Source organism: Bos taurus, chromosome 27, assembly GCF_002263795.3.
Source record: "Bos taurus isolate L1 Dominette 01449 registration number 42190680 breed Hereford chromosome 27, ARS-UCD2.0, whole genome shotgun sequence".
NCBI classification, from domain to species: Eukaryota; Metazoa; Chordata; class Mammalia; order Artiodactyla; family Bovidae; genus Bos; species Bos taurus.
Genome location: NC_037354.1, coordinates 22,063,830 through 22,135,918, shown reverse-complemented (window position 1 = coordinate 22,135,918; position 72,089 = coordinate 22,063,830).

The window sequence follows — 72,089 nt, the reverse complement described above, 5'->3', positions numbered from 1 at the left end:
CTCCCAACCCTAAGTACCAGCCTAGATTCAAAGGGACTACCTACTGGCCAGTTATTGACTATAGGAAGAGTGAACTTCTCTGAAACATTTTGGAAAACCCTTGTTGGCTTCTAGATTCATATGAAGTCACAGCTGACTTCAAAGGAACAAAATGTTTATTTTACAAATGTAATCATAGGAGCAGCTAGAGCATGGAGAAAAGAATCTCACAAGGAGTAAAAGTAGGTGGGCAGTACAAGACTGCCCAATGCAGAACATGGAAGCGGGCTCTCAGCGTGTACGGAAAGAAGGACCCGAACCTCTCCCTCGTCACAATCATAAGGGAGTAAGTCAATCTATTTTGTAATTCATTTGGGCTTCTTAATACTTTCCTTATCCTTTCTTGTAGGGAATTTATTATATCATTCTTTATCTCATTGCTTGTTTCCCTTTCCAATTAGTCTGTAAACCTTAAGATCAGGTAATAAGCATTCAATAAACGTAGGGCAGAAAGAAGGACAGGGAAAAGGGCAAAGAAGAAACAGGGTTTATTCCTTTGCTTCCTGCAACATCCAGTGTGTTGCTGAATTCCCTAAATGGTGTTTGAATTATGATGTCTATCAGTTCTGATTTATTTTCCCCAGTCTGGCTTCCCCTCAAGGGATTAGAGTTTCTTATATAGATAATAGTTTTTTAATTTTATTCTTTAATATATTGTACTATGAGATTAAGACATACTGCCTAAAATGTTAATAACCATTGCTCTATCTAACAAGGAATACTAAAAAAAAAAAAAATGGATCAAGGTCATCACACATATGTCTCTACAATTTATGAGCTATCATGCACACAGAAAGATGAATTAGTGTTCTATTTTTATTTATAGATATAATAAATATCATACAAGTTTCTCAAATACTAATTTAAAAAATACCTAACTTGATCTTCCAACACACTGAGAATCTCCTAACCTCCACATAAGTTTTCATCCCTGACCTGCTGAAGAATGGGAGGGACTTAGAGAACCCTAACTTTTCATGTGCCACCAATAAAGTAACTGTTGTTGTTCTTTAGTCGCTAAGTTGTGTCCCACTCTTTGTGATCCCATGGACTGTGGACCGCCAGGCTCCGCTGTCCATGGGATTTCCCAGGCAAGAACACTGGAGTGGGTTGCCATTTCCTTCCCCAGAGGACCTGCCTGGCCGAGGGATCTAATCCATGTCTCCTGCATTACAGGTGAATTCTTTACCACTGAGTTAACTCACACTGTATGCCCCACTTAAAAATACACAGCATTATCCAGCTTGAATATTTATCAGTGTCCCTGTTCTTTATTAGTAAAGGGTAAAAATATTTTCTAATTTGAAAATATGGAAAATTCATTTTGGTATGTTTGACTTAGTAATTGAATAAGAATAGCAACACAATCACTACTCATCTAAGTAAATGCTAAACCAATTGGATTTCATGGGAAAGGCTGGCACAAAGATAATTGTTTAAACAGTATATTTAAACATAGTTGGACTATTCCTCAAATGATGTTTGCACTTGGGCAAGTGTCCTGCATAAAGAAATTCGCCAGAGATAAGATAAGCAGAACAAGAGAGTTTGAATAATTTCTGCTATCTATTGTGAGAACAGTTTGTTCTTTTCCATTGCAGACATGAAAAAAAGAAAATCCATATAAAATGTCACTGGCAATAGGGGATTAGGCCTGTTCTAGTAAAAAGTAGGTCTCCTCAGGGCTTGCTCGAGGCAAAATTGTGAAATAGGAAGAAGAACAAGTTAAGAGAGTGAGAAGAATTCATGGACTGAAAGTTTGATTTTTGCATTTCTTAAATTTTTGAACTACATGGCAATGTAAGTTTTTCCAAGTCTCTTAATTTATCTCTTATTTTGATGACATTAAAAAAAAAAATCTCTTCAGTTCAGTTCGGTTCCGTTCAGTCTCTCAGTCGTGTCCGACTCTTTGAGACCCCATGAACTGCAACACACCAGGCCTGCCTGTCCATCACCCAAACCCCGGAGTTCACTCAAACTCATGTCCATTGAGTCGGTGATGCCATCCGGCCATCTCATCCTCTGTCGTCCTCTTCTCCTCCTGCCCCCAATCCCTCCCAGCATGAGTCTTTTCCAATGAGTCAACTCTTCGCATGAGGTAGCCAAAGTATTGGAGTTTCAGCTTTAGCATCAGTCCTTCGAAAGAACACCCAGGACTGATCTCCTTCAGAATGGACTGGGTTGATCACCTTGCAGTCCGAAGGACTCTCAAGAGTCTTCTCCAACACCACAGTTCAAAAGCATCAATTCTTCAGTGCTCAGCTTTCTTCACAGTCCAACTCTCACATCCATACATGACCACTGGAAAAACCATAGCCTTGACTAGATGGACCTTTGTTGGCAAAGTAATGTCTCTGCTTTTCAATATGCTATCTAGGTTGGTCATAACTTTCCTTCCAAGGAGTAAGCATCTTTTAATTTCATGGCTGCAATCACCATCTGCAGTGATTTTGGAGCCCCCAAAAATAAAGTCTGACACTGTTTCCACTGTTTCCCCATCTATTTCCCATGAAGTGATGGGACCAGATGCCATGATCTTGGTTTTCTGAATGTTGAACTTCAAGCCAACTTTTTCACTCTCCTCTTTCACTTTCATCAAGAGGCTTTTTAGTTCCTCTTCACTTTCTGCCATAAGGGTGGTGTCATCTGCATATCTGAGGTTATTGATATTTCTCCCGGCAATCTTGATTCCAGCTTGTGCTTCTTCCAGCCCAGCATTTCTCATGATGTACTCTGCATAGAAGTTAAATAAGCAGGGTGACAATATACAGCCTTGACGTACTCCTTTTCCTATTTGGAACCAGTCTGTTGTTCCTTGTCCAGTTCTAACTTTTGCTTCCTGACCTGCATATAGGTTTCTCAAGAGGCAGGTCAGGTAGTCTGGTATTCCCATTTCTTTCAGAATTTTCCACAGTTTCTTGTGATCCACACAGTCAAAAATTTTGGCATAGTCAATAAAGCAGAAATAGATATTTCTCTGGAACTCTCTTGCTTTTTCAATGATCCAGCAGATGTTGGCAATTTGACCTCTGGTTCCTCTGCCTTTCCCAAAACCAGCTTGAACATCTGGAATTTCACAGTTCACGTATTGCTGAAGCCTGGCTTGGAGAATTTTGAGCATTGCTTTACTAGCCTGTGAGATGAGTGCAATTGTGCAGTAGTTTGAGCATTTTTGGTATTGCCTTTCTTGGGATTGCAATGAAAACTGACCTTTTCCACTTCTGTGGTCACTGCTGAGTTTTCCAAACTTGCTGGCATATTGAGTGCAACACTTTCACAGCGTCATCTTTCAGGATTTGAAATAGCTCAACTGGAATTCCATCACCTCCACTAGCTTTGTTCGTAGTGATGCTTTCTAAGGCCCACTTGACTTCACCCACATGACTTCCAGGATGTCTGGCTCTAAGTGAGTGATCACACCATCATGATTATCTTGGTCCTGAAGATCTTTTTTGTACAGTGCGCCAGCTGCGACCACTGCATGGCAGAAGCGTGCCAGCTGCGACGGACCACGCAGGAGCGTGGCGGAGAGGAGCTACCCTTCACCCAAGTTCAGGGGCGGCAGCCAAGTGGAGCTCCCCTACGCAGAGGTCACGGGCGGCTGCTGGGAGGAGCTACCCCAGCCCAAGGTCAGGGGCAGTGGCCAGGAGGAGCTACCCCACATCCAAAGAGCGTTGGCTGCGTGGGCGGGTGTAGGAGGGCAGAGAGGAGCCACTCTACTTTCAAGGTCAGGAGGGGCGGCTGTGAGGAGATATCCCTCGTCAAAGGTAAGGAGCAGGGGCTGCGCTCTGCTGGAGCAGCCATGAAGAGATACCCCACGTCCAAGGTAAGAGAAACCCAAGTAAGATGGTAGGTGTTGCAAGAGAGCGTCAGAGGGCAGACACATTGAAACCATACTCACAGAAAACTAGTCAATCTAATCACATGGACCACAGCCTTGTCTACCTCAATGAAACTAAGCCATGCCATGTGGGGCCACCCAAGATGGACGGGTCATGGTGGAGAGATCTGACAGAATGTGGTCCACTGGAGAAGGGAATGGCAAACCACTTCAGTATTCTTGCCTTGAGAACCCCATGAACAGTAGGAAAAGGCAAAATGATAGGATACTGAAAGAGGAACTCCCCAGGTCAGTACCTGCCCAATATGCTACTGGAGATCAGTGGAGAAATAACTCCAGAAAGAATGAAGGGATGGAGCCAAAGCAAAAACAGTACCCAGTTGTGGATGTGACTGTTGACAGAAGCAAGGTCCAATGCTGTAAAGAGCAATATTGCATAGGAACCTGGAATGTCAGGTCCATGAATCAAGGCAAATTGGAAGTGGTCAAACAGGATATGTCAAGAGTGAACGTCGACATTCTGGGAATCAGCAAACTAAAATGGACTGGAATGGGTGAATTTAACTCAGATGAGCATTATATCTACTACTGAGGGCAGGAATCCCTTAGAAGAAATGGAGTAGCCATCATGGTCAACAAAAGAGTCCAAAATGCAGTACTTGGATGCAATCTCAGAAATGACAGAATGATCTCTGTTCGTTTCCAAGGCAAACCATTCAATATCACAGTAGTCCAAGCCTATGCCCCAACCAGTAATGCTGAAGAAGCTGAAGTTGAACCATTCTATGAAGACCTTTTAGAACTAACACCCCCCCAAAAAAATCTCTTATTTTCCTTATAATTAGAAAAGCCAGTAATTACAACTCTGTCTTCTTTGAATTCCATCATACCCACATACCTCTTTCTCCTACGTGCTACAAGCAGAACCTCCTTTCTCATCTCCAGTTACCAGCCTCCATGCTGTTTTACTGCCTAATGGCTACTCAGAATTGCTTGCTATAGCATGCAATTCATAATTCTAGGATGCTTCATATTCTGGCATTGCTCTGAAGACATTTTTTCACTTGATATTCCTTCACTCAACCCAAAGCCCACAAATTTGTGTTAATTAAAATCATATTAATACTTATGGGAAAATGAAAAATTAAGCAGATAGGCCTATCACAGTATAAGTACTCAATAAATATCTATTGTACTCAATAAATATCTATTGAATTGGTGAATTAGTTGAGTCACTCAGTCATGTCCAACTCTTTGCAACCCCATGAACCACAGCACACCATGCCTCCCTATCCATCACCAACTCCTGGAGTTTACTCAAACTCATGTCCATTGAGTCGGTGATGCCATCCGGCCATCTCATCCTCTGTCGTCCCCTTCTTCTCCTGCCCTCAATCTTTCCCAGCATCAGGGTCTTTTCAAATGAGTCAACTCTTTGCATCAGTGGCCAAAGCATTGGGGTTTCAGCTTCAACATCAGTCCTTCCAATGAAAACTAAGGACTGATCTCCTTTAGGATGGACTGGTTGGATCTCCTTGCAGTCCAACGGACTCTCAAGAGTCTTCTCCAACACCATAGTTCAAAAGCATCAATTCTTCAGTGCTCAGCCTTCTTTGTAGTCCAACTCTCACATCCATACATGACCACTGGAAAAACCATAGCCTTCACTAGATGGACCTTTGTTGGCAAAGTAATGTCTCTGCTTTTTAATATGCTGTCTAGGTTGGTCATAACTTTCCTTCCAAGGAGTAAGTGTCTTTTAATTTCATGGCACAGTCACCATCTGCAGTGATTTTGGAGCCCCAAAAAATAAAGTCTGACACTGTTTCCACTGTTTCCCCATCTATTTCCCATGAAGTGATGGGACCAGATGCCATGATCTTAGTTTTCTGAATGTTGAGCTTTAAGCCAACTTTTTCACTCTCCTCTTTCACTTTCATCAAGAGACTCTTTAGTTCTTCCTCACTTTCTGCCATAAGGGTGGTATCATCTGCATATCTGGGGTTATTGATATTTCTCCTGGCAATCTTGATTCCAGCTTGTGCTTCTTCCAGCCCAGCATTTCTCATGAGGTACTCTGCATAAAAGTTAAATAAGCAGGGTGACAATATACAGCCTTGACATACTCCTTTTCCTATTTGGAACCAGTCTGTTGTTCCATGTCCAGTTCTAACTGTTGCTTCCTGAACTGCATACAGGTTTCTCAAGAGGCAGGTCAGGTGGTCTGGGATTCCCCTCTTTCAGAATTTTCCACAGTTTATTGTGATCCACACAGTCAAAAACTTTGGCATAGTCAATAAAGCAGAAATAGATGTTTCTCTGGAACTCTCTTGCTTTTTCAATGATCCAGCAGATGTTGGCAATTTGATCTCTGGTTCCTCTGCCTTTTCTAAATCCAGCTTAAACATCTGGAAGTTCATGGTTCACGTATTGCTGAAGCCTGGCTTGGAGAATTTTGAGCATTACTTTACTAGTGTGTGAGATGAGTGTAATTGTGCGGTAGTTTGAGCTTATTTTGGCATTGCCTTTCTTTGGGATTGGAATGAAAACTGACCTTTTCCAGTCCTGTGGCCACTGCTGAGTTTTCCAAACTTGCTGGCATATTGAGTGCTGCACTTTCACACCATCATCTTTTAGGATTTGAAGTAGCTCAGTTGGAATTCCGTCACGTCCACTAGCTTTGTTCATAGTGATGCTTCCTAAGGCCCACTTGACTTCACATTCCAGGATATCTTGCTCTAAGTGAATGATCACACCATCATAATTATCTGGGTACTTGTATGCATATAACAAATAGAAGAATACTGGCAAATTGGTAAAAATTCCCCAAACTGGGAGCTACCCAATAAGGTATACAATCGTTTTCTAATTTTCAAAATAGTATTTGTTTGGAGTTCAAGCTAACTCAAGGAAACTAACTGCTAATTGTTCGAATTTAAGGAAATATAGGGGAAATACTTGCAAGCAATTAATTCATTGCAGCCTTTGTCAAACTTTACTATTTAAGACACTGTTCATTCCTCTACAGCAGGAATAGCTCATTGCAGTCTTTCAGTTTTATACTTTCTTTTGAATTTATTCATTTCTCCCAGTGCTTTCTTAAGTCAAAATTCTCATCCATCCTTTTTTTTTTTAACCCAGAAAATAAAAATTTTTCTAAGTTGTTCAATAGAGTTCCTAAAATGACAGCAAATGAATCCTATAAAGGTTACAAGAGTAAATGAAACCTTTCCCCTTTATATCCTATGTGAAATTTACAGGAATAAATAAATTCACCTTATAAGCCATGTGTTGAAGAAACAGAATAAGCTATATGTGTCTGTAAGTTGAAAGCTTTGATTTAATGGACATTCCACCAGCTTCTTCCATCCTGTGATTCTGGTACCATCATATCTGCTTTGTTACCTGATCAAGTCTTTCTTCCCTGACTTGGCATGATCATGCTGATTGTGCAACATTCCAACACAAAACACTTTCTTCCATTACAGAGGAGACAGATAAATCACATTATGAGACATGTGACCAAGATGACGCCTTGACACACAACTTTATTTCTTATTCCCCATTGAGATGACTCAACATATACAGAGAAAACCTTTCCTGCCATTAAAAATCAGAAAGATGCTCTGTGTGTGTGTGTGTGTGTGTGTGTGTGTGTGTTATTTGCTCAGTTGTGTCCAAATTTTTGCTCTACCTAGACCTTTTTAGCTTCATGTTTCTGTGGAGATGGTGTTTCTATTTAGGTTCCCTGAAAAACAGACCCTGAGATAGAAATTTTCATGTAGGAATTTTAGGATCAAAACTTGTAGGAAGTACAGGGAACAGAATTGGGTAGAAGGAGGATTTTAACTTAGCCGGTCCCACAGGGCACTCTAGAGTTGGGATGGCTCTGAAGCATTGTCCTAAACTAAATATGGAGGATGGTTCTGTATAAGCCTGCTTTGAGTGGTTATTGGATGTGGGCTGCCCCCAGGAATAGTGGCTCCCCTTAGTCCAGAAATTCTCAGGGAAGAAGTCAGCTAGGAACTGTCAGCATCTGACATTCCCACCTAGAGGAATGAGTGGGATCCTGAAGAGGGCATCTGGGGGTGTGCCACAGCACCCACTACTGACGAGCATGTATAAGTGAGGTAGAAAGCTGTGCCAGCTCTACCATCGCCACTGCTCAGCGTCCCTCAAATTGTATGAAGCTCATAAACACCAAGAGCCTCAACTCCCTGCAGTTGCTCAGGGAGTTAGCTCTAATCCACCCAAAAGGAGAATCAGTGAAGTCACCCCTGCTCACTAATTCAAGGTAATTATTTTATATGATGCTAAAAGTCACATAACTGGTTTACGGAAAGTGGCGAGATAACACTGGGTTAGGATGATCTATAAATTCAAGGGAGGATCCACTGAGGACAATTATCCAAGCCACAATTCTCAGAATTCAAGATGAAGCCACAATTCAAGATATCAGCAGTTGACTTGACTATGAATTTAACTCATTTGGAATCTCTTCCTCAATGGCACCCTCATATCTGGCCCATTGACTCTAGCCACTCAGTTTTCTAGAGTAAAATCACCAGAGCCACACACCATTTTGGATTGGGGTTAGAGAAGCACACACTTGAAAAAAATGACAAGTAAGTTGAAAATAAAAGTAGGACAAAATAACTGATTTTGAAAATTTAAAAAAAAAAAAAAACAGAGAGAGAGGAAATACAGATAACGATACATAATTTTTATTTAAAATGTAGAATTTTAGGCCAGAATATTAAAGAAATACAAGCCAGAAATTATGATAACCACAAAATTTTATGCACCTAGCAAATGTATTATAACATAAAAGAAAATAAAAAGTTAGCAATACAGGGAGGAATTTAATGATGCCTCTTTTATAATCAACAGATTATGCAGAGCAGAAATGATATGGAGATTTTGAATAATATAACCAATGATTTTTTTGGTTATCTGTACTAATGTCAAAATCTCTATTTATAATATTTTACTTCTAAAACAGTGAATTAATACAACTGTCTAAGGCTCATAGAATAGTTATATAAAAATTCATCATATACAAGGCCATAATTTCAAACTTGATAAATTATAAAATTAGACAGTTTTCAAGATATGACCTCAAACTACAGAAAATCTAATAATAATCTTAAATTAAATTTTTGGAATTAAAAGAAAAAAGAAAAATGTTGCTTCGTAATTTGTAGATCAAAGAAGAAACAAAAAGTAAAATGGTAGACTTCTTAAATTAGAAAAGGTATAGAATATTGCCTAATGAGCACTCAAAAAATTGTTTTAAGTCTTTGAGCCATCAAGTAAGTTATTAAAATAATGAACTCAAGAAGATTGGAAAAAACGAACAAGAGACACTTGAAAAACTGTAAGAAAGGCTTTAAACCATAAAGTAAATAAATAATTAGAAAACAAAAATACAAGGAAAAACAGATAACCATGAATATAGACAAAGCCAGGGCGAGAATGTCTTCTAGAAAACAGAAGTGTAAGGAGGATTGGGAAATCGATTTCCAGTATCAGAGACAAGAAAAAGAAATAAACAATCAGATCAAGAGGAGATGATAGTTTCTTAAATTATAAAAAGAGATTCATCATAAATAATCTGCATTCAACTATATATTTTTATTTTGCAACAAAGAAAAATATTCTATTTTATTCTACCATATAATCTATAATTAAAACAAAGAGCATTTTTCTTTGTTGCAAAATAAAAATATACAGTTGAATGGAGATTATTTATAATGAATCTCTTGTTTTTGTTTTGTTTTGTTTTGTTTTACTTAGCCTATCATCTCCTCTTGATCTGATTGTTAATTTCCCTCTTCTTATCTCTGGTCTGGAATTCCATTTCCCAATCCTCCTTACTCTTCTCTTTCCTAGAAGACATTCTCACTCTGCTGCTAAGTCGCGTCAGTTGTGTCTGACTCTGTGCGACCCCATAAACAGTAGCCCACCAGGCTCCACCATCCCTAGGATTCTCCAGGCAAGAACACTGGAGTGGGTTGCCATTTCCTTCTCCAATATTCTCACTCTAGCTTTGTCTATATTTATGGTTATCTGCTCTTCCTTACATTTTTGTTTTCTAATTTATTTATTTATTTTGTGCTTTAAAGTCTTTCTTATAGTTTTTCAGGTGTCTCTCCTTTTTCCAATCTTGAGTTCATTATTTTAATAACTTAATGGCAAAAAGACTAGAACTATATACACAAATTGTTAACAATGATTAATGCTAGGGGAGTATAAGATTATAAAGGACTTGTGAACTATTAATTTTTACAAAGTCAAGTATTAATTACAGGATATCAAAAAAGTATTCCAATTTCAAAGGAAAACAAAATACATTAAAACATCCTTTTAATAATACCATAGTTATGTTTCTATTTATGAATGTAATAAATAATATTATCATTGATTTACTTCTGTGAAAGTACCAAATTCAAAACGAATACAATTATGTAAAGTTTAAAAATAAAATAAAATTTAAAAAAAATAATAAAAATAAAAAATATAAGACCCTAAAAAAAAATTTTTTTTAATGTAACATGATATTAATGTGCATGCACCTTCTCTAAATAGGCCTGGGGCTATTTGCTATAAGTAAATATCATAGAAGAGATATACTGCCCAACCTCTAGAAGGGTAGGGAACTCAGCTTTATTTCAATAGAATATTCAAAGCAAAGAGAATGAATGACAAGGAGATATAAGAAAGCTATGAGTTGAGTTTAAACTATAGCTGGGGTCAAAATTGAATGAAGGCATATTTGAATTTTGTGAAAGAAGTATAGAAAAAAAAAAGTAGTGGATTAAAAAAAAAAAGTGCTCATTCACTTCTTTTCTGCCAGTTTTGTCCTTATTCAGTCATTACACAATTATTACAATTTTCACATATCCCAAGCACTGTGCTGACTCCAGGAGTACAAAGCTTAGAGCCAGTCTTTCACTTTACGTCACGCATGGTCTTGTAAGGAGTGGCATGAGCAAACTGCAAAGTCCCTACCCTACAGCACAGTGTGTCACAGAGTGGCACTTTTTAAACCTTCCTGCATTCAAATCACCTGGAAAGCTGATCAGAATGCAGGTCTCCTGTGGCATCCAAGGTTTGGCATTCCTACTCGACATAACCAGCCTTTGACTAGAGCTTGAGGTGCAAATTATTGAGCCTCTCCCCTGTGCTCTGCCTCCAGTCTACCTACACAAGGTGCACACGTGGCTTCTCATTTTCCATCCACTCTTTTCCTATTTTTAGCTTCGTTTTCTTCACTCAGCCTTTATTTCTCCTGAGATCATCCATACCTCTGTCTCTGTAAGCCTCCTTGAGCTGCAGTCCCTCCTACCCCACTGTCTGACATCAATTTCTGTATCTGCATCAGATTTTGTTTCCATGTGCTTGTGCTTAGTCTCTCAGTCATGTCCAATTCTTGCGACACACTGTACTGTAGCCCGCCAGGCTCCTCTGTCCATGGAATCCTCCAGGCAAGAATACTGGAGTGGGTTGCCATTTCCTCCTCCTGGGATCTTCCCGACCCAGGAACCAAACCCAGGTCGTCTGCATTGCAGGCAGACTCTTAACTGACTGAGCTATGAGGGAAGCCCTGTTGTATACATACCCCATCTCAAACTCAACATGTCTAAAGACAAAATCAGTGTACATGTCCAGCTCTAACCAATCAGAAAATACTGGCCATTTTGAGTATCTGATATCTCAGTGAATAAAGCATCATTTATCAAGTCATGCAAACTCCAAATCTTAAGACTCTCCACTTAATCCAGACCACACCAAGCCTATTGAACCTCTTAATTTTATTTCTAATCCATTCATCCTCCCCTTTCCCCCTCTATTAGCAGCAGGCTGGTTCAAAATCCATTCATCTCTCACCTGGATGATAATAATGGCCTAAACTGACTATGAGTTTCCACTTCTTCCCACCCAACCAACTCTCCATATTGCAATGACACTCTAAACAAAGGCTTGCCTTGTTTTTTACAATAAGAAAGCCCTGGTCTTCATTTCTTTTTTAGGGTCTCCTTCTATGACCATCACTCTCCTCTGCTGCACCTCCACAGACAAGTTGGCCTTCTTTTGATTTACTCACAACATTCCTTCTTACACTCCTGCGTACCTTCTCTCTCTTTTACCTAGAACGTTCTCCTCTTCTTTTTCCTTAATTAATTTCTATTGGTTTTTCCTATCTCAGCTTAATCATCAAAGGTTCATATAGGCAGAGCTATGGTCGGACATGACTGAGCAATTGATCTGATCTGATCTGATGATTTTTCCAGTGGTCTTGTATGCATGTGAGAATTGGACCATAAAGAAGGCTGGACTATAAAGAATTGATGCTTTTGAACTGTGGTGTTGGAAAAGACTCTTGAGAGTCCCTTGGACAGCAAGGAGATCAAACCAGCCCATCCTAAAGGAAATCAACCCTGAATATTCACTGGAGGGACTCATCCTGAAGCTGAAGCTCCAGTGCTTTGGCCATCTGATACAAAGAGCCGACTCACTGGAAAAGACCCTAATGTTGGGGAAAATTGAGGGCAAGAAGAGAAGAGGGTGACAGAGGATGAGATAGTTGGAAGGTATCAATGTCTCAATCAATGGACATGAATTTGAGCAAACTCTGGGTGATAGTAAAGGAAAGGGAAGCTTGGCGTGCTGCAGTCCACTGGGTGGCAAAGAGTCAGACATGACTTGGCAACTGAACAATGACAACAGTAGTTTTTTCTCTTGTTTGGGACAGTTATCATAACTGAGTTTCTCCTCCTGCTTTATATGATTATTTGATTGATACATGTAAACTCCATAGGAAAAAAACAGTGCTTGATTTTGTCATTTATTTCCAGGCACTAGCAAAACATTTGAACAAAGTAAATATTTAAGAAATAATTGGAATAAAATGTTAGTTTCAAGTTCAGTTCAGTTCAGGCTCTCAGTAGTGTCCGACTCTTTGCGACCCCATGAATCGCAGCACGCCAGGCCTCCCTGTCCTTCACCAACTCCCGGAGTTCACTCAGACTCACGTCCATCAAGTCAGTGATGCCATCCAGTCATCTCATCCTCTGTCGTCCCCTTCTCCTCCTGCCCCCAATCCCTCCCAGCATCAGAGTCTTTTCCAATGAGTCAACTCTTTGCATGAGATGGCCAAAGTACTCATGGCTGCAGTCACCATCTGCAGTGATTTTGGAGCCCAAAAAAATAAAGTCTGCCACTGTTTCCCCTGTTTCCCCATCTATTTCCCATGAAGTGATGGGACCAGATGCCATGATCTTCATTTTCTGAACGTTGAGCTTTAAGCCAACTTTTTCACTCTCCACTTCACTTTCATCAAGAGGCTCTTTAGTTCCTCTTCACTTTCTGCCATAAGGGTGGTGTCATCTGCGTATCTGAGGTTATTGATATTTCTCCCTGTGCCTAAATCTCCATACCTACAACCAGATAATCGCATGACCTAGAATAGCAACACAGTTCCACACCACAACCAGTCACTCCTATTATAAAGCTTTCCACCTGGAAATTATTTTCAAATATAAAGTGTCCAGTAAGCATTTGTTTGAATTAAGTAAACAGGTGATGCTATGTACCCAGTACAGAATTTAATTCAACATGAATTTATTGAGCCCAATCTGGGTATGGCTATATAAAAAGCATAAGAATAAAATGTAACAATTTTGGTGTCTCATCAGATTGGTTAAAGTGAATGTGTGACTCTAGTTTAGTGATTGAATTACTATCAGAATTCACACTCCATATGGCTCTTTCATTTGATTTATTCAAGCAATTTGTGGTATCGCATCTTGATACCATCAAACATATAGTATACGACACAATTGCAGTTACTATTATGATTTTTGTGGCAGATTGATTAAAATCACTTGACTAGATCAGCTGGGAACATTTAGAACCTCAGCATTTTATGTAGGCTTACTAACTTAGATTTATAGAGCATATAGAGTGGAAAAAGAAGAATGTAGAAAATGTAGGATCTATCAGGATTGTCTCTAAACCAAAGATATCTCCAAACAGATCAGTTTAGTTAACATTTTATTATTTTTTATCATATAGCATATTCTAGATTAAGATGTTATAAAATATTACATTGCATCCTCTTAGGATATTAAAAGTCTAATAGGCAAGGCTCCCCTGGTGGCTCAGATGGTAAAGAATCTGCCTGCAGTGCAGGAGATATGGATAACTAAAATCAAGGGGCTCAGGGCTACAGAAGATGTTTGTACAGATGGTTGCTCAAACACAAAGAAAAGTGGAATATAAACAGTTAAGGAAGGTCTACTGGTATGGGGAAAACGTTCAAATACGGCTGCCTTGAGAAAATGATTCAATAAGAATATTGAAAGGCTAGAAGAATATATCTTCTTGGTTGTGGTGTTTGGGAAGGCAATCTGGGCAGAGGAAACATTTTGTGATTTTATTTGTCTATATACTGTTGGTAATAATTAGAGGCTAAGGCTTCAAATTTTATGACATTCCAAATAAACTCTTTTAATGACCTGGATGACTTTTCACTTGGACTTTGTTTCTCTTGAAATTCATATTTTCCTATGCAGATAACAGATGGAATTGTGAAGTGCAGAATAATATTTCTTTCAACAATACAGCCTACTTTAGAATTATGAAAATATTTAAGTCATCCTGCTTCTAATACTAAGGTATTTTTTGGCAAGTGTGACTGGACTAGGAAAGAAATAAAGCTATTGAGAAACTATGACCCAATTAACACAACACTCTTACATCCGCTAAAATTAGATTCTGTGCCCTCTTTTGAATAGAGACATTGGCTTGTATTTGTGGTTTAAAATCCAATGAAATTCCACTTACATGTGAAATCTTTAAAAAAATATGGTACAAATCAACCTATTTATAAAACAGAAAGAGACTCACAGACTTAGAAAAGAACTTATTACCAGAGGGGAGGGGTAGGGGGGCGGATAGTAAGGGAATTTGGGAAAATGTACACACTGCTATATTTGAAATGGATAACCAAGAAGGACCTACTGTATAGCACAGATAATTCTGCTCAATATTATGTAACAACATAAATGGGAAAAGAATTTGAAAAAAAATAGATACACATATATGCATAACTGAATCACTTTGCTGTATACCTGCAATGAACACACCATTGTTAATCAACTATACTCCAATATAAATATCAATAAAAAGTTAAAAAAACTGTTTCTCCCACAATTTCCAACATATGTTTGTTATTAAGACACACTATCAAATTTGGATCTTTATGAGATTTTACATTTCTAGATCACTGCAGTACTTTGACACCCTGTCCTGTCTCCCAGCACACTGAAACATGAACTTCCAGCATTATTTAAAACTATATTGAGTTGTAATTGACATAAACAGTATCTGGAGTACATAATTTGGTAAGTTTTGACATATGTGAGCAACCACAACAGTATCATCCCAATATAGATATATAGACAATGATCATACTCATCACTCTAAAATATTTCCTTTGTCACTTTGTAATACCTCTCTCTTTTAATAATCCTTGTCTCCAATCAACCTCCAATATACTTTAAGACACTGTAAATATGTGTACTTATTTTTTTAGTTTTACATAAGTGGAATTGTACAGAATGTACCTTTTCTTTAGCTATTTTGAAGACTTCTAGTCATTGGACTATGATTTATCTTGACTCTATTATCTGTCTATTCTGCAATTTATTCAGATTGTTAATATCTTTGTGATTCAATACTCTAGTTCACTAAGTAAGTTTCACTTTGCTTGCTGCAAATTTATAATTTGTTATAAAAATCAAATAAAGTGAATATTAATATACAAATAGCTTAAAAATATGACATCATCTAGAATTAAATCAGGACATTTCTTTCTGATTAAAAGAGCTGTGACCTTTGCCTGGGCTTGACAAAACTTAAGAAGACAAGCTTCTTCTTAACTCTAAGCCCTTGACCTGCCTATTCCTAAAGCATTTACACTAGAAAACTTGTAATTCTCCATTATTTTTATTCTTTTTATTTTAGGAAAATGAAAGGAAAGGAAAGTGAAGTCACTCAGTCGTGTTGGACTCTTTGCGACCCCATGGACTGTAGCTAACCAGGCTACTCTGTCCATGGAATTTTCCAGGCAATAGTATTGGAAAATTGCCATTTCCTTCTCCAGCGGATCTTCCCAACCCAGGGATGGAACCCAGGTCTCCCGCATTGTAGACAGACGCTTTACCGTCTGAGCCAAGTGATGATAGCAAAAGTTTTGTTTCATTCAAGACTCAAGGTAATAGATATTAGAAATGTAAATATATAACCTAATCTTTAAAATTTTAAATAATTTAAATAGATTTTTATTATTATTTTACCGTTTATTCATTCTTTCTTCACCCCTGTGAGCTATAAAGCATTTTAAAAATCTCTTGCCTGTTAGTTATGTATTACCTTTCTCAAGGACCTGGGAGCCACCTCACTGAAATAAAGCTTAAAAGTCCACATCTAGATTCCTTTATATCAGAATCTCTCTTGCAGAGAGTTAGTGCTCCTGTTTCCCAGTCTCTCTGGGAAGATAAGAGCCTAACCATGCAGGTGTAGAACTACTAGAGAATGCTTACTTTTCCTCTGTGTGTGTGTGTGTGTGTGTGTGTGTGTGTGTGTGCGCGCGTGCGCATGCGCCTGCTCAGTCATGTCCACATCTTTGTGACCACATAGACTGTAGCCCGCCATGCACCTCTGTCCATGGGATTCTCCATGCAAGAATACTGGAGTGGGTTGCCATTCCCTACTCCATGCTTTTCTTCTGGGTAAAGCCAATTAGCAAACAAAGATGGTCTGTGTTCTTCTCACCTGAGGGCGCATACATGCAAAAGTGGGTGCACGTGCGCACACACACACACACACACACACACACACACACACACACACCATTCACTAGCATTCCACCACTACCTTCTGTTTCAGCAGCGTTGATCTTAGACTCAGTTCTGATCTCTCTCCATTATTGCAATTACTTTGAATGAAGTCTCTCGCCTGTTTGACTTCAGCTATGCAGTATTTGCTTTGGCATCACCTTAATGAATGTGCTTTCTTCTCTGATGTAAAGGAATCTAGACTTGGACTTTTAAGCTTTGGCAGCCAAGGCAGCTCATTTTCCAGGAAGTCAGCATCAATCACATAATCATAAAAGCCCAGTGGTTTGGAAGATGGAATTAACTCTGGATTCTCCTGCTAGATCTTCTTCTGACCTTGAAAAAGTTGCTGATACTTTGGTAAAGGATTTTCTCTTCTGCAACAGGAGAGGATTGCATGAGGAGTTCTATTAATTTGTCTTTGAATTCAGAGTCTCTTTGATTCTATTCTTGCTGGAGACTTTTTGGTTATTTAGGCTAACTCAGCGCATCCTTGCTGTTAATCAGTTAATTTACATCAGCTTTATGTACATAAGAGACTACACTTTTTTAAGTTTAATGAACATTTTCACATTTATAACAGGAAATGAATTAAACACGTATATTCCCTGAGGGTGAAAATGAGGTACAATTTCCCTCTACCTATAAAGCAGCTGCTATCACTGTTTGCTGACTTGCAAATCATTACTGAATGCTTCAGCACATCTTTTTACTTGTTGACACTGTGCAAAGTCAGCTCTTGAACTGCCTATAATTGTCAGACTCATGATTTGTTTTTTTTTTATTTCAATGTAGAAAAGGATGTGATTAATTGTTTAAGTTGCATAATGCATTTTTATGGGTATTTTTTAAAGTGTTTATAATTTAAGTTCTCACCTTAAACAGAAAAACAGAAATGCTGTTTTACATGGTATCTGATGTAATATCACAACATATTAGGGAAATAAAAATTAGCATGTGATGCCTTTGCTACCACAGCTTTCATCAAAAGCACACCTGAAGTAGGGAGAGTTAGCCTTAGGAGCATTTATTAGGTGCCAGGTCAGTGATTCTTATTCCTGTCTACTTTATTGTTGTTAAAATTTTATTTGAAGGATGACTGCTTTACAATGTTGTGTTGTCTTCTGCCATACAACATTGCAAAACAATTATAACTCTCTCTATATAGTGTCTCCCTCTTGAGCCTCCCAACACCCCCACCTGTCTAGGTCATCACAGAGTATCAGGCTGGGCTCCCTGTGTTATATAGCAGCTTCCCATGAGTTTCTGTTTAACACATGGTAGTGCATATATGATAATACTGTTCTCTTAGTTTGTCCTATCCGCCCCTTCTAGATTACTTACATCTCCTGGCTACTGTAAATACTACTGCAGTGAACATTGGGGTACATGAGTCTTTTTGAACTTTGTTTTTTCTCAGGGTATAGAATTGTGTGTATGTGTGTGCACACTCAGTCAGTCAGTTATTTCTGACTTTTTGTGGCCCCCATGGACTGTAGCCCAGCAGTCTCCTCTGTCCATTGGATTTTCCAGGCAAGAATACTGGAGTGGGTTGCCATTACCTCCTCCAGGGACCTTTCCTAACCCTGGAATTGAATTCACGTCTACTGCATTGGCAGGTGGATTCTTTACCACTGTGCCATCTGGTAATTGCAGATCTTTAAAAAAACTCCAAAGCTCAGGCCACACCCGAGGCCAATTAATTCACAATATCTGAAGGTAAAAGGCAGCCTCAATCTTTTTCAAGGTGCCCCAGGTTTTCCAAAGTGCAGACAATCACTGAACTGGGCTCTGTGCTCAGTACATTACATGCATGATTCCATGGTGATTGTCACAACCACTCCATGGGGTACACATCCTGTAGCCCATAATACTAGAAACTGTAGTCCATAATACTAGAATTTAAAAAGTACTTGGAAACAAAGTTACTTTTGGCAAATTCACTGGGCTGAAAAATGAGGTAATGTGAGGAGGGAATGAATGACATGACTTCAGCAATCTAGGTGGCCCAGTGACTGGACATTTGAAATAACCAGCCTTCTGAAGTAGGAAAAAGATTTCAGGCTATCTCTGTTATGTGTCTAAGATCCAGGTCATGGCAATGTTCAAAAAGAGACAATACCAAAGGATCACAGCCTCATTTAAAGGGGAATTGTATAGCAATGATCAGTCAAACCTAGAGGGAAAATCCAGGTTTAGTTCTTATCAGAAGTGTAGCTGCACCAAATAATACAGATAGACAATGATCTGATGCATATATAAGCTCCCATGCTAAGGAGTCTGGGTTCTTCCCTCAATGAGGAGGGGTGACATTTTTTTGGACTTTGTTTGTTTTTACCCTGTAGGATTGTTTCCACTGGATTCTATTTTAACACGGAATTTTCAGCTTGTATTGAGAGATGCTTGTAGTAACTTCGTGATCTAATACAGAACTCAGTGGATGTTTCAAGGATAATCCACAGGAGCTACTTCTCCCCACTTCTGGGGTAGGGAAATGCTGTGCTTTCCCAAAGGAGATGGTGTTTTCATATAACCCACAATATAATTTTTGTAATTCTACTTCTCTGTGTGGTTTGACCATGAACCCAGAACCAAATGTGTTCCCCTGATTCATAATCAAAAAGTCTTGATGTACGAAATTTTACACACTAATGTTCCCTCTGAAATAATATTGCTGCCTTTCATTACCTTTACCATACCTGATTTCATATTGTTAACTCATTGTGTGTGTTTCATAAGCTCCCTTATATTATCCTTCATATAATATGTTATAGTTACAGATATTTATTCATCTAACCCCTGCAACATGACTGCCTCTAGCGGTGAAATTTCTGATACCACCACCTAAGATCAAAAACACATTTTGACTTATAGCAGTGTTACTCTCAAGTTAGCAGGAAAATTCTTGAAGCATCAATGAAGGAAGTAGAATAGATATATGGTGCAAAAACATGACAAAGACGAAAAGCTTATACCAGCATTACCCATTGTAATCTTGAGATAAATATTAATCTTACTCTAAAACTCATGAATTATAGAACACTTGCAATGCTTCCACTTGCATGATACATCTCTGAGTGCTAAGAATCAAAAAAGTATAGCTAGGCCAAATTCAGCACCTGACTGACCATATGCAGTGTGCTATGATCTTGAAATAATTTGCTCTGAAATTTGGGTGAAGTATAATACGACATTTAAAATTAGAAGTACCTAAAATTATTTGTAGTTGTCACTTCTCTGTGAGCAATGCACATCAAACAGGTATACACCAAAAGTACACATGAGCCTACAAGTATTCGCCCTGGAGGAAACTGAGAGCATTCTGTTGTTGTTGTAACCTCTTTTCACAGCTATCATTCATTCATCTAAGAGTTTCTCATACTCTGATGCAGAACACAGGTGAGCGTGTTCTGCTCGACTGAACTCACGGAGGGCAGCTGTTATGTCTTCTTTACAATTGAGCCCCCACCTCCAGGCCCCCAGATCTCTTTAAGGATGAGGAACTCTGTGCCTTGCTAACTGCCCTGTCACCAAAACACAGAACTGGGCTGGGTAGAAAGGAAGTGCTAAAAAAACATTTGCTGAATGACTAATGAGGGAATCCTCACACTCAGCACTGAACAGCTCTTTAATAGTTACTTTATATGCTAATGAATATTCACTTTATCACCAGATCTAAGCGATACCGTTTTAAGATTTTCCATAACTGCAGCATCATCCTTTTTCATCCATATCATGATGCAGTTTTCTTAAATTTTACCACTGAGAACTTACTGTGTGCCAGGAACATTGTAAAGTACTTTACATGTTAGCTTATGGTAAAGGCTGCCATTAAACTTAAAGATGTTATCATTTACTTTTAAAATATAGGAAAATCAAAACTTGGAGATATGGAAAAAAAATTGCTTGAAGTATATAAACAGGGGGCCAAGTTCAGCCCTAAGGCTTGAAGTTTTCTAGTCTTGGAAAACCAAAAATCTTTCTAATTATTGAGTCACATTTTTCAAGTAATAATAAACATATTATAAACTAATTATCAGCTTTCAAAACCAGGAAAAATTATGTGATGTATGTGTACATATACATATAAGTATATATGTAATAATTATTTTTTCAAAACTATAAATTTTCTTACTTTTCTTTACAAATTGGGGATTATTTTACACTACAAGCTTTCCTCCTAAGTGTTAATATACTATTTCTAGCACTTATGCTTCCCTTTCTCAGCTATCTTTAGATGAATTCTACTATCTTTCCAAATGCTGTCTCAACTCTATTTTTTAAGAAATTTTACTTTAGTTTTTAAACATTATTTTATATACTTTATGTCTGCTTTCCTTTGATGTCTTTTACTCTAAACATATCAGGGTGACATTTGCTTAATTTTATATACCAGATTTTACCATCACTTAACTTTCATTAGGTTTTTCTACCTGCAGCTCAACTTTCTGTAGACCTGCCTTCATATCCATTTCCTCTCCTTTCTATGCCATCAAGCACTTTTCCTTAATAAAGTCTTTATGAGACATCTACTATTTCCTTAACACAAAGAGAGGCCAATAAATTGATTACCCATTTCCTGCTATCAACGGGTTTATTATTTTCTTATAGAGATAAGGCTTAAGTACAGAACAATATTCAAAAGCATGAAAATTCTAAGTCCCTAATTTGAAATATAATCAAAGGTGTTGATCTGGGTGACCTCAAAAATGAATCTCAACAAGGATTTATTCTTGTCATAACAATAGTAAGTGTGTGTGACCACAACACATACAAACACACACATGTGCACACATTTAATTCCAATTGATAAATATTTCATAATTTTTAACTTTCATTTTCAAAGTATTTATATTCAATTATTTATCTATAATTCAGAAGCGAGGATCCAGAAAATCTGTAGCCATTAAAAATTAAATAATCTACAAAGATGGGAAAGAAACATGCCAAATGCTTACATTATCCCTTTGGAGTGTCAAAGGGATGTGCCTTTTTATGTCTCTTCTACAGTTGTTCAGTGCTGCTTTTATAATGCTAACTGCTTACCTCATTATTTCCCCTGAGAAAATTTCACTTAAAAAAGTGAATGAGGCAAACCTTGGGCGTAGACGGCATTTTAGATGTTTGCTAAGTATACTTCAATCAAAGGCACCATTATCAATATCAGCCCCTACAGTTAAAATCCATCAGAGGGATGGTATGGGGAGGGAGGAGGGAGGAAGGTTCAGGATGGGGAACACATGTATACCTGTGGAGGACTCATTTCGATGTTTGGCAAAACCAATACAATATTGTAAAGTTTAAAAATAACAATAAAAAAAAATAAATCAACTAACATCTACACTGAATAAGTTCTTCATTTACTTTTTCCTAAACGTGCTGGGCTGATTATTAGGATATGAATAGAAAGTGATAGCTTTGGGTAGGTGCTAATGGATCATCCTTAAAATGAAAAAAAAAAAGTGGTTCAACCATCAGTTTTGCCTTTTCCACTTCCACTAATCTGTTGTTTTATTTTTTTATCTCACTGTGTTGAATACTAGTATATTTGTACAATGTTTTAAAAGTATAACAATTATGGGGATTCCCTGACTGTCCAGTAGTTAAGACTCCATGCTTCCAACGCAGGGGGTTGTGGGGTTAATTCCTGGTTAGGGAACTAGGAACTCACATGCCATGTGGGAAAATAAAAATAAACATTAAAAAAATGAAATTGTAACAATCATCTTTGAAATAATTATCTTAAATATCCCTCATAACAAACTTAACAAATATGTTCAGTTCAGTTGCTCCGTCGTGTCTGACTCTTTGCAACCCCATGGACTGCAGCATGCCAGGCCTCCCTGTCCATTGCCAATAAACAGCATATTAAAAAGTAGAGACATTACTTTACCAACAAAGGTCCATCTAGTTAAGGCTATGGTTTTTCCAGTAGTCATGTGTGGATGTGAGAATGGACTATAAAGAAAGCTGAGTGCCAAAGAATTGATGCTTTTGAACTGTGGTGTTGGAGAAGACTCTTGAGAGTCCCTTGGACTGCAAGGAGATCCAGCCAGTCCATCCTAAAGGAAATCAGTCCTGATTATTCATTGGAAGGACTGATGTTGAAGCCAAGACTCCAATACTTTGGCCACCTGATGCAAAGAACTGACTCACTGGAAAAGACCCTGATGGTGGGAAAGATTGAAGGCAGGAGGAGAAGGGGATGGCAGAGGATGAGATGGTTGGATGGCATCACCGACTCAATAGACATGAGTTTGAGTAAGTTACCAACAGTGAAATCAACATTCAGAGAAATATAATCATGGAAATCAGTAAGTGCCCAGAGGCCAAGCAAGGCTTGGTCTTTCTGACAGCTCGGCACGGCCCAGTGACAGCATCCTTTTCTGTGGACTCAGGCACATGAGTTATAGGACACTGTCCCACTGGCTGTAAAGGAAATTTCTTGGTGTGGTTGTGCTCTTTCTTCCACATTAAGGAAAGTGAGTGCATCAAATCTGCCCATGTGAATATGAAGAATAGCAGAGGAAAGCAGAGTAAAAAGTAGAAAGGAAACTACTTCTCATTGATTACAGAGCCTGGGAAGCCCAGAATATTGACATGAAACCAGACATGTTCTCCTACCTTTATGCCACTATATTTTGAGGGCTTAATTTTTATTATAAGATCTGTATATGTTCTTTAATTAGCATTGAAATATCAATTTATCCATCTATCATCATCCATGCATGCATTCTCTATACATTCTCTCATCCTTAGTCTGTTTTCCCTCAAAATTCCACACCTCCTCCCCACCATACCTCATTCCTTGACGTTGTGGATGGCTATAATAGCATTCCCGTTGCTCATAAACTCTCCTTGACACAATTCACTAAACATAAGACTGCCATACTAAATCTTACTTACATGGGGCTTGTATAAAATCTTTTCCTTGCTCACAATCACTATCAATTCTTATGTGCTTTGGAATAAAGTATCTTCTCTTAGCCTTTTGCTGAAAGCCCTTCCAACATGATCTCATCATACCTCATTATTACTGAGATTACCTCTTAGCCACTCAATTCAAACCCCAACTCTTCTACCAAATCTTGCCCAATTAAATTAGCCCTCAATTAATTGGCTTTTTAATCTTGCATACTTCTCATTATCATCAGAATACATTTCAATACCATTATTTTTATCTTTCCATCTGTATTAGAATGCTGTCAGAATGAAAGGAGCACAATTTAGATTTCTTTTATACCCTCTCCCTTGACTCACAGAGGGAAAAAACCCAGTTGGTAAAAGTTTGGCACTTACTAAAACAAATGGAGTGAATTCTGTAGGCTTCCTATGTGAAAAAGCAAGAAGGGTGGGCACATGCCTTCTTAAGGATAATCCTCAGCATTAAATTGCCTTAACTTCTCAAGCAATGCATTACAAACTCGATTGGAATAATTTCCTTTTATACATTCTTGTATCTAAACTGACATCCTGGTGAGTTTTTGTTTAGATGATCCAAAACCTTGAAAGTTCCAATTTACTACAAGCAATACAGATGACTCTATGAAAAGCATATGCATAAGTATACATAGAAGAAAACATATGACAACTATTCCTAATAAGCTGTACTTAGAAGCCTTAGTGAATTAAGACCTACCATTCATTCATTTTTTTAAGACTTTTAATGTAGACCATTATTAAAGTCTTTATTGGATTTATTACAATGTTGCTTCTGCTTCTTGTTTTATTTTTGGCTGCAAGACAATGTGGGATCTTAGTTCCCTGACCAGGGATCGAACCTGCACTCCCTTGCATTGGAAGGCAAAGTCTCAACCACTGGACCACCAGGGAAGTACCCCTACCACTTATTTTAATTGTAAGTGGAAACACAAAAGCCATATCAAGTATATTTTCTAGTCAAGAAAAAAAAAAAAAAAGCATTTCAGCATCTCAGAAGGGAGGAGTATCAGATGAAAATACAAAGACTGAAATGAATCGTGTTACTAGACATGAGAGCTGATGATTACTGTCTCGTGACTGAAGGCCAAAACCACCATTAGTTCATACAGTGCCAAGTGCATGTACTTTGAAGGTAGGTCAGGTCAGTTCAGTTCAGTCACTCAGTCGTGTCTGACTCTTTGTGACCCCATGGACTGCAGCACGCCAGGCTTCCCTGTCCATCACCAACTCCCAGAGCTTGCTCAAACTCATGTCCATCGAGTTGGTAATGCCATCCAACTCATCCTCTGTCATCCCCTTCTCCTCCTGCCTTCAATCTTTCCCAGCATCAGGGTCTTTTCCAAAAAGTCAGTTCTTTGCATGAGATGGCCAAAGTATTGGAATTTCAGCTTCAGCATCAGTCCTTCCAATGAATATTCAGGACTGATTTCCTTTAGGAAGGTAGGTCAAGTTGGGCTTAAATATCTCCTTCACATTTTACTGGTTGTGTGATTTTAAGCCAGTTGTTGAAGTTCACTGAGCCTCAGTCTCATCATACAGAAAAATAAAATGGCACCTTTCTCAGAAGATTACAACTGAGAGTATCGTGTAATAATTATTGTTAAAATGTGGGGGGTGCAATAGGTGCAGATTAGTTACTTATTTCTCATGCCTTCTTGAGATACCTGGGTAATAAAACTATCCAAATGTCTTTGGAGTACTTTGGCTACCTCATATGAAGAGTTGACTCATTGGAAAAGACTCTGATGCTGGGAGGGATTGGGGGCAGGAGGAGAAGGGGACGACAGAGGATGAGATGGCTGGATGGCATCACTGACTCAATGGACGTGAGTCTGTGTGAACTCCGGGAATTGGTGATGGACAGGGAGGCCTGGCGTGCTGTGATTCATGGGGTCACAAAGGGTCAGACACGACTGAGCGACTGACCTGATCTGATCTGATTGATACTACCTTTCATGTATAAAGAGTCCATCATTTACAAGCTGGATGTTGTCGGGCAAGTTTCACTGTCTTCTAACTCCTCTTGCCTCCTCTGTTCAATAAGGACAATATTTCCTACCCCATTTGGCTGCTGTGAGCATAAACTAACTTGACACATGCAGTGTTAAGTACTGTGATTCTTAAATTGTAAGTGCTCAAGTTAACACTTTGCAATAGAGAAACTAAATTACAGAAATTTGTATCTTTATTTTTCAAATTCAAGATAAGACTTTGGGAGGGGGTGATGCTAATAAAAACAGTATAAAAATTATCTTCCTTCATGAATGTCCTACCACTGAAAGCAAAAACTACCAGTCAACCTTTCAATATTTATTGAGCATCTATTATGTGTTGTCCCACTTCATGTCATATATCTAGTTATGGAGTTTCTGGAGTCAGATGACAGAGTGTGTTTCCCAATGCAGCCACCTACTAGCTATTTGTATCTGAATGATTCCTTTGATTCTACACCTTTATTTCCTTGTCTGTAAAACTTCATGATGAAAATACTTAGTTTACTGTGTTGTTGTGAGGATTAAATGGGTTAATATACACTAATAATAAATTTACAGCATAGTAAGAGCTATGTAAGAGCGTGTGTACATGCTAAGTCATTTCAGTCATGTCCAGCTCTTTGCGACTCTGTGGACTGACTGTAGCCCACCAGGCTCCTCTGTGCATGGGATTCTTCAGGCACAAATACTGGAGTGGGTTGCCATGCCCTCCTCCAAGGGATCTTTCCAAGCTAGGGATCAAACCGCATCTCTGTGTCTCCTGAATTGGCAGGCGGGTTCTTTAGCCCTAGTGCCACCTGGGAAGCCTGTTATGTAAGTAACAGAGCTTATTCCATTATATTAGGAGCTTTCACAATGTATTAAATTCCATAATACTCCATGGAGGTGGGCACATATTATCATTTTTATAGAAGAGGAAATTCGAGCTTGGAAGGTTCAATGACTTCCCTAATTAGACAAGTAGCATATGAAAGCATCAGACCCTGGTTTTCCCATCATCTAAGCTCACCTGTATTTTAGTAAACCAAAATAAATTGCAAAGTATACTCCATATCCATTATATCTCAAAGTATACTCCATATCCATTATGTCTTACCCTGGAGGAAGGCATGGTGACCCACTCCAGTATTCTTGCCTGAAGAATCCCATGGACAGAGGAGCCTGGGAGGCTACAGTCCATGGCGTTACAAAGAGTCTGACACGACTGAAGTGACTTAGCAAGCACATATTATATCTTAACGGTGTTCTGCTTCTTTACTTTTTGTTGGAGTATAGATTTACAAAATTGTGTTAGTTTCAGATCTGCAGTAAAATTATTCAGTTATATACATACTGTACATGTATTCATTCATTTTTTAGACTCTTTTCCCATGTAGATTATTACGGAATACTGAAATGAGTTTTCTGTGCTATACAGTAGGTTCTTGTTGATGATTTTATATATAGTAGTGTGTGTATATTAATTGCAAACTCCTAATTTATCCCTCCCTTCTCCCCTTTGCCCTTTGGAAACCATACACTTATTTTCTATGAGAGACTGTTTCTGTTTTGCAAATAGGTTCATTTCCACTTTTGATTTTGATATATCATAAAATATCCCCTAGAGAAGGAAATGGCAACCCACTCCAGTATTCTTGCCTGGAGAATCCCATGGACGGAGGAGCCTGGTGGGCTACAGTCCCTGCGGTCACAAAGAGTCAGACACGACTGAGCGACTTAACTTCAACTAACTAACTTCAATATATCCTGAAGTATAATCCATATCTATTACATGCATATACTCCTTTATTTCTTTATATATTAAACTATATAAAATTATATATTATTATACATGTACCACAAACTCTGATTATCTCAGGTTTTACAGACCTATGCCATACCAGTACTGAACATTATAAAGGTCTACCAGAATGGAGTGCTATTTGAATATTTAGTTTAATGTCGATGGTATTCTCATAAAAAATTATCTTCAAAAACTCTATTCTACAATGGAAAATCCCATCATATACATAAACAGAGAGAAGAGTATAATGGACCCCTTACATATAATTGTCAACTCATGAACTCATGGCCGATTTTGTATCATCCATACATCCAGCCCTCTTAAATTATTCTGAAGCAATTTCCAGAGAGCATAGCATTTGGTCTGTAACTATTTCAGTATGAAATAATGGCACTTTGACAAAACACAAATACAATTCCATTATCATCCATAAAACAGTTAAAATTGCATTGTATAAGCAAATCACCAGCATTTGCATTTCCCTAAGATTTTTTTAAAATGTTTGTTTTAAGCCAAAGTCCACATTTAAAGATTATCTTTAGTATATCTTAATTCTCCTTTAATCTACAGACTTTTCCCCCATCATTTCTCTTTCTTGGGCATTTTTGGGTAAGAAAACAGGCTTTGGCATGCTCTCACGCCCCGTTTGATGTGTGAGAAGGCATACTGCCAGGCCTCTCTAGGAACGGAGAAAGGACAGTATTGTTCCTTTTCCTACACCCAAATAACACAACATGAAGTCATCTTATCTCAGGCCATTTTCTGCCATAGGACATAGCAAATGGGGCTAAAAATTTATGAGAAAACTAGGGGCTAAAATGTCCAGAGATTTAGAGCTTGACCTCAGTGCCTTGAATTACAATTCAAAGTAAACAGAAGGAAGTTCAGAATGCAGGATGTGTGTTTAATGCATTCTATTCAGTTCACTGCCAGAAATGAATTGTTGTATTGTGTACAAGTCAAAGCATCCAGGAGTGATTCAAGGGTGGGCTCAGGCAGAGGACATCCCAGTTGCCCATTTAGATATCAGAAAACAAAGCAGGCTAGATCTGAAAGAACAGGTAGCTGACAAACATCTCAAGAAATACCAATGAAAGTTTACATTTACTTATCGAACATTCAGAACTATTATTATTATTTTAGGACTAGAATTTTATGGGATAATAAAGCCCTAAGTCAAATAGCAAATGCCTTGTTTCCAAAGGAAATAAAAGTAGAAGAAAAGAAATAAAAACTTTAAGATGTTTGGTCTTTGGTGGGGGATCCAGTTACAATAAAATACTGAAACAAGTAGATGTGGTTTTATTGAATTAGAAACCACTTGCATTAAATAAAAAAATTTAGAATTATGGACAATTTACTAATTCCATATTAGCAAACTGTGGTAAATCAATAAGTATTAAATATAGTGAATTGACAAATATAAGTATTGTTGACACTCTTTTAGTAAATTGTAAAAAATATATTTTATTGTGTCATGTACTCCAAATATCTATAAAAATACCATTGTTAAATTAGAGGCTATTAGTGAAAACATCCAGTACTGTCAACATTGACTAAGTAAATTACTTTGAAACTGTTAGTTATTACCTTCAAATTGTTAGCAGGAACTGAGCAAATCTTAAGTGATTTGCTCTTGATTAATTATTTGATCCTAGGTAAATTAAATTTTCCTGCTGAATATGTAAAATTTTGGAATAGTGATTTACTGATTAATTTTCTATATTTTCCAATTATACATTTAGGCTAAGTGCCAAATCATCTAAAGTTTTTAAATTTTATGCAACTTTTTAATTTTATCTTAGAGACTGTCAGCCTGAAATCTAGCCGGAGAAAAGATGTTAAATGCTAAACACTCTGTCTGACCTGATTCTTCACCATGTAAGATTAAGCTGCAGAAGCCCAAGGCAAATTTTCATGACCTACCAATTTAATAATAAAAGTCTAAGTAGTCTATTTGAGTTTTTCATAAATTCCCATATTATTTTAAATGTGGGATCATGAATTAAAATTCTGTTATCATGGTCCAGTACAAGATGAAGTATAAAAGGTTTTAAAAAACATAATTGTGGGAAATACTAAAATATGAGACTATAAATGGTAGACTGATACACTTAAATTGAAGATTCACAATGTAATAATTTTCCTAAAATGAGATTAAGTGAGTTTTAGATATTATGTCTTAATGTCTATAGGTCAAGTTTAAGTCTTCTGTTCCACACAGGTAATACATTAAAGATGAAAAATTATTAAAAGTTATTGGTTAGAAAGCTGTGAATTACAGTGTTTCTATGATTTCTTAAGTTATTTGTCCAGGTACTTACAGATGATCAGCTAAAAAACAAGGGTTTTTCCTTATAGATAAAAATTAACCTCTAATTAAAATAAATACATTTATATTAAAAAAAAAGAAATATATAACTATGAGGTCATGTTGTAACCAGAAACTGAAAAAAATAAAAATAAAAGATGATATACTGTGGCATTGACTCAAAATACTGAAAATTTCAAAACTAAATTTCCCTAAGAAATGAAGTACTGAAAGAAGAAATGAAATGACTTCAATTATCAGAACACCTTTGTTACAGACAGAAAAATAATGTGTCCTTTACATATCCCACTTATAGTATGTGGTATATTTTACAGAAGAATTTTTCAACATTTCTGCCAGTAATTGGCATGCACAGGGTAATCTGAACATGTTCCTGCTACAAAATTTTGTACTCATTGTATTTAAAAGATATTTTAATGGCTGTTAATTTTTTAACTCTTAACTTTGTATAGAAATCCCACTGGTGACTTCACTTATTAATCCATTTTCATCTCACTTACATACCCAGGCATCTCTCTCCAAAATATAGTAAAAATACTCCAAGAATATTTGTGGAGAATATCATTTGATCATAGGTATCTTAAGTGGAAGAAACATACCTACATTATTAATGATCAAAATGTAATTAAGTCAAAACCATTTACACTTTTAATTTGAAGTTGTATTGCTTCATAATTAACCCAAATAGAGAATAAGGTAATTAATTTTTCAGGGAATGATTTCACTGCATAAAGTTAAATATAATTAATATGTGTATTAAATTGCCAGTAGTGTTTTGAAAAATTAATTTGCTTCCAAACTTTCAGAGCAGCAGAAATTTTGTCAGTGTCATCTCAAAGTCAAGTAATTCACAAGTAAAACACAGAGTGAATTTAATTACAATAATCACTAAGAATGTAATTATGGTTCTATTTAACTTTTCCTATGAGCTTTCCATCTTAATTTTTATGGTGTTACCCAAGAGACCCCCCACATACCACTATTTTTTCTTTTTGGTATAAAATACAGTAAGTTCCTTACATATGAATGAATTCTGTTCTGAGAGTGTGTTCTTAATTCCAATTTATTTGTAAGTCCAGCGAATTTAGTGTAGGTACCCAACTAACACAATCAACTATAGAGTACCTTACTGTGATAGGTTTATAATACTTTTCACATATATAAAAAACAAACAAAAACAAAAAAAAAGGAAACGTTTTTAATCTTACAGTATAGTACCTTGAAAAGTACAGTAGTAAATTACATCAGCTGGCATACAAGGGCTGACACACACATTCGCATCTTTGAAAGTTCCCAACTTGAAAATTTGTATGTATACGGAACACACTCCAGTGATTTTCAGTGTATCATTTTGGGGATCCATGAAAACATCTCATTCCTTAAAAAATACAGACTCTGTGGTATCTGAAGAATATAACTAGCTTATCTAGTAATATTAATAAAAATCAACTACATGTGAATTTTAACTTAAATATCCCATCCTCTAAAAACGTCCTAAGAATAAAAGATGGCCTTGCTAACAAAGTCACCATATTGCAAATGATATGATATGATATGCTTTCTGTAGGCAATACGTGATTACATATAGCCGACAGCTTCTACGCTCTTAAGAGCTCCTGTGGAAAGCTATATTTACACTAGTCATCTTGAAAAGCTTGATTTTCCTATATCATAAGATTCGTTATTAACCTAAATACAGATCAAAAATAGTTTTCTTGTAACTGTGATTCAGAATTGAATGCAATTCAAATCTTCTTATAGTTTTAATGTATCTGATGAATCTGTGTTTTTTTTTTAACATTTTCAATGCAGTAGGACAAAAATAAAACAAAATCTATTATTGTAATAGTTGACCATAGTGCCAAAACATGAACTATATGTATAAAAACACACATCAATAGAAATATTTCACTGTGAAAATAGCACACTTTGGGTTAAGAAATAAATGTGTGGCTCTTGTTTTTTCCTTAAGAAATGGAGAGGAAAAATATTTTGGGAATATGACCAGATAAGTTTTTAATCTTTATTTATTCCTGGATATGCAAAGTTGCCATGTGGCCCACTGCTAATTGAATCAGTGCCATTGGTGGGGAAGGTGATCATGAAGGCTAGAAAAATTAAAATTTGTTCGAGTTTCAAAAAATTATTTTGTTATTTCAGGCTCTTAAGGAAAAAAAACTTTCATGGGACTCTCTCTGAGCATGGAGTTTTATTAAGAACTCAGGGCACGGGGTTTATACTCTGCAAGTAGGTAGGAGAGTAAAACTCCTTGGGTTTATCCCAACAGGAGTTCCAAGGGTAGTGGTCAGAGCAGTGGAAATCTAGTTCAATTTAGGAGATTCCCGGCCTAGAAGATCTGTAGCCTGAATAACAAATGATAACTTGACATACCGTAAAACTAGAAGGGAATGCAAATCCAAAATGGCTTTTGAGTGGTACTTTCACAATAACTAAGGAAGCTGCATGAAAGGAGCTGCATGAAAGCCCCCCACCAAGGGGGCCTACATCAGTGTCCTGTGCTCCCCAATAGGGTGTAGGAAAAAGACAGGTTTCTTGTGTCTCAGGAGAAGTATGGAGTTGAGTAGGCAGAGTCCACAGAGAAGAAGAGACCTCAACAATTCTGTTCACTAAGAAAGCATGGATCCCATGAAAATCTCGATCTCTTGGAGGAAAACCTTAAACGGAACACATATTAATCCAGAATAACCTAGTAATCCTCCACTGTCAAGGTTATATTTTCTGTCATCAGTAGAAGCAAGCACTCCTTAGTCAAGTAGAAATAGAAAAAAAGGGGGAAAAATTAGAATTTCATTGTTTTCATGCCCTCTGCTTGTTAGAAAAAAAACAACCATGTGTATTACAAAAATAAGGTAATCTGGACTTCTGGATAAACAGCTAAAGAGAAGAGAGTTGGAGGCTGAGTGGCAGAGGGTTGAGAGAAGTACCATGATGTGGGAGCAGGTTCCTTCTATGTAGAAGGATGGCAGGTGGGAAGTCCCTGGAGATAGGAAGCATTGCTGCTGCTGCTGCTAAGTCACTTCAGTCATGTCTGACTCTGTGCTACCTCATAGACAGAAGCCCACAAGGCTCCCCCGTCCCTGGGATTCTCCAGGCAAGAACACTGGAGTGGGTTGCCATTTCCAGGCACTATCAATAACATGTATGTGCTTGGTCAGTCACTTCAGTCTTGTCCAACTCTTTGCAACCCAATGGACTGTAGCCTGCCAGGCTCCTCTGCCCATGGGATTCTCCAGACATGGTGAAGTGGGTCACCATGCCCTCCTGCAGGGAATCTTCCAGAACCCAGGATCAAACCCACCTCTCCCTCATCTTCTGCATTGCAGGCAGATTCTTTACCGCTAAGCCACTAGGGAAGACCCGTCAATAACATAGTTGTCTATATTTTACCATTAAGCCGTTTCATTTTTTATTTACTGATGACCACCAACACCCTCACCTCTCAGCTCCAAAATCTTCAGTCAAATGTTGCTCCCAACATAGTCATCTCTTTTGGTACTCTAAAGAGATCAAGGCCGCAGCAATTAACACAATGTGCGTTACAAAAACAGAGCACCATGCTTGGTGTGGAAGATCAGAGTATAAACTGAAAATTTAGTGGGATTCAGAGCAAGAGGTGACCTCAAAGAATAGCCCACACCCACCACCTCATATAAAAAGTCTCTTGAGATACAGAGGCAGTTAGAAGTGTGATCCAAATTTATTTAAATCTCAAAGGACTTAGGAACTCTCCACCCAACTCAGCATATGATTTAGAGGCATCTAGGAAGCTGAAAGTGGGTTATATTCAAACATAATTCTTTGCTCTAACATTGTCCACATAGTCTCATTTTTTAACTTGGAAAATATAGAAGACCATTAAAAAACTGATGAATTTAAACCACATACAATTATACCACCTCAAAATATTAAGATTGTAGAAAGCAAAAGGTTATTATTTATCATTTCTTTGACTGCTTTACATCCTGTATGCATAGTTTTCAGACTAAAGATAATCATTCCTTTGTTCTGCCAGGATTCTTTATTCTCATTTCTTCTAACAATTAGTGTGTGTTTCCATGTGCTCAGTCATGTCTGACTCTTTCCAACCCTTTGGACTGTAGCCCATCAGGACCCTCTGTCCATGGGATTTCCCAGGCAAGAATACTGGATTGGGTTGCCATTTCCTTGTCCAGGAAATCTTCCTGACCCAGGGACCAAATCTGCTGTCTCTTATATCTCCTGCATTGGCAGGTGGATTCTTTACCAGCTGAGCTACAGGGGAAGCTCATAATTAAACAGGCTACCTAGTAATAGGTACTCTGCTAGTCAAAATATGATACAAGAACCAGCAGTAGTATTATCACCAGGAGGTTAGTTGAAATGTAGAATATCAGACTCACTCCTGACTTTTTTTTTCTAATTTTATTTTATTTTTAAACTTTACAAAATTGTATTAGTTTTGCCAAATATCAAAATGAATCCGCCACAGGTATACATGTGTTCCTCCTGAATTTTTATAGCAGAATCTGCACTATAACAAAATCTGTAAGTGATTTATATGAGCATTAAAGTTTGAGAGACCCTGAATTAGGAGACTGTCGTTGTCTGATTCTTTGCGATCCCATGGACTGCAGCATGCCAGGCTTCCCAAATTCCACAGCCTCAAGCAATTCTTACCTTCAGCTCAGCTCCCGTCCTTTGTGTCAACTGGCCACTTGATGCTTTCATTCAATTCAGTTTGGTTCAGTTCAGCTACTCAGTTGTGTCCAACTCTTTGGGACCCCATGAATCGCAGCACGCCAGGCCTCCCTGTCCATCACCAACTCCCAGAGTTTACTCAAACTCATGTCCATTGAGTCGGTGACACCATCCAGCCATCTCATCCTCTGTCGTCCCCTTCTCCAACTGCCCCCAATCCCTCCCAGCATCAGAGTCTTTTCCAATGAGTCAGTTCTCATCAAGTGGCCAAAGTGTTGGAGTTTCAGCTTCAGCATCAGTCCTTCCAATGAATATTCAGGACTGATTTCCTTTAGGATGGACTGGTTGGATCTCCTTGCTGTCCAAGGGACTCTCAAGAGTCTTCTCTTCAAAAGCACCAATTCTTCGTGCTCAGCTTTGTTTACAGTCCAACTCTCACATCCATACATGACTACTCGAAAAACCAAAGCTTTGACATATGGACCTTTGTTGGCAAAAGGTGCTTTCCTTGGGTGTCACCAAAGCACTTCGGCCCAATACAGCCACAGCTAACTCATGAATTTCTGCCCCCCAAATCTGGCCTTCTTCTAGAGCTCCTTAGGGTGCTTCAAGGAAATGTAAAATCTATTCTATACCTATCTTCTATGTCCAATCTACTCTTAAATCTTATAAAATAGCTCTTGAATTCATCTGCTTCTTCCTATCTGCCCTCTTACTCAAAATATTATTACAAACCCTGATTGATATGTTGCCAACAGTTTCACAAAATTCAAAGCTGATCAAGGGAACTCCCTGGTGGTCCAGGGTCTGGGACTCCACACTCCCAACGCAGAGGCCTTAGGTTCAATCCCTGGTCAGGGAACTGGATTCCATATGCAATAGCTAAAAAGTCCCACGTGGTGCAATGGAGATAGAAGATCCCACTTACCTAACTAGGACCTAACGTAGCTAAATAAATATTAAAGTAAATAGAGGAGGGAACTAATCCTCTTTAAAAAAGCTGATTGTCACATATCCCACTTATAAGATTTTTTCTTTGTGCTTCAGGTTAAATACCCATATTATGAGATTTTTCATGATCTGATATATACCTGCCATTCTAGCCTAATCTCACACCTACCTCATGTTCATTATTTGTAAGTGGTAGATCTCTTCTACCGCAGGTCCTTTGTTTATTTCTTACCTTTGCAAAAATTCTCCTCATTTTCATCTTTCAGTCACCTGCTCATACACTCAAGAAATATTTATTAACCATTAACTATGTGTGCACAAGCCAAATACTATTCTAGGAATGATGACTTAGCAGCAAAATAATAGATGGAAGTCTCTGGTGGAAATAACACATGAAAATGATGGCGCTTATATTCCAGTCATATGGAGACAGACATAAATAAGCAAATATTCCCAGGATGGTGAGGAGTGCTATGAAGAAAAATACAGGAAAAAAAAAATATGGGAAATACTTGGACCAAAGAGGGTATATGCTCACAATTTCATAGAGAACAGCTGGAAAAATGCTCAGTGAGAAAGGATAATTTGAGCAAAGACCTGAAATGGGGAGAGGCATTCTAGGCAGTGGGGTAAATAATGGCCCATGAGAGACATCTGGATGAAGAATCTGGACGGCAGGTTTGATTGGAGCCAGCCATCTGGTGTACCTGTAGAAGCCTGGTGGGCTACAGTCCAAAAGGGTCACAAAGAGTCAGATACGACTGAGCAATTAAGCAATGCCCCTGTCTCTCTATGCTTTAGAAAGTTCATCTCGGGCTCTTCATGGAGGATGGAGGAGAAGTTTCAGAGGCAAGAGACAGGCAGTAAACTACCAAGGGGACACTGCAACGGTGCACAAGCCGGATGATGACCACCTGATCAAAGACGGAGACAGAATGGAGAGGGAGGACGAGAGGAAGTGGGAAAGAATTAAGAAGTGGCTTTTGGAGATGATTCACAGGGGATGAGGGGCTTCCCAAGTGGTGCTAGTGGTAAGAATCCACTTGCCAATGCAATACATGTAAGAGATATGGGTTCAATCCCTAGGATGGGAAGATCCCCTGGAGGAGGGCATGGAAACCCACTGCAGTATTCTTGCCTGGAGAATCTCATGAACAGAGAAGTCTGGTGGGTTATGGTCCATAGAGCTGCAAAGTGTCAGGCATAAGGGAGGAGGACAAAGATAAGGAATTTTCTAAGATGGTTCCAGGTCTGTTTCGCGTGGTTGAAAGGATGCTTTTGTTATGACATTAACTGTGAGAAAGTCCCAGGAGATGAAGAGCTATTTAGAAAGCATGTGTGTGAGGTCAGTTGCCAGTAGGTTAATTTTGGGATACATCCAAGCAGGAAACAGAGAAGGCACTGGCAACCCACTCCAGTACTGTTGCCTGGAAAATCCCATGGACAGAGGAGCCTGGGAGGCTGCAGTCTGTGGGGTTGCTAAGAGTCGGACACAACTGAGTGACTTCACTTTCACTTTTCACTTTCATGCATTGGAAAAGGAAATGGCAACCCCCTCCAGTGTTCTTGCCTGGAGAATCCCAGGGACGGGGGAGTCTGGTGGGCTGCCGTATATGAGGTCGCACAGAGTTGGACACAACTGAAGCGACTTAGCAGCAGCAGCAGCAGCAACTGGGAAATGATCTTTGTCTATGTTATCTATATCATAAAGCACCAGCAACTGTTCTGGCAACTGTAGCCACCACTGAGTGGCAATTCAGTGAAGAGACAAGAGCGTACTTGGAGCTCACTCACCTCAGGCCATTCCTTGTGTGTTAGTTGCTCAGTCATGTTCGACTCTTTCCAACCCCATGGACTGTAACCTGCCAGGCTCCTCTGTCAATGGGATTCTCCAGGCAAGAATACTGAAGTGGGTAGCCATTTCCTTCTCCAGGGGATCTTCCCAACTCAGGGATAGAAACCACATCTTCTGCATTGCAGGCAGATTCTTTTTACCATCTGAGCTACTAGGGAAGCCCTCAGGCCATTCCTTAAATTCAGTTTCTTCATATTCAAATGGTATAATAATAATATATTATGGAAAAACTACATTATGAATCTCATAGTTTATTATGAAGATTAAATAACACATATGTAAATTATTTTATAAATTGTATACATTACACAAAATATCAGGTATCAATATTACTACTAAAATGTACTCTGATATATCTAATGATCATAGAAATCTCCATAGACAATAGTCTAAGACTTTCACGGTTACATTATATGCTTGAATTGTATCCCTTTAGTTTTTAAAGATGCTAGCAACATTTACTTATTTATTTTCATGACAGTGGTCATTTCTAAGAAGTAATAATTTACATTAAAAAATTAAGATTCTTAAGACAGAATCCACTTAAAAATTACCAGAAAGCATATCTCCTTAAACATGCATTTAGATGACTGGGGGCTTCCCTAGTAGCTCAGCTAGAAAAGAATCTGCCTGCAATAAGGGAGACGAGGGTTCAATCCCTAGGTTGAGAAGATCCTCTGGAGAAGAGAACAGCTACCTACGTCTTTATTCTGGCCTGGAGAATTCCAGGTCAGAGGAGTCTGGCCGGCTACAGTCCATGGGGTCGCAAAGTGTTAGACACGACTCAGTGACTTGCACGACCATAGGAGGATTGCCTAGAAAGAAAGTTCTGGTAACAGCCTGGTGATGGTTCCCACAGTGCTGTCATAGAAAGTGAGACGAAGGAAGTAAGAACTAATTCTAAAATTATAACTGAGAAGCTCTATATCCACCTGGCTTTTTCTCAAAGTTATAACTACAGTTAGAAAAGTACATCAAAGGAATTCCAGAGATCGTCTGGATTTCCTCCCAACCCTTGTCATCCACAACCACACAGTGACACTCAGACTAGGAAACTCTGTGTCAACAGTAATTTCCCCAGGTGCTTCTCTTACACATGGTAAGCATTCCAAACTTAGCTCCTTGGCACACCTGATGAGACTGGCATTTCTGGCCTGGCTTCTAAAATGTAGTCATTATACAGTGTATCCCCACTAATACAGGAGATACATGCTCAACAGCCCATAATTACTGCTCTAAGTCCAGTATGCCTTTAATGAAAATACTTAAAATACTGCTATCAACCAAGAGGTGCTGTTTTCTGTCAAGTTTTTTTTTTTTTTTTTTTAATGGGTAGGGTATTAAATTTTTAAAAAATGAAAGGGATGTTGAGGGTTGTCTCTTTCCTTGAGATACTGATATCTTTCTTAGCTTTCCTTTCAGAATTTATTTTCTCTTTGTGATATTTAAGGCTGAGCATTTATGATTAAATATTTCTTTATTTTCTTTCTCCACATTCACACAACCATCCAGTTTCTTCTTCTCAGTATTATATTCATATAATGTCATCCATCGTACACATTTATTAAGCTAATAATATTTGATTCTAGGAACTTCCTTTAAAATTATTAGGATTTTAATCAATGATAAAATGCTTCCTGATACATTCTTCTGTGGATAATTCTAGCAGATGACTGAAAATATCACCCATCATATACTTTTATGGCAAAACACATATTATACCATCTAAAAAAAAATCCTATGATGCAGTCAGGAAAATCCTACTTGTACAATTTCTGTAAATAAGCTGCATATTTCTGTGAGTGAATTAATTGTTAATAAAGATTAAAGCAAAAATATTTTAGCATGCACATCTTTTTATCAAAATAAAATTTATTCAAAGATCATATAATCCAGCTGCAATGCTTCAGTTGAAAGTTAACTAGCTGTTTGTAATATGTGATGATATTAATCAGAAGTATCAGCTTTCCATTATTTTCTGAACCACTAAAATGGTTCAGAAAATATAACAATGGCATTGTTATATTTAAAATTTGTGCTATTATAAGTAGGATTAGTCATGTCCCTGCTTTCAACATATGAAGTAAAGTAATATAACTTTCCAACCATACTTTTCGCTTTTGTCAGAAACATTTAGAAGCTTCAGGTAAGAAATAAAACATGTACTAAGATACTGTGTCTTTTCCAACAAGTAATGGAAAATAGTGGAGCTAGAGCAAAACCATCAATACTTGTAGGCCCAGAAGCACTAACCTACAAAAGGAAAAAAGTAAACAACTGTACATAAATATTTTTTCCCCAACTCCTCAGAAAAAACAATGAAAACACTGTTTAGAATAGAACAAGCCTGTTTAATTCAGACTAGGGCATCTTTTTCATGAAAAATGCAAATATTCCTTGGTAGAAAGTAATGTCTGAATAAACTCCTGGGTTATAGTTTATAAGCTTTCCAGTGAGAAAACGATATGACTATACATGTATTCACTACCTAAGCGGCAGGCTTTTAATAGCAAAGATGATGATAGATAGCATGCCATCATTAATTACTTGCATTTAGTGCTTTGGAATATAAATTCCAATTAAATTCATTAAGGAGTTAACTTTTTCATTAAGAATCAATCCTGCTTGCCAGTCAGAATGGAAGACTCATCTTGACTTCTCTTGTGGCCTTAAAATAGCTTTAATTTGCCATTACAAATCTCAATAGCAACAACCAGGAATGACACTCGATATAAATCTCTGGGTATCATGTCTGACTCTTTGGGACCCAATGGACTGTAGCCCACCAGGCTCCTCTGTCCATGGGGATTCTTTAGGCATGAATACTGGAGTAGGTTGCTATGGTCTCCCCTCCAGGGGATCTTCCCAACCCAGGGATCAAACCCAGGTCTCCTGCATTGCAGGCAGGAGATTCTTTACTGTCTGAGTCACCAGGGATGCCCATAAATCTCTATCTGAGGGCAGTTATTAATGGCAGAGTCTTGCCTTATTTGCAATTCTTTATAAAATAGGGATACGGTTGCAGCAGCATGTTGAATGTACTTTTTTGCTCTGATTCAACACAAGACTACAATATGATGATTTTTTTAAATTATGCTAAAAACTACTCTAAATGTATCCACATCATCATAGCTTTTAATATTGGCTATTGAGCCAAAGTGGTTCATGACAGAACTCAAACAACTTATTGAATTTGTTTTACTATAGGATTATTATTATTATTACTTACTACTAATATTACTACACTACTTACTACTAATTACTTACTTATTACCAATTATTAATTATTATATTATAGCATTAATATTATATTGTTATTATCAATATAATCATTATATAATATTAATATATTATTAATTATTATTAATAAATGGTAATTATAATAATATTTAAATTAAATATCAAATACAATTGTTTATTAAATAATAAAAATAATAAATATAACAATAAATATAGTAACATGTTATTGATTATTATTAATATATTATTAATTATAATATATTATTATAGTAATTATTATTACTGTTTAATAATTATTATTATTACTTATTTCTAATTATTACTAATATTGCTAATTACTAATTACTTACTACAATTATTATTATTATTACTTACTACCAAGTAAGATGGTAGGTGTTGCAAGAGGGCATCAGAGGGCAGACACACTGAAACCATACTCACAGAAAACTAGTCAATCTAATCACACTAGGACCACAGCCTTGTCTAACTCAATAAAACTAAGCCATGCCATGTGGGGCAACCAAAGATGGGTGGGTCATGGTGGAGAGATCTGACAGAATGTGGTCCACTGGAGAAGGGAATGGCAAACCACTTCAGTATTCTTGCCCTGAGAACCCCATGAACAGTATGAAAAGGCAAAATGATAGGATACTGAAAGAGAAACTCCCCAGGTCAGTACCTGCCCAATATGCTACTGGAGATCAGTGGAGAAATAACTCCAGAAAGAATGAAGGGATGGAGCCAAAGCAAAAAGAACACTCAGCTGTGGATGTGACTGGTGATAGAAGCAAGGTCTGATGCTGTAAAGAGCAATATTGCATAGGAACCTGGAATGTCAGGTCCATGAATCAAGGCAAATTGGAAGTGGTCAAACAAGAGATGGCAAGAGTGAATGTCGACATTCTAGGAATCAACAAACTAAAATAGACTGGAATGGGTGAATTTAACTCAGATGACCATTATATCTACTACTGAGGGCAGGAATCCCTCAGAAGAAATGGAGTGGCCATCATGGTCAACAAAAGAGTCCGAAATGCAGTACTTGGATGCAATCTCAAAAATGACGGAATGATCTCTGTTCGTTTCCAAGGCAAACCATTCAATATCACAGTAATCCAAGTCTATGCCCCAACCAGTAACACTGAAGAAGCTGAGGTCGAATGGTTCTATGAAGGCCTACAAGACCTTTTAGAACTAACACCCAAAAAGATGTCCTTTTCATTATAGGGGACTGGAATGCAAAAGTAGGAAGTCAAGAAACACCTGGAGTAACAGGCAAATTTGGCCTTGGAATACAGAATGAAAGAGGGCAAAGGCTAATAGAGTTTTCCCAAGAAAATGCACTGGTCACAGCAAACACCCTCTTCCAACAACACAAGTGAAGACTACACATGGACATCACCAGATGGTCAACACTGAAATCAGATTGATTATATTCTTTGCAGCCAAAGATGGAGAAGCTCTATACAGTCAACAAAAACAAGACCAGGAGCTGACTGTGGCTCAGAACGTGAACTCCTTAACACCAAATTCAGACTTAAATTGAGGAAAGTAGGGGAAACCACTAGACCATTCAGGTATGACCTAAATCAAATCCCTTATGATTATACAGTGGAAGTGAGAAATAGATTTAAGGGGCTAGATCTGATAGATAGAGTGCCTGATGAACAATGGAATGAGGTTCATGACATTGTACAGGAGACAGGGATTAAGACCATCCATATGGAAAAGAAATGCAAAAAAGCAAAATGGCTGTCTGGGGAGGCCTTACAAATAGCTGTGAAAAGAAGAGAAGTGAAAAGCAAAGGAGAAAAGGAAAGATATAAGCATCTGAATGCAGAGTTCCAAAGAATAGCAAGAAGAGATAAGAAAGCCTTCCTCAGTGATCAATGCAAAGAAATAGAGGAAAACAACAGAATGGGAAAGACTAGAGAGCTCTTCAAGAAAATTAGACATACCAAGGGAACATTTCATGCAAAGATGGGCTCAATAAAGGACAGAAATGGTATGAACCAAATAAAAGCAGAAGATACTAAGAAGAGGTGGCAAGAATACACAGAACAACTGTACAAAAAAGATCTTCATGACCCAGATAATCATGATGGTGTGATCACTGACCTAGAGCCAGACCTCCTGGAATGTGAAGTCAAGTGGGCCTTAGAAAGCATCACTATGAACAAAGCTAGTGGAGGTGATGGAATTCCAGTTGAGCTATTCCAAATCCTGAAAGATGATGCTGTGAAAGTGCTATACTCAACATGCCAGCAAATTTGGAAAACTCAGCAGTGCCTGCAGGACTGGAAAAGGTCAGTTTCATTCCAATCCCAAAGAAAGGCAATGCCAAAGAATGCTCAAACTACTGAACAATTGCACTCATCTCACATGCTAGTAAAGTAATGCTCAAAATTCTCCAAGCCAGGCTTCAGCAATATGTAAACTGTGAACTTCCTGATGTTCAAGCTGGTTTTAGAAAAGGCAGAGGAACCAGAGATCAAATTGCCAACATCTGCTGGATCATGGAAAAAGCAAGAGAGTTCCAGAAAAACATCTCTTTCTGCTTTGTTGACTATGCCAAAGCCTTTGACTATGTGGATCACAATAAACTGTCGAAAATTCTGAAAGAGATGGGAATACCAGACCACCTGACCTGCCTCTTGAGAAATCTGTTTGCAGGTCAGGAAGCAACAGTTAGAACTGGAAATGGAACAACAGACTGGTTCCAAATAGGAAAAGGAGTATGTCAAGGCTGTATATTGTCACCCTGCTTATTTAACTTACATGCACAGTACATCATGAGAAACGCTGGACAGGAAGAAACACAAGCTGGAATCAAGATTGCCAGGAGAAATATCAATAACCTCAGATACGCAGATGACACCACCTTTATGGCAGAAAGTGAAGAGGAACTCAAAAGCCTCTTGATGAAAGTGAAAGTGGAGAGTGAAAAAGTTGGCTTGAAGCTCAACATTCAGAAAACGAAGATCATGGCATCTGGTCCCATCACTTCATGGCAAATAAATGGGGAAACAGTGGAAACAGTGTCAGATTTTTTTTTTTTTTTTTTTTTTTGGGCTCCAAAATCACTGCAGATGGTGACTGCAGCTGTGAAATTAAAAGATGCTTACTCCTTGGAAGGAAAGTTATCCAACCTAGATAGCATATTCAAAAGCAGAGACATTACTTTGCCAACAAAGGTCCGTCTAGTCAAGGCTATGGTTTTTCCTGTGGTCATGTATGGATGTGAGAGTTGGACTGTGAAGAAGGCTGAGCACCGAAGAATTGATGCTTTTGAACTGTGGTATTGGAGAAGACTCTTGAGAGTCCCTTGGACTGCAAGGAGATCCAACCAGTCTATTCTAAAGGAGATCAGCCCTGGGATTTCTTTGGAAGGAACGATGCTAAAGCTGAAACTCCAGTACTTTGGCCACCTCATGTGAAGAGTTGACTCATTGGAAAAGACTCTGATGCTGGGAGGGATTGGGGGCAGGAGGAGAAGGGGACGACAGAGGATGAGATGGCTGGATGGCATCACTGACTTGATGGACGTGAGTCTGAGTGAACTCTGGGAGTTGGTGATGGACAGGGAGGCCTGGCGTGCTGGGATTCATGGGGTCGCAAAGAGTCGGACATGACTGAGCGACTGAACTGAACTGAACTGATAGGATTATTAGCAGGAATTTAGCCACGTCTGTAATTTTGGGTATACCTGGGTTGGATGTCACTTGAATGGTCTTACCCACACTTGAATATTTATTATTATCCACCATATTTTTAGTCTGTGTGATGGTTGACTGATACATTTGGTGGACAACAGTAATTTACCTAATAATTTACCTAATGTTTTACTGCTTCTGATTGTTTTTATTTTTTGTTACAGAAAACAAAGTATGAATATCACCATGTAACCACACATAGGAGCGAGCTGAAACCATCACTTACCAAATGCATAAAGATTGTGTTAAGTGTGAAACATCTTGGTTGGATGAAATAAGATCAATCCATTCTTGGAGATACCAATAAATAAGCTAGCTAATAGCCAGAATGCATGCTAATACTAGCTGAGATAGATGCTAACTCCTGCACATAGGAGGCCACAGTGAGGAAAAAGAAACCAGGAAAGCTACCTGGAAAAGGTGAAATGTGAGTTGAAATTTGAAAGTGAGAAAAAGCTAAGAGAAGAGAAAGCACTCCTCATCAAGGAGAGATGGCAAGATGGTAAAGAATCTGCCTCCAAAGCAGGAGACGCAGGTTCAAACCCTGGGTCTGGAAGATCCCCTGGAGGAGGAAATGGCAACCCACTCCAGTATTCTTGTCTGGAAAATCCCATGGACAGAGGAGCCTGGTGGGTTACAGTCCATGGGGTCACAAAGAGTAGACATGACTGAGTGACCGAGCGCACACACAAAAAAGGAAAAGCAATAGACAATGACACAGAGGGTGCTCAAGTGCTTATACGGGTCAGAGTGAAGGGGAAATGGTGAGAAAAGGGCTTGGAGTATCAGGTGGAGGCAGGATGAGTGCTTGCAAATTTGCTCTATGCACTAGTTTGGCACACTCCTGCCTTTGGCCATCTTAGTCTATTTGGGCTGCCTTAACAAAAATATCATAGCCTGAGTGGCTTACACATTTGTTTCTCACAGTTCCGGAGGCTGGGAGGTCCAAGATCAAGGTACCTACAGATTAATGTCTGGGGAGGGCAGCTTCTGACTATAGACGGCTGTCTTCTTGCTGTGTCTCACATGGAAGAAGCGGCATGGAGCTCTGCAGGATCTCTCTTACAAAAGCACTAACCCTGTTCATGAAGGTTCTCTGCTTATGGTCTAAGGGCCTTCCAAAGGCCCCACCTCCTAATGCTCTCACGTTAAGGTGACATAATCACTTGTTGATAACAGTATCTTTCCTCACAGTCCAACAAGCCTCAGTGCAGCAATCCTGGCAGTCTCAATTAATTTCTTAAAAGAGGCTACCAGGGCTAGGTAATGTTTGCTGTACAAAGTCACACAGATTTCTCTGGAAGACAAGAGAGAAGCAGTGAAATATTCAGCACAGATGAATATTCTTCAGGACAGAAGTATGAACAATGCATTAGAAGGTGGCTAGGGCTGGCTGGGTGCCGCGGTGGTAAGAAATCACCTGCCAGTGTAGAACACACAAGAAAAGTGCGTTGGATCTCTGGGTGAGGAAGATCCCTTAGAGGAGGAAATGGCAACCCACTCCAGTATTCTTGCCCAGGAAATCCCATGGACAGAAGACCCTGGTGGGCTACAGTCCATGGAGTCTCAAGAGTCCAATACCGCTGAATGACTGAGCACCCACAGGCTATACAGCAGTAGTATATGGTGGTATGGGCTGAATGCCCTCTGTCCCATCCTGATTTTATATACTGAAGCTGAGAGCCCTAGTACTTCAAAATGTGACTGTATTTGAAGATAAAGCATTTAAAGGGATAATGAAAGTTAAATGAAGTCATAGGGGTCTTATCTAATTCCATTTGATTTGAGTCCTCTCAAGGGGAAATTTGGACATACAGAGTGCCTCTAAGGGCACGCACACAAAGGGAAGATCATTTAAAGAGGTAGCAAGAAGATGGGCACCGCATGCCAATAAGAGAGGTCTAGAGGAAGCCAACGACACCCTGATCTTGGACTTCCAGACTCCAGAACCATGAGAAAATACATTTCTGTTGATTAATCCACCAGTCTCTGGGATTTTGTTATGACAACTCTAGCAAACCCATACAAGAGGGTAAAGCCAATCAGGAATCGATGTTTGAAGGTTGTTTCTGCATCACAGGGGAGAAGAAATGAAGAGCCAAACTGAGGTCCTGGCAAGAGGGACTGAAAGGACTGAGTGATGCAGCAGGACTAGCTCAGTGACAGAAGAACAGCTCGCTTCTTAGGACTCAAGTTCAAGACCAAAGATAAAGGGAATAAAACGGTTCTCTGAGTTTAAGGTGAAATAATTTCAGAAATAAGTTGGCATACAATTTGACAAGATGGAGAATGGTTTGCCAATGGAAGGATGAGCCACATCATCACATTTCTAAGATAAGATATTTTAGACTAAGAACACCAAGCCCCATCTCCCCAACTCTTCCTGTCTCTAGCGTTAGTCGCTCAGTTGTGTCTGACTCTTTGTGACCCCATGAGCTGTAGCCCACCAGGCTCCTCAGTCCATGGGATTCTCCAGCTGATTCATCAAGTGCTGTCTTTGCTGGATGGGGTGGGGGAGTTTGGTTTTTTGAAAAGTTATGCAAATTCACCAGGATTTTTAAAGATTTTTATCACAAGGAATCTGAATCATGTACTTGTTAGTGTGAACTAAAGAGCTGAGGTTAATAATGATAATATTTATCAAGCATTTCTATTGAATATATATTATTATCTACATTTTATATACAAAGAACGTAAGACAGAGAGAAGCTAAAACCTCCTCCCTGGTTGCATGGTTCGTAAGTGGTAAGACTGAATTTCACACCCGGCAGTGTGGTTCCTGAGTGTTCAACCTTTGGAAAGTTCAATATAGAGTGAAGGGAGCTTAGGAACTCCAAGTGGCTGTGGCAAACAGACAACAAAAGGGAAAAAACAAAAATAAGTTTCACCCTTCTTGAAAACTGTTGCATAGACTTTCCCTTGAATGGCAGTCAAACGTGCTTAGAAATGAATGGCAAGACACATAAGATGTAAATCACAGAACAGAATAACCACAAACGTTACTGACAATGTACAAGTCAGCTATTAAAAAATCACCAGTATTTAGTCAATAAAAAATTTAGTGCACTGATATTTGATTTTATGAAAAGAAAGCTAAAAGGTAATTATTTAACCATTTAAATTAATGTTTTAAAAAGATATCATTCTAAAGCCATGTGTAGAATACAAATTGCATGGTTGTTCTCCTCTAAGGACATAAGATATAATAAGAATTCAATAGCATAGTACCTTTTATCTGATTGATGAGGATCAGGGGGCCTCTTCATTCTATATAAGGAGAAGAGCTGTCAGACTCATTTCTGGGAACGTGTGTGGCTGTGTCATTACTCTCGATATAGAAACCCAGGAGGATCATGGTGGAAATTCACACATTGTTGAAGGTTGCGTGAAGCACGATAAAAATTGAACTGAGAAGAAAGCCTGACTACAGCAGCAAACAAAAACCTGACAAGGATACATGCGCTCATCCCATCACCTTTCTAAGCTTTCTCCAAAGAAACTCTACTTTTTCCACTTCTCCATCTTAAATCCACCCAGATCTTTAAAAGACAGCCATGACCACAACAGGAAGTGATGCTTTCCTGCATCTACAGATACACTTTTTGTATCTCAGAAGGATTATCATGCAAAACCAGATAGACATGTGTCACCCCTTTTATTTGAGGCATTGATGACCTTTCACAGAAATGACTGAGGGCTAAACACAGCATTTTACAAGCACACTCGAAGCTATACTGATACAAAACTGATAAGTTGTTGCTGTCATAAGTTATTTGCTTGCAGCACTACAGAGTAAGTTAGTAAAACCAAACAATAAAAAGTGGAAAATGGAACGGTTTGCCCCAAATGAATAGAGCCAAGTGCATCAATGGAATATCGAATAGAACACTGTGAAAAAAAAAATAAGTTTTTACATCACTCATTAGCTTTTGGAAGACTGGGCTATTTTATCTAATACTTGTATGTTTATGACGTTTACATACAGATTTTTATACAGTAAAGAATCTACATATAAATAATCTATATATGTATGAAGATTCGTGGTCTTGATATAAATTAGATATCTACCTATATGTATATATTCCAGTGAGAATGAGAAGTCAAGATTTATGAATCAAGCCTCAACTTCCAGAGAGGTTACAGAGGATTCATTTTCTTTTCCAAGAGTGTAATGCCTTCATACCCAGACCCAACAGGTATTATCTGTGATGCCTATCCCACAAGTGGAGCTGACGATGACAACTTTAACAGTAATTGCTCTCAATATAGAAACCCTAATTGGGATCAAGTCATGTGGAAGGCAGTGAACATGTAATATGTCTCATGCTCCCCAACCAGTTCTCAAATATGCATTACAAAGGGGGAAGTGAAGTGCTGACAAGATAGTGAATGGTAAACTTGGATCCAAAAACAGAACGTCTGACTCCAAACACTGGTTTACAACAGGGATTCCCAAGATATGTTCAGAAAGAACCTAAGATTCCTAGAATGTATCTTTATGGACAGTTGGAATACAGACTCTCACTACTACCTTACTCCAAGTTCTGATCCAGAATTTCTGAAGTGATATTAGTGAATATGCACTTCTACATAAGCTCCCACATAGGGCCGTACGCATGCAGTCAGGCTAAGAACTGTGGTTCTATCCTGTGCTTTTCTCTCTAGATACATTTAGACAGCGTTCTAGATGTCACAGCATTCCAAGGGGCTAAGAAGCATCCTACCTTTTAGTAAGTTACCCATGGTGGGACCATTTACATGATTTTTATAAATAGAAGTAGAGTCTCTAGTTTTGATAGGCACAGTTCTTCTCTTAATGATGATACCATTATAATGAAGATTCCAAATTTCAAGTAGCTTCTGATGTTTACAGATAATTCTGAGATAATATGCCTAGTCATTCGTATTTTTAAGTAAAAGAGAGAGAGTCCTTTATATTTCACAACCTTCTAATTCACTCTAAATCCATGTCATTACACAACCGAAGAATCTCTGAATACACCAGAGAAATCTATACAGGTATTATATTTCCTAAAGCCCTGAGTTATCACCTAGTGAGCTATAGTACAACCACTAAATTTTTTTTTTTTTTTGAGATAGCTCATGCAAGTGGAATCACACAGTATTTGTTCTTTTGTGACTGGGCTTATTCCATTTAGCTATTTTCAAGGTCTATCTATGTCGTAATCTGTGTTAGAATTTGCTTCCTTTTTATTTTATTTTATTTTTTTTATGTTAATAAACTTCTGTTTGATTTTGTCCTGCTATTCTGTCATTTCTTACAGAGATACTCAGCTAAGAACTCAGAAGGGTAAAGGGAAATAAGCCTCTATGTCACCCTAAGTCAGCTTCAATAATTGCCATAATGAGCAGTCTTTTTTTTGGGGGGGGGGGGGATGAAATGTCCTATAGCTATCAATTAGGTCTAACTGGTCTATTGTATCGTTTAAAGTTTGTGTTTCCTTGTTAATTTTCTGTTTAGTTGATCTAGCCATAGGTGTGAGTGGGGTATTAAAGTCTCCCACTATTATTGTGTTATTGTTAATTTCTCCTTTCATACTTGTTAGCATTTGTCTTACATACTGCGGTGCTCCCATGTTGGGTGCATATATATTTATAATTGTTATATCTTCTTCTTGGATTGATCCTTTGATCATTATGTAGTGACCTTCTTTGTCTCTTTTCACAGCCTTTGTTTTAAAGTCTAATTTATCTGATACAAGTATTGTGACTCCTGCTTTCTTTTGGTCCCTATTTGCATGGAAAATCTTTTTCCAGCCCTTCACTTTCAGTCTGTATGTGTCCCCTGTTTTGAGGTGGGTCTCTTGTAGACAACATATGTAGGGGTCTTGTTTTTGTATCCATTCAGCCAGTCTTTGTCTTTTGGTTGGGGCATTCAACCCATTTACGTTTAAGGTAATTACCAATAAGTATGATCCCGTTGCCATTTATTTTATTGTTTTGGGTTCGAGTTTATACACTGTTTTTGTGTTTCCTGTCTAGAGAATATCCTTTAGTATTTGTTGGAGAGCTGGTTTGGTGGTGCAGAATTCTCTCAGCTTTTGCTTGTCTGAAAAGCTTTTGATTTCTCCTTCATACTTGAATGAGATCCTTGCTGGGTACAATAATCTGGGCTGTAGGTTATTTTCTTTCATCATTTTAAGTATGTCTTGCCATTCCCTCCTGGCTTGAAGAGTTTCTATTGAAAGATCAGCTGTTATCCTTATGGGAATTCCCTTGTGTGTTATTTGTTGTTTTTCCCTTGCTGCTTTTAATATTTGTTCTTTGTGTTTGATCTTTGTTAATTTGATTAATATGTCTCTTGGGGTGTTTCTCCTTGGGTTTATCCTGTTTGGGACTCTCTGGGTTTCTTGGACTTGGGTGATTATTTCCTTCCCCATTTTAGGGAAGTTTTCAACTATTATCTCCTCAAGTATTTTCTCATGGTCTTTCTTTTTGTCTTCTTCTTCTGGAACCCCTATGATTCGAATGTTGTAGCGTTTAATATTGTCCTGGAGGTCTTTGAGATTGTCCTCATTTCTTTTAATTCGTTTTTCTTTTATCCTCTCTGATTCATTTATTTCTACCATTCTATCTTCTAATTCACTAATCCTATCTTCTGCCTCTGTTATTCTACTATTTGTTGCCTCCAGAGTGTTTTTAATTTCATTTATTGCATTATTCATTATATATTGACTCTTTTTTATTTCTTCTAGGTCCTTATTAAACCTTTCTTGCATCTTCTCAATCCTTGTCTCCAGGCTATTTATCTGTGATTCCATTTTAATTTCAAGATTTTGGATCAATTTCACTATCATTATTTGGAATTCTTTATCAGGTAGATTCCCTATCTCTTCCTCTTTTGTTTGGTTTGGTGGGCATTTATCCTGTTCCTTTATCTGCTGGGTATTCCTCTGTCTCTTCATCTTGTTTAAATTGCTGAGTTTGGGAGTCCTTTCTGTATTCTGGCAGTTTGTGGAGTTCTCTTTATTGTGGCGTTTCCTCGCTGTGTGTGGGTTTGTACAGGTGGCTTGTCAAGGTTTCCTGGTTAGGGAAGCTTGTGTCGGTGTTCTGGTGGGTGGAGCTGTATTTCTTCTCTTTGTTCAGTCGCGCTGTGGGGAGGGAGGGAGGGATGCTGCAAACAAATGACACTGGCGTGCGCTCGCAGTGCCTCAGCCACACTGGGTCTGCCCCCGCTCACGGCGCGTGTAGCCTCCCTGCCCACACTGCTCAGGCTCTAGGTTGTTCCGCCGGGAACAATCCGAGGCTGGCCCTGGGTTGCATGCACCTCCCAGGTCCAAGCCACTCAGGTTCAGGCACTCAGGTAGTCCTCAGAGGCGCAGACTCAGTTGGGCCTGCGTTTTGTGCTCTTCCCAGGTCCGAGCAGCTCAGGTGATGAGGTGTTTGGCGAGCGCCAATGCTGCGACTTATCGCCTCCCCACCACTCGGTTATCTGGGTGTAAAACGGGCGCACCTTCTCAGGCAGATGTTGACCGTCCAGACCCCCAATAAGTTTTAGTTAGCAAAGAAGCCAGTTTTACAGATAATGTCTCTCTGGGGCTGCGATTGCCCCCTTCCGGCTCTGGCTGCCTGTCACCGGAGGGGGAAGGTCTGCAGCCGGCTATCTCTGTTTAGTCCTTTGTTCCGTGCGCGGGCTGGCGGTGTCTTAGGTTAGGGCTGGCTTTTCACATGGTAGATATCCCACAGTCTGGTTTGCTAGCCCAAATTATTTCGCTCAGATAGTGCTCAGGGTATTCAGGCCAGATTCTTACTCTCAGGGATGCAGCCCGCGCTGCGCCTCCCTGCCCAGCCCCCACTTGCTAATGGCGGATGCAGGCGTCTGCGCTGCTTCTCCGCTGGGGGAGTTACCGTAGGGCTCGCAATCTGCGAGTTTTAATTGTTTATTTATTTTTTCCTCCCTGTTATGTTGCCCTCTGTGCTTCCAAAGCTCGGCACGGATTCGGCAGTGAGAAGGTTTCCTGGTGTTTGGAAACTTCTCTCTTTTTAAGACTCCCTTCCCGGGACGGAACTCCGTCCCTCCCTCTTTTGTCTCTTTTATTGCCTTTAATATTTTTTCCTACCTCCTTTCGAAGAGTTGGGTTGCTTTTCTGGGTGCCTGATGTCCTCTGCCGGCATTCAGAAGTTGTTTTGTGGAATTTACTCGACGTTTAAATGCTCTTTTGATGAATTTGTGGGGGAGAAAGTGTTTTCCCCGTCCTACTCCTCCGCCATCTTGACGCCTCCCTCAACCACTAAATTTTAATTAATACTGTGCAATTTATTTTTTCTACTATGGAGGAACTGGCCATGCATGGCCATGGTATAAAGTTGTCAGGGGCAATTTATGGTTAGCAAAAGGCAGGAATCTTGGACAAGACCAAGAGAACACTAAAGAAAGATACAATGTTCACTGGAACATTCCATGAGTTTGCAGTATGATAGAAGTAACAGGCTCTGACAAACCTAGACAGTGTATTAAAAAGCAGAGACATCACTTTGCCTACAAAGACCCAAATAGTCAAAGCTATGTTTTTCCAGTAGCCATGCATGAATGTGAGAGTTGGACCACAAAGAAGGCTGAGTGCCCAAGAATTGATGCTTTCAAACTGTGGTGCTAGAAAAGAGTCTTGAGAGTCCCTTGGACAGCAAGAAGATCAAACCAGTCAATCCTAAAGGAAATCAACCCTGAATATTCATTGGAAGGACTGATGTTGAAGTTGAAGCTCCAGTACTTTGGCCACCTGATGCAAACAGCTGACTCACTGGAAAAGACCCTGTTGCTGGGAAAGATTGAGGGCAGGAGGAGAAGGGGATGGCAGAGGATGAGATGGCTGGATGGCATCACAGACTCAGTGGATGTGCATCTGAGCAAACTCTAGGAGACAGGGAAGCCTGGCATGCTGCAGTCCATGGGTTACAAACAGACACGACTGAGTGACTGAACAACAACAGGCAGTGAAGAGTTCCAGTCAAACAGAGACATAGTTCTGAAGGGCTGCAAATGAATAACAGGAGGCCTTTACAGACAATGTGAACCCTTGCTATATGTTCTGGGGACTAAAGTTACTTATGGACTTCTTTAACGTTATTTTTGGAGTGCTCTGCCATATTGTGGAATTTTTTGACATTAAAACCAGTTTCATTGGTATCCCCCTACTTTTCACCACAATACATAAATTGAAAATACAAAAGTAAAGTAATGTGTGATATCATTCTGTTGTTAATGTAAGCTGTGCTAACACACACACAGCATGAACATCATCAATCACCAAATAAATTAAACAGAACCAAATACTTAAAATTCTGAGATTTATTATCAGAGGAGTATCTAATAGTTCAGGTTTGATGGAAGAATTCCCCATTCCATTGTATGTTATGCATGGCAATTAAAATAAAATAGCACAGCAGTTATTCCCAGGATTCTGAAATGCCATATTACAATGAAGCATTCAAACCCTATAAGGTCAGAACTATTTTATTTTAGGAGACCAATGTCAGCATAATAAGGACTAGTTGAATCATTTGATAATAAGGTTAAATATCAGCTAAGTTCAATTTGCTTCCTATGAAGTTTTTAAGTTAATGTGATAAATGAAGTCATATTTTCAGGGTGAATCATTTAGAGAGGCCACAGGAAAAATTAGGGGCTCTGGGGACACAATGTGTGGGGTTGAAGCCTAGATTCTCTGCTTAGTAGCTGTGTGACCTTGAGGAGAGCTGCTTAACCTCAACTGCAAATGGTTGTGCGAGCTCAGTCGCTTCAGTCGTGTCTGACTCTTTGTGACCCCATGGACTGTAGCCCACCAGTCTCCGTTGTCCACCAGACAATTCTAACAAGAACACTGGAGTGGGGGGTCATTTCCTCCTCCAAGGGATCTTTCTGATCCAGGGATCAAACCCACGACTCCTGCATTGACAGGCAGCTTCTTTTACCACTGAATTACTGGGGAAGCCCATAAATGGTTGTAGAGAAAATTGCAATAATATAAGTTAATTAAAACATTGCTCAGCAGGTATTAAAGGCTCAATAATACTAATAGATGTCATTGCTATTTCATATTAACCAGTATCTGGCAACACTGAAAAAGTCATTGGTATTGAAATAGAACATGAAGTGGTAAAAATTCAGCTAACCAATGGTACGATTTATAGAAAGCAAATAATGATGATTTGACATCCAAAATTGAAAAACACTCTGTTAAGCAACTCAGAAAGTTTGATTTTCATTTGAAAATTATGAGTCCATTGATGTTAAGGGAAAACACAGTTAGGCCTTGGAAGAAAAGATAAGTGGTGAATGACAATTTTCAGATTGTGCAAAAGTCCTCAAAATGACAAGAGTTAGTGAGTTTACATTCAAGAATACAGAAAATCATAGAACTCATGTTAGGATTTATAGTGCTAATGTCTACCTTTGGTGGGCTGTGTCAAAAGGTTAATTAGTCACTGACAAATTTTTTGTAATGAGATTATATTTTATTCCAAAAAATATTTTCATAGGTAAATTGTAAAAATCTAGCCTGAAATTTTCAATCCACACTTCACAAGACTGCAAATGATGGAAATTACATTCAGGGAATTTTAAATGTGCCTCTTTAGACATTTCTATAATGCAAAGAAAGCGAGCAGAAATGTTGACTTTTGCACATGAAAATATCAAGAAGCAAAATGCTGTGTCCTGCATTTAAAGGAAAAATCATTAGTTATTTTGTAAAGAAAGGAAATAATAACTCTTGAAAATAACTTAAGAGGGAAAGTATAGTATGCTAGGTTAGCACTTTGGCTGGTACATTTAATTGTTGCAACAACATTAGTACTGAAATTCAAGGGCTAAGTGAAAACATTCAGCTCTCCATACACAAGCAATTAGCTTTTCCAAGGGAAAAAATACATAATGGCATCCCACTCCAGTACTCTTGCCTGGAAAATCCCATGGGCAGAGGAGCCTGGTAGGCTGCAGTCCATGGCGTCGCTAAGAGTCAGACACGACTGAGGGACTTCAGTTTCACTTTTCACTTTCATGCATTGGAGAAGGAAATGGCAACCAACTCCAGTGTTCTTGCCTGGAGAATCCCAGGGACGGCGGAGCCTGGTAGACTGCCGTCTATGGGGTCGCACAGAGTCGGACACGACTGAAGCGACTTAGAAGCAGCAGCAGTAGCAAAGGACAGTAATAGAAAAACAAAGTAGCAATGTAATATTTGGTAGTTAATTACAATATAAAAATGCTCTTACCATGAGTATTTCCAACCTCAAATAGAGAAGTGTATTTAAATAAGGCATCAGTTGTCTTCATTTTTGTATGTCAGATTTTGATATTATGTTACAAATAAACTGTACAGAATATAGAAAGTGAGACAAAGGGAGTAAGAACTGACTCTAATAACTGAGAGCCTCTATACCCACCCAGCATTTTCTCAGAGGGATAGCTACAGTTGGAAAAGCATATCAGAGGAACTCCAGAGATGTTCTGGGTCTTCTCCCAAGGTCCTTGTCATCCAAGTCCATCACGTGACTCTCAAGCTTGGAAATGCTCTGTACAAAACAATCATTTGCACCAGTATCGGACTTCTCAGGTGGCTCAGTAGTAAAGAATATGCCTGCCAGGCAGGAGAGACTGGTTTGATCCTTGGGTCAGAAAGGCCCTGGAGAAGGAAATGGCAACCCACTCCAGTAGTCTTGCCTGGGAAATCCCATGGACAGAGGAGTCTGGCGGGCTACAGACCATAAGGTCACAAAAGAATTGAAAGACTAAGCAACTACACAACAGCAGACAACCACTTCATATACAACAACCACGTCCTGTATATGATAATTATCGAAAACTTAGCTCTTTGGCAAACTTGAGAGGTACTGAAGCTTCTTCCCTGATTCTAGATCACTTTCTAAAATTTGGTCATTATATAATGTTTTATCTATTATACAGATGTTTTATCTACTGATGAATCATAACATAATTAAGCCAGGATTACTGTTTCTACTATATTTTTTAATTTCAAAAACGCAATCTTATCTATTTGCTTTTCCTTTGATTTTTATAGATTCTTATGCATTCAAGACAGTAATAGTCATGTAAATAGACATAGCTTAAATATGTTTGAAAAAAATTTTAATTCATCCTTATGTATTCAAAGCAGCTTAACTGATTATACATTTTTAAATTGAATATTAGGATTGGGATTATTAACCATACTCTTTATCTTTAGAAACATAAAAGGTAACAATTTGCCACTGCAGAATTCATTAGGAAAAATCCTCATGATTTTGTTTGTATATTTGTTAAAACAATTCAAGTGATGCTTTTCTAACTACTCAACTGAAAAATCCAAATAAAACAGCTAAATGTGGATTTCTCCTTTATGCATATTTTAATAAAATGTAAGAAATGATCTAAATTTGTTCAATAAATATTCAACATAACTTCATTCGTAATAGCATATTAAGGATCACCAATTGAAAATTATATTTATCTTTTATTATGATAACTGAAATTCTATATACTAGATTTTAATAAATTCCAAACTGTCTCAATTTTGAATTAATTTTTCTGTTACATCCTCATAATGTCTAACTGATGATAAATATTTTTACCAAAGAAAATTGTATAGCTGTCAAACTTCATGTCATCTACTCTGCTAAAAACAAAATTATGTCTCTCTTTAAATATCATTTAATGGTATTTCTGCAAATTATTTATCATTGCATGAAATTATCACCATGAATATCCACTGTACATGAAATGCAATAATGTCAATTGTATTGATGCTGATTTAAAAATTCCAAAATTATGAGTGCATGTATACTATAAATTTGTTCTTTTTTCATTTAACTACAGTGATTAACAGTAGAAATTTATTATCTAGTCTGGGCATAAATTACCAAGCAATTATATCAAAACAGGGAGATCTCAATTAGTAGGTCACATTTGCATGTATTTTTGAACCTACATATAGAATTCTCTGTGTATCTACCCTCTCATATTATCAAAGACACTATTAAAATTCATCCTCATCCATAGAAATGGATTAATTGGATGGGTTGAGATTTTTCCAGTGATACCCTGCATATACATTTTATTCTCTACTTACTTATTAACACAACAGCTGACAGTATAAATTAAATATTTATTTTTTATCACTGCTCAGAATTTTCTTTCCAGTGATTTTTTTTCTATTCATTTTTAAGGCCAGAAGAAGGTATTTTGTTTTGTTTTCTCATGCACTGGTAAGTGACCAAACCACATTTAAAATATTAAAATTTATCTCACTCTTAGGCTTGTATTTCGAAAAGCTGTCCTGCAGAAATGGCATCTGATGCCAACTTCTAATGGTAAATAAGTGGACCTTTCAGTTAAGCTCTGTTCAGTCGCCCAGTCATGTCTGATTCTGCGACCCCATGGACTGCAGCAAGTCAGGCTTTCCTGTCCATCACCAACTCCCAGAGATCTCTCAAACTAATGTCCATCGAGTTGGTGATGCCATTCAATCATCTCATCCTCTGTCATCCTCTTCTCCTCCTGCCTTCAATCTTTCCCAGCATCAGGGTCATTTCAAATGAGTCAGTCCTTTGTATCAGGTGGCCAAAGTATTGGAGTTTCAACTTCAGCATCAGTCCTTCCAATGAATATTCAGGACTGACTTCCTTTAGGATTGACTGGTTGGATCTCCTTGAAGTCTAAAGGACCCTCAAGAGTCTTCTCCAACACCACGGTTGAAAAGCATCAATTTTTTGGTGCTCAGCTTTCTTTCTGGTCCAGCTCTCACATCCATACATGACTACTGGAAAAACCATAGCTTTGACTAGATGGAACTTTGTTAGCAAAGTAATGTCCCTGCTTTTAAATATGCTGTCTAGGTTGGTCACAGCTCTTCTTCCAAGGAGCAAGCGTCTTTTAATTTCATGGCTATAGTCACCATCTGCAGTGATTTTTCAGTTCAGTCACTCAGTCATGTCTGACACTGAGACCCCATAAACTGTAGCACGCCAGGCCTCCCTGTCCATCACCAACTCCCGGAGTTTACCCAAATTTTTGTCTACTGACTTGGTGATGCCATCGAACCATCTCATCCTCTGTTGTCCCCTTCTCCTCCTGCTTTCAATCTTTCCCAGCATCACAGTCTTTTCAAATAAGTCAACTCTTCGCATCAGGTGGCCATAGGCTGGAAAAACCATAGCCTTGACTAGACAGACCTTTGTTAACAAAGTAATGTCTCTGTTTTTTAAAATGTTGTCTGCTGCTGCTGCTGCTAAGTCACTTCAGTCGTGTCCTACTCTGTGCAACCCCATAGTTGGCAGCCCACCAGGCTCCACTGTCCCTGGGATTCTCCAGGCAAGAACACTGGAGTGGGTTGCCATTTCCTTCTCCAGTGCATGAAAGTGAAAAGTGAAAGTGAAGTCACTCAGTCATGTCCGACTCTGCAACCCCACGGACTGCAGCCTATCAGGCTCCTTCACCCATGGGATTTTCCAGGCAAGAGTACTAGAGTGGGTTGCCATTGCCTTCTCCAAATATGCTGTCTAGGTTGGTCATAACTTTCCTTCCAAGGAGTAAACACCTTTTAATTTCATGGCTACAATCACCATCTGCAGTAATTTTGGAATTCCCCAAATATAAAATCTCTCCCTGTTTCCCCATCTATTTGCCATGAAGTGATGGGACCTGATGCCATGATCTTAGTTTTTTGAATGCTGAGCTTTAAGCCAACTTTTTCACTCTCCTCTTTCACTTTTATCAAGAGGCTCTTTGGTTCTTCTTCACTTTCTGCCATAAGGGTGGTGTAATCTGCGTATCTGAGGTTACTGATATTTCTCCCTGCAAGCTTGATTCCAGCTTGTGCTTCTTCCAGCCCAGCATTTCTCATGATGTACTCTACATATAAGTTAAATAAGCAGGGTGACAATATACAGCCTTGACATATTCCTTTCCTGATTTAGAACCAGTCTTTTGTTCCATGTATAATTCTAACTGTTACTTCTTGACCTGCATACAGTTTTCTTAGGAGGCAGGTAAGGTGATCTGGTATTCCCATTTCTTTAAGAATTTTCCACAGTTTGTTGTGATCCACACAGTCAAAGGCTTTGGCGTAGTCAACAAGGCAGAAGTAGATGTTTCTCTGGAACGCTCTTGCTTTTTCGGTGATCCAACAGATGTTGGCACTTTGATCTCTGGTTCCTCTACCTTTTCTAAATCCAGCTTAAATATCTGGAAGTTCATGGTTCACATACTGTTGAAGCTTGGCTTGGAGAATTTTGAGCATTACATTACTAGAGTGTGAGATGAGTGCAATTGTACTGCACTTAGAGCATTTTTGGCATTGCCTTTCTTTGGGATTGGAATGAAAACTGACCTTTTCCAGTCCTGTGGCCACTGCTGAGTTTTCCAAATTTGCTGGCATATTGAGTTCAACATTCTCACAGTATCATATTTTAGGATTTTTCAATAGCTCAACTGGAATTCCATCACCTCCACTAGCTTTGTTCATAGTGATGCTTCCTAAGGCCCACTTTACTTCACATTCCAGAATGTCTGGCTCTAGGTGAATGATCACACCATCGTGGTTATCTGGGTCATGAAGATCTTCTTTGTACAGTTCTTCTGTGTATTCTTGCCACCTCTTCTTAATATTTTCTTCTTGTGTTAGGTCCATACCATTTCTGTCCTTTATTGTGCCCATCCTTGCATGAAATATTCCCTTGGTATTTCTAATTTTCTTGAAGAGATCTCTAGTCTTTCCCCTTCTATTATTTTCCTCCATTTCTTTGCATTGATCACCGAGGAAGGCTTTCTCACCTCTCCTTGCTCTTCTGTGGAACTCTGCATTCAAATGGGTATATCTTTTCTTTTCTCCTTTGCCTTTACCTTCTGTTCTTTTCTCAGCTATTTGTAAGGTCTCCTCAGACAACCATTTTGCCCCTTTTTGCATTTCTTTTTCTTAGGCATGGTCTTGATCACTGCCTCCTGTACAACATCATGAACCTCTGTCCATAGTTCTTCAGGCACTCTATCAGATCTAATCCCTTGAATCTGTTTGTCACTTCCACTGTGTAATCTTAAGGGATTTGATTTAGGTCATATCTGAATGGTCTAGTGGTTTTCCCTACTTTCTTCAAGTTAATTCTGAATTTGGAAATAAGAAGTTCATGATCTGAGCCACAGTCAGCTCCCGGTCTTGTTTTTGCTCACTGTGTAGAACTTTTCCATCTTTGGCTGCAAATAATATAATCAATGATTTTGGAATTGACTATCTGGTGATGTCCATGCGTAGAGTCTTCTCTTGTATTGTTGGAAGTGGGTGTTTGCTATGACCAGTGTGTTCTTTTGGTAAAACTCTGTTAGCCTTTGCCCTGCTTCATTTTGTACTCCAAGGCCAAATTTGCCTGTTACTCCAGGTATCTCTTGACTTCCTACTTTTGCATTCCAGTCCCCTATAATGAAGAGGACATCAGTTTTGGGTGTTAGTTCTAGAAGGTCTTGTAAGTCTTCATAGAACATTACACTTCAACTTCTTCAGCATTACTGTTTGGGGCATAGACTTGGATTACTCTGAAATTGAATGATTAGCCTTGGAAATGAACAGAGATCATTCTTTCATTTTTGAGATTGCATCCAAGTACTGCATTTGGGACTCTTTTGTTAACTATGAGGACTAATCCATTTCTTCTAAGGGATTCTTGCTCACAGTAGTAGATATAATGGTCATTTGAGTTAAATTCACCCATTCTGGTCCATTTTAGTTCACTGATTCCTAAAATGTTGATGTTCACTCTTGCCTTCTCCTGTTTGATCACTTCCAATTTGCCTTTATTCATTGACATAATATTCCAAGTTCCTTGGCAATATTATTCTTTACAGCATCAGACTCTACTTCCATCAAAAGTCACATCCACAACTGGGTGTTGTTTTTGCTTTGGCTCCATCTCTTCATCCTTTCTGGAGTTATTTCTCCACTGTTCTCCAGTAGCATATTGTATACCTACAGACATGGGAAGTTCATCTTTCAGGGTCCTATCTTTTTGCCTTTTCATACTGTTCATGGGGTTCTCAAGGCAAGAATACTGAAGTGGTTTGCCATTCCCTTCTCCAGTGGACCACATTTTGTCAGAACTCTCCACCATAACCCATCCATCTTGGGTGGCCCTAACAAGGTATGGCTGGTAGTTTCATTGAGTTAGACATGGCTATGGTCCATGTCATCAGTTTAATTTTTTTTTTTTTTTTCTGTGATTGTGGTTTTCAGTCTGTCTGTCCTCTGAGGGATAAGGATACGAGGCTTATGGAAGCTTGCTGATGGGAGAGACTAACTGAGGGGGAAACTGGGTCTTGTTCTGATGGGTGGGCCATGTTCAGTAAACCTTTAATCCAATTTTCTGTTGATTGCTGGGGCTGTGTTTCCTCCCTGTTGTTCGACCTGAGGCCAAACTATGGTGGAGCCAATGAAGATAATGGCAACCTCCTTCAAAAGGTCCCATGCACACATTGCTACATTCCGTGCTCCGGACCCTGCAGCAGGCCACCCCTGACCCATGCCTCCACTGGAGACTCCTGGACACTCATGGGCAAGTCTGGGTCAGTCTCTCTTGTGGGGTCACTTCTCCTTTCTCCTGGGTACTGGTGTGCACAAGGTTCTGTCTGTGCCCTCCAAGAGTCTGTTTCCCCAGTCCTGTATAAGTTCTGGGGGCTCTATGGTGGGGTTAATGGAGCCTTCCTCCAAGAGGGCTTATGCCATACCCAGGTCTGCTGCATCCAGAGCCCCTGCCCTTGCAGGGCTGACCCGTACCTCCACAGGAGACACTCAAACACTCAAAGGCAGGTCTGGCTCAGTCTCTGTAGGTTCTCCTGGTGCACACAAGGTTTTGTTTGAGCCCTCCAAGCATCTCCGGTGGGTATGGGGTTTGATTCTAAACACACTTTCGCCCCTCGTATCATCTTTTTGGGGCTTCTACTTTGCCCTTGGAAGTGGGGTACATTTTTTTGGTGAGATCCAACATTCTCCTGTCGACAGATGTTCAGGAGTGAGTTGTAATTTTGGCGTTCTCGCAGGAGAAGATGAGCACACATCCTTCTACTCCACCGTCTTAAGCACAGTAAGATTTGGTTAGCAGAGGACATACACTTTTTTCCTTAAAGTGGATCTTTAAGGAATAGAATTATGGTAAAAATCTTAAAATGATATCTATTGTGATTAAAGAAAAATGTGTATATCACATGATGACTCATTCAGTGAAAATATAGTAGACTTATCTCTCTTACTTAATTATTTGATGCACAGATACATATCCGTGTTCTAAAGTGAAAATCTCTATGGATTGGATTGTCTCAATACATTTCTCTTTGGTTATAATGAAATAAAATTCTTTGGTATGAACCCTTATGAGCAAGCCAGCAGACTGAAAATAAAATGATCTGAATAGTGGAATCATAAAGTTGTTATGGATGGTACAAGCTTCTTTGAGCATGTATTTTCCCCCACAAATTGAAGTGAGGATTATTTAATCATTCCCTTACCATCTACAATATAAAGGAATGCATGTGTGCATGCTTAGTCACGTCCAAGTCTGCAACCCCATGGGTTTTAGCCTGCCAGGCTCCTATGTCCATAGAGTTTTCCAGACAAGAATACTGCAATGGGTTACCATTTCCTCTTCTAGGGGATCCTTCCCACCGAGGCACTGAACCCACATTTCAAGTGTCTTCTGCATTGGCAGGCAGATTCTTTACCCCTGAGCCACCTGGGTAGCCCCCTGTACGAAGGAATATGTAACTTCAAATAGCTCCTCCAAGTGTACTTAGAATAAAATCATTTCATAATGTATATTTCCTTTTCTTGCCTATTTCCTTCCTTCTTTCTCTTTTTCCCTTACTCCTTCTGTCTCCTCCTTCCTTCCCTTCTTTCTTTTCTTCCTTTTTTCTTTCCTTTCTTGTTTGGTTCTTTGATTTTTCTATCAGATCAGATCAGATCAGTCGCTCAGTTGTGTCCAACTCTTTGCGACCCCATGAATCACAGCACGCCAGGCCTCCCTGTCCATCACCAACTCCCGGAGTTCATAGTAATCTTTTAAGATAATTAATGCCAAGAAAGGAAAAAAATAACTCAGTATGAGAAGCAGTGTGATGTTGTAGAAAAAATTCAGAATTAGAACAGGCAGAACTGGTTTCAAATTTTGACTCTACCACTGACCAGCTCTTTGCATTTGAACCAATTACTTAACCTTTCTGGTATTCAGTTTTTCTCATTGCAGAGTTGTTTTGAGGATAAGAAGTAATATGCAAAAGGCACCTGTTCTATATTATATGCTTAATAGTCCCTTGGGCAGCAAGGAGATCAAACCAGTCAATCCTAAAGTAAATCAGTCCTGAATATTCATTGGAAGGACTGATGCTGACGCTGAAGCTCCAATACTTTGGCCACCTGATGTGAAGAACTGACTCATTGGAAAAGACCCTGATACTAGGAAAGACTGAGGACAGGAGGAGAAGGGGGCGACAGAGGATGAGATGGTTGGATGGCATCACCGACTCAATGAACATGAATTTTAACAAAATCAGGGAGATAGTGAAGGACAGGGAAGCCTGGCAAACTGTAGTCCGTGGGGTTGAAAGAGTCAGACAGGACTTGGAGACTAAACCACAACAACAATGTATACAATACATTTTAAAAGTTAAACTGACAAAACATAAAGTAACAGACAAGACATGTTTAGGATATATAGAGAAGAAGGAGTTTGCTTCTCTTAAGCATAGACACTTAAGGCACGCACTTTCCTAGTTAAACGATATTCGTGTTACTGATGCCTGTTATCCACCATCAAGGTGGGATGACCAGAAGCAGAACCTAAAATGAAGTCCTGTTTGGGAGCTGGATCCGAGATGGTTCAAAATCTACTCAGTTGCTCAGAGCTAGTGAGGATAATAAAAGCCATTTGTTTGTTCAAACATCTCCCTTCTGAAATGAGAAAGGGTAAACAGGCCTAGGGTGAGTGGTCTCAAGAAACACTTCAAAGATATACAGAAAACAAACCAGAGGTACTGTAGCATTTATGGAGGCAGCTGGGAACCCACCAGTTAACACGACCTGCTGGCATGCAGCTGTCAATAAAGAAATGGCCCAGCCATTCTGTACACAGACCAATACCATGGAGGCCAAAGGATAGGCATGGTATCAGGTCCCCAGGGCATCGATATTGGGCAATAATCACAATGGCTTTGTACATGGCCAGAGGTGCAGTTTACAGAGATTTTACCCACTTTCTTAGAGATGGCATCTTCATTTGTATGATTCTCTGTAGGTGAACACTGTGTCTTATTCATCTCTTCCTGGAGCACTTAACAAATACTTGAAATCTCTGCTTATTGCTGAGAAAGTTTCAACAGAGCTGTTCTAATTGGCCTCAGCTCTGACACATGTCTACCTAAGAAACATGAGGCTCTGGTCACCAGCCACCTGTACCTATGGTCATAGCGTTTGGCTCCTGAGCACAAACAAGTGGTTCTTTTCCCTAAAACAGCCCATCTGATGTGGGTTCTATATGGTCAGCCTTTCAGTTCATATTAATCACCAAAACTACAGGTGGTTCCATGACCAAGTGTCCTCCAAACCTTATTAAAAAATTGGTTTCTTCAGAGCAGAGGAAGCATCGTGACAGCCTCACAGTTCTGTCCGGACACTCACAGCTCTAAATGAGAGAGCTGTTCAGATCCGTCAGCTACAGAGCCAGGAATTCCAGGCAGAAGTAAATGAGCCCGAGCAGCCTTCCGTAAGAACTACCCTGTTTATTATGGATCTCAACAATTCTGGACTAGAATGAAATATTTATAGTAAAACTTTGAGATTTTATTTATGTCAATCAACAAACGTAGACAATAAATGGACTATTTGAGAATATCTGAATGAATACTATGAAATAAAACTCAGTACAATTTGTTTTATTGCCATGTGAAACATAAGGAAATTGAACAAGCAATAAGTATTAAACAGTGTGGTTCTGATATCAGCTTCCAATTTCTCCTGCTTCCGTTTTTCTGGTGGTTCTGACAAAATGCCATAGGCTGGGTGCCTTATAAACAATAGGAATGTGTTTCTCACGGTTTTGGAGCCTGGAAGTCTGAGATCAGGGTGCCCTCATGGTCTGGCGATGGTGCTTTTCCAGGTGGCAAACTTCTTGTGTCCTCACGTGGTGGAAAGGGCTAGAGAGCTCGGCAGGGGCTCTTTTATAAGAGCACTGATTTCATTCGTGAGTTCTCCACCTTCATCACCTACTGTGTGCGTTCATTTAGTCGTGTCTGACTCTTTGCAGCCTCATGGCCTGTAGCCCACCAGGCTCCTCTGCCCAAGGAATTTTGCAGACAAGAATACTGGAGTGGGGTGCCATTCCCTTCTCCAGAGGATTTTCCTGTCCCAGGGATTGAAGCCGAGTCTCTCATATCTTCTGCATGGGCAGGTGGATTCTTTACCGCTATCACCATCTGGGAAGACCATTACCTAACCACCTCCCAAAGGCTCTACTTTCTAACACCATAAGTGTTAGGATTCCAACATGTGATTTGAGGATGCAGATGTTCAAACCATAGCACCTATCTTCTCATAATGTATTAAAATTTTTATTTATTTGTGACATTGATCTCTTTTTTGATGGTCTTAACCTGATTTTCTGCTGCTGCTTTTCCTTCCTCATCTCCTTTTTCTTCTTCCTTCCATTTTTTTTTTTTTTCTGGTGTGCTGGGACTAACATTATTGGCAACAATTCTCTGTATCTCCAGTTGCTAGAAATTTACATTCACTTCACAGCCTTTACTGCTTAAGAAAAAAAAAAAAAAAACAAACTACCATCCTCCATTATATTTGCAAGTTAACAAACAAACAAAAACAAGTAAGATTTATGGGTCTCATTATCCCCCACAGTGAATCCAGAGACTCTATCCTTCCAGAGTTTCCCCTAAATACTTCTGGGATTCCTCTGGGCTGTGCCTTCCCTGGGCTCACACATTCCCCATGCTGCTGGATTCACTGCTTACCCGTGGCTCCTGCACTCACAGCAGCTCTGCCAGTGGTGGCTGCTGATGTAATGGGCAAGTAGATGGAAAAATGAGACACATTAACTGTTCTACTGGGGGGATTACAGGGTGGTGGTGATGATGGGTGGGTTGGGAGATGCTGGAAGATGGCTTTCTCCCCCTCGGTAACACACTTTGTTGGTACGATCACAAGGCAGTGTGACATGAGTAAAAGAAAGAAGAGATGGGGAGGGAATAGGAGAAAGAATCGGGTCACTTCTTTCATGGGTTTTGTTTCAAGGAGACACTATTATGACAGCTCCTCTTTCTATACCAAGAATCCTCCAGGGCTTTGGACTGGATCAAAAACACTGTGCCTCACACGTGGCCTCACAGACCCTTTCCTAGCACCCTTGAAAATGGTTTCGAGAAATAATATGTTAAAAATCAATTTCTAAATGCAAGCCTAGATTTGCATCATGACATGGAAATGTTCATTGCGTGATGAGGGTTTTCATCTCTCTGAGATTCAGTTGCCTCATTATTAAGTAGGGGTAATAGTCATTCCTACACCAGAGAATTTTTGCATAAGATTCAGTAAGACAGTACCTGCAAAGAGCTGAGTGGGCTCCCAGACTTACAGTCAAGAAAAGATGTGGCTCCTGTTATCATAGTTATGCACAAGCTCACAGGATGTGTATACAGCAATGCCTCATCCAATTTGGACACAGGTTGAGCTGTTTTCTCAACATGCCCCTCAGCTCCATGTAAATTTTTGAAAACTGCATTATTCTGGTTGATAGGCACACTTGAATCTCAGACATTGACACGGTCTGAGTTCAAACGGATATTTGCACTACACTTAAAGATTTTATCCCTCTCCAGAGACCCTGAGCAAGCTGCTTGGGCTCCACTAGTTTAACTGGAAACTGCATTTGTTTTTCATCAATGCTCTCCTGTCTATGAAACTCAAAACTTTATGAGAAGAATTCTGTTTATGAGACTGATGTTGAAATGCCCTTGGACAGCTCAGCACAAGTCAATCACATCAGTTCTACTCTCCCATCTCAGACTCCCCAGCACAAAGAAGACATCCTTCAGAGGTATGAGAACTATTTTATCCTACACACTCATACTTACACATTCAGCACATGATCTTAAGCTTTCATTATATCACAGACACTGTTCTAGGCTCAGCGATATCTTCACTATCATAAAAAGGACAGAGAGCTTGGGACTTCCCTGCTGGTCTAGTGGCTAAGACTCCACACTCTCAATGCCGGGGGCCTGGGATCAATTCCTGGTCAGGGAACTAGATTCCACATGCCACAATTAAAAAAAAATTCCACAAGCAAATACTTAAAAAAATTAAATTGTATAAAAAAATATCAGAAAGCTTATTTTTAGATGGGAGGAGGGAAATAAGCAAGATTGAATGGGTGAAGGAATAAATGGAAGCAAATGAATAAGAAAGTCAGGGACGAAGGTGTTACTAAGCTGATCGGAAATGACCATGCAGCTCTTTTTCCCGGTGGGTCACCAGGATATGGCACTCAGAGGAGGTATTTAAACTGAGATCTGAATAAGAGAAGGGAACCAGCTACAAAAAGATCAGGTACAAGGTAGTTAGGTAGAGAAGAGAGTTGGTGCAAAGGCCCTAAGACAAGGACATTTTGTTGCATCTGAAGAATTAAAAGAAGACCAGTGTACTAAAATCTGATAAGCAGCCAAGAGAAGGTAAGAGAAGAGACAAGGATGAAGATATATAGAGGTTACTATGTCACTTAAAGGAGTTCGGAAACCACTGAGGGATTTTAAACCGAACTGTGATTTGCTGAGATAGATGGCACTGGGATAAAAGCATGGAAGTTGGTAGGGATGGTACAATATGTGGCCATCAGAGTTCTCCAGGTGCAGAGACATGGAGGAGTTCAGGATATGTTCTGAAGAGAAGGTGCTCCCTGCTGGGTTAGAAGAGGAGGAAAACTTGATCTGGGCAGATCAGGGCAAAAAGGAGGAGTAGAGGATATTGCTAATTTGCGGCTTGTGCACCCGAGCAGTTCAGGCCTCTGACCATGACAGGGTATATTAGAGGACCCTGTTCTCTCACAGATGCACATTTCCAAATGGGGTACCCTCTTGAGTGGAGGACACTCTTGAGAAGTGGCAGCTGGACTTATATGACTGGCAAATTTGAAAGAAGAAGCGAAGCAACGCAGTCATCCCCCTCCATTCTGCTTGTCCTGGTTGCTTGGCTTTGGAAGGCATACATTATCTGCTTCTCCAGCTTGAATGCTTTAGGCAGGCCGTGGGGATGATTATGCCAGCTCTGTCTAGGAACAGGTGTGTTCATAGGGATCTCACTGTGGCTCTGCTGCTAACCCTGTCCTCCAAACCAGCTTTGCTCACTAACAAATCTGGTATTTGTCACTCTATCTTTGTGATTCAAGTATCTATTAATTGACTTAGACCTCAGGATGCTCTGAGGAAATATGGAAGGGTAGCATATTCACAGGAATTATGAAGCAAGAGATACACTTGGGACGAAGACCTGAAAAGCAGATATGTGGCTATTTCAAGACGAGTCATGATTAGCTTCAAATCGAGGGAGAGGTCAGAGGTGGAGACATAGAGTCCTGTGAAAAGGCATATATTACTGTGTGTAGTATTCACAATGGGCAGGACATGGAAGCAGCCTGAATGTCCATCAACAGAGAAATGGATAAAGAGGATGTGGTATATATATATATATATATATATATATATATATATATATATATATATACAATGGGATATTACTCAGCCATAAAAAGGAAGAAATTGGGTCATTTGTAAAGACATGGATGGACCTAGAGATTGTCATACAGAGTGAAGTAAGTCAGAAAGAAAAAGACAAATATCGTATATTAACACATATATGTGGAATCTAGAAAAATAGCATAGATTATCTTTTTTCATTAATTTTTAAAATTCACTAATTTATCTTAATTGGAGGCTAATTACAGTATTGTGGTGTTTTCTGCCATACACTGACATGAATCAGTCATGGGTGTACATGTGTCCCCCATCCCATCCCTCTGGGTTATCCCAGTGCACCGGCTTTGAGTGCCCTGTTTCATGCATCAAACTTGGACTGGTAATCTATTTCACAGATGGTAATATACATGTTTCAATGCTATTCTCTCAAATCATCCCACCCTTGCCTTCTCCCACAGAGTCCAAAAGTCTGTTCTTTACATCTGTGTCTCTTTTGCTGTTTTGCATATAGGATCGTCATTACCATCTTTCTGAATTCCATATATATGCATTAGTGTACTCTATTGGTGTTTTTCATTGACTTACTTCACTCTGTATAATAGACTCCAGTTTCATCCATCTCATTAGAGCTGACTCAAATGTGTCCTTTTTATAGCTGAGTAATATTCCACTGTGTATATGTATCACAGCTTTCTTATCCATTCATCTGCTGATAGGCATCTAGGTTGCTTCCACATCCTAGCTATTGTAAACAGTGCTGCGATGAATATTGGGGTACATGTGTCTCTTTCAATTCTGGTTTTTCTGGTTTTCTCAGCGTGTTTGCCCAGCAGTGGGATGACTGGGATATTTCCAGTTTTTTAAGGAATCTCCACACTGTTCTCCACAGTGGCTGTACTAGTTTGCCTTCCCACCAGCTCTCCCACCAGTGTAAGAAGGTTCCCTTTTCTCCACACTCTCTCCAGCATTCATTGTGTGTAGACTTTTTGATGGCAGCCACTCTGACCAGCATGAGATGGTACCTCATTGTAGTTTTGATTTGCATTTCTTTGACAATGAGTGATGTTGAGCATCTTTTCATGTGTTAGCCATCTATGTGTCTTCTGTGGAGAAATATCTGTTTAGCCCATTTTTTGATTGGGTCATTTATTTTTCTGGTGTTGAGCTGCATGAGCTGCTTATATACTTTGGAGATTAATTCTTTGTCAGTTGTTTCATTTGCTATTATTTTCTCCCATTCTGAAGGCTGCCTTTTCACCTTGCTTATACTTTCCTTCGTTGTGCAAAAGTTTTTGAGTTTAATTAGGTCCCATTTGTTTATTTTTGCTTTTATTTCTATTACTCTGGGAGGTAGGACATAGAGGATCTTGCTGAGATTTATGTCAGAGAGTGTTCTGCCTATGTTTTCCTCTAGGAGTTTTATAGTTTCTGGTCTTACATTTAGATCTTTAATCCATTTTGAGTTTATTTTTGTGTATGGGGTTAGAAAGTGTTCTAATTTCATTCTTTTACACATGGTTGAGCAGTTTTTCCGCACCACTTGTTAAATAGATTGTCTTTTTCTCCAATGTATATTTTTGCCTCCTTTGTCAAATATAAGGTGTCCATAGGTGTGTGGATTCATCTCTGGGCCTTCTATTTTGTTCCACTGATCTATATTCCTGTCTTTGTGCCAGTAGAAAAATGGCACAGATGATCTTATTTGCAAAGCAGAAACAGAGACACAGACATGGAGAACAAGCAAGATGGGAAAAGACACCAACAGGTGAAAGGGGGTGGTGCGAACTGGGAGACTGGGATTGACACCTACACACGATCAATGCTATGTATAAAACAGACAACTAATGAGAACCTACTATATATCTCAGGGAACTCTACTCTGTGCTCTGTGGTGACCTGAATGGGAAGGAAATCCAAAAAAGAGGGCATATATGTATACATATAGTTGATTCACTTTGCAATAGAAAATAATACAACACTGTAAAGCAAGTATAATACAATATTTTGGTCACCTGATGGCAAGAGCAAACTCATTGAAAGAGACCCTGATGCTGGGAAAGATTGAGGGCAGGAGGGAAAGCGGGTGACAGAGGATGAGATGGTTGGATGGCATCACCGACTCAATGGACACGAGTTTGAGCAAGGTCCGAGAGATAGTGAAGGACAGGGAAGCCTGGTGTGCTGCAGTCCATGGGGTTTCAAAGAGTCAGATTCAGCTTAGCGACTGAACAACAACAAAAGCAATTATATTCTTATGTGCTTAGTTGCTCAGTTTTGTCCAGGTCTTTGCGATCCCATGGACTGTAGCCTGCCAGGCTCCTCTGTCCATGGGGATTCTCCAGGCATGAATACTGGAGTGGGTTGCCCTGCCCTCCTACAAGGGATCTTCCCAAGCCAGGGATCAAACCCATGTCTCCCACATTACAGGCAGATTCTTTACTGTCTGAGCCACCAGGGAAGCCCTATATTCTAATAAAAATTATTTTTTAAGTGCTATAATTTTTTTTAAAAGGCATATATGATTGCCTTGACAACTTGCCATTAAACAAATACAGTCAAATAGGAACCAAAGTGGGTTCTAGCTGCAAACATCAATGTCAGTGTACTTTTTAGAAGAGATCAGTCTCCTTGAACCAGATTGGGTATCACCATGCTATCGAATGAGGGGATTATGTCTGCTGAGTCACGCTATCCTGGAAGGCCCTCCAAGTATACTCCTCATACATCAAACATCTGCAGTATATCCTTGACTGACTCAGTGTAAATGATTTGATGCAATTCAAATTCAATTAAAACTCCTACACACTTCACCTCTGACTCATCCAAGGTGCACACTGCCTTAGTAACTGGAGATTTCTGTGGCACTGAACAGTACAGGAACAGGCTCGTGCAGCTGAATCTCCCACGCTGATTAAGTGGTTATCTCACTTAGAATTGAGGTCAGGATGAAGGCTGGAGACAGAGGCATGTATATGTGAGGAGATGCTCTCGTGCACATTGTCAAGGCTTCTAGCTCTTACTATTATTCTTGATGAAAATATATCCACTGTC